The sequence below is a fragment of the Athene cunicularia genome, assembly GCF_003259725.1.
Source record: "Athene cunicularia isolate RWA chromosome 1 unlocalized genomic scaffold, athCun1 chr1_part3, whole genome shotgun sequence".
Classification (NCBI taxonomy): Eukaryota; Metazoa; Chordata; class Aves; order Strigiformes; family Strigidae; genus Athene; species Athene cunicularia.
This window is the reverse complement of record NW_020799093.1, coordinates 235880-307968: the sequence shown is the minus strand read 5'-3', so window position 1 is coordinate 307968 and position 72089 is coordinate 235880. Positions and strand designations below refer to the sequence as shown.

At 45.6% G+C, this 72089-nt stretch overlaps 2 protein-coding genes across 2 annotated transcripts in view; both read right to left on the bottom strand.

Moving 5' to 3' along the window:
• The window catches only part of CD101 (CD101 molecule), an 18485-nt gene extending 4199 nt beyond the window's left edge, over positions 1–14286 (bottom strand). The window contains exons 1-7 of the mRNA XM_026841246.1: positions 14178–14286; positions 12644–13021; positions 11317–11733; positions 7825–8208; positions 6669–7040; positions 5337–5741; positions 63–470 (exon numbers count right to left, since the gene is read on the bottom strand). Coding sequence (XP_026697047.1) covers positions 63–470; positions 5337–5741; positions 6669–7040; positions 7825–8208; positions 11317–11733; positions 12644–13021; positions 14178–14229 — 2416 coding nt within the window. The 5' untranslated portion in view covers positions 14230–14286. The remainder of the gene's footprint in view (positions 1–62; positions 471–5336; positions 5742–6668; positions 7041–7824; positions 8209–11316; positions 11734–12643; positions 13022–14177) is intronic.
• Positions 14287–26667: 12381 nt separating this feature from the next.
• Positions 26668–67642, bottom strand: PTGFRN (prostaglandin F2 receptor inhibitor). The gene is made up of 9 exons (XM_026841256.1): positions 67625–67642; positions 65880–66351; positions 64615–65034; positions 60355–60738; positions 55610–56035; positions 48250–48669; positions 38655–38762; positions 31557–31862; positions 26668–30289 (listed from the first exon to the last, which is right to left on the bottom strand). Exons 1-9 carry the CDS (start codon positions 67640–67642, stop codon positions 30123–30125), a joined length of 2721 nt encoding a protein of 906 aa, XP_026697057.1. The 3' UTR covers positions 26668–30122.
• Between the last annotated feature and the right edge of the window lie 4447 nt (positions 67643–72089).

Below are 72089 nucleotides of genomic sequence, written 5' to 3'. Positions count from 1 at the left end.
CCATCATAAATTGATCCAACCTTCTCCAGCAGCAGCTATACAAGAAATAACCGCCTGCTTACCTGGGAGCTTGAACTCCAGCATGGTCCTTCCCGATGCTCCCTCTCCAAGTTTGTACCACCTGTCCACCAGCCAGAGCCATTCTTCTACCACACAGTAGTACCTGCCCTGGTCCCCAGGGTTTGCAGAGAGTATCCGTAGCTGGAAAACATTACTGGACACCCTCTGGCTCAGGAATCGGGACTTTTGTGCAGGCGAACTGAACTCAGCCCCATATTCCAGTACACTGGTATAGTCGGCCCTTACGATTTGCAGAGGGGTTGCATCTGCCGGAGGAGGAGGGAGGAGGTACCAGGTAATGGCAAACTGAGAATTATTCTGGGCAAACACGATCCTGCACTCAACGGCTGTGTCAGCACCACCAGCAATCTCCACAGAGCTCTCTTTCGTAGCTACCTGAAGCTTGCTTTCTAAAATGGAGAAACAAAATAATCATGCCAGCTGCAGGGCCAATACAGGGATGTTGGCAAGGAAAGGAATAAGGCTAGCCTGAGAGATCTGCCAAAAAAGAAGGGAGGAAGAGGGTGCTCAGAGGACAAAGACCCATTAGGGAAGCACAGGGTGAGAGGGAAGGAGAGAAAGAGCAAATCCACACACCCTTATTTGAACTGGGGGGAGGAAGCACTGGGTGCTACAGGGCAGGGGAGTAGCGGAGGAGGTGCCTGGGGGACCATGGGCAAGAACTGGGGGATGGAGGCGCCTGTTGTGCTGGAGCTTCGAGGCAAAGCCTCCGTCTGACACAAACATGTCTGTCTACCACTGCTTCTATCAGCAGGCTCACACATAAGTGACAAAACCAGCCCACAGCTTTGGAGACTGTGAACAAGTGTTTTATCTCAGAGACATCACAGAGCATGTGTGGGTTTCACTAACAGTCACTATCTCAGGCATTTGCTGTGGTTATTAATCGGAAATCACATAACACTGCCCTGAACATGAGCTGCAATTATACTCAGTAATCATTCAATTGTACACCAACGCTCCCACGCTGCTCCAGGTTTGAGGGACCCCTTCCTGCTTCCACCTGTTGCTGGCACCTTTCCTTCTCCATCAGCAGAAAGGCTGCAAACCAGTCCCTCAGAAGGGCCTCCAACCACCTGCGTTTCCCCTTGGCCTTCCCCTCCATGTTGAGACACCACCTTTGTCAGATGGGGCCAGCAGTCAGGTGAAGGAGTACACACAGATACCTACCCGTGGGTAGACAGAAGTTACTCAGCACAAGACACCACCAGGGTTTTAAGGGACTGTAGGCTGAGTTTCCATTCCTAGCATTTTCCTTGCATACAAGATGAGCAGCGAGGTGCCCTGTGCTGTGGAGGCTAGGGGCAACCAGGCTCCCTTAAGCTCAGCCCCTGGGTGCTGGTTGGGGGACAGGCTGCATGGCACATACTGAGGTGCCCTCGCAGAGCATCTCAGCCTCCTGCCCTCAGCCACAGGCTCAGCAGGAGGGCACTCTCCTCTGAAGCACCTCCCCTAGGGATGTGTTGGAAGCTGGTTATGGAGAGGGTCTGTGGACCAGGAGGGAGCTGTGGCCTCTCCCTCAGGGACTGATGGAGAAGAGGGACACCACAGGAAAAAGACCACACATTTCACCTTCCTTCAAGCATTTGTTCTTGAAACTCAAGCAATCCGCTTCAGAGGCTCTCAAGACTGATGGTTCTTGACACACCATGCATTGCATCTGCCTCCATCTCAAAATTTGCCAACAAAATCTCCCTGCTCGCTTCCACTTATGCTGCTCTTTTCTCTTTGCACTCTACTGCTCTTTCTCCCTTTTCTCTCCACGCTGCAGACAGACATATTTTCACCAAAAGGTTTGACGGTTTCCTCCACAGCAGGACTTGCACAAGTCCCAGTATCTGCTTACTGCCTCACCTCAGTGGCAAGGATTTAAGCAGCAAACGTTCACCAGGAGGTCTGGGGGGTTCCTGTCCCGAAGGATCAACACAGTGCTGTCCTGCATTTCACAGTGCATATTTGCTGCTCTGGTGAAATAGGTGAGGGCAAGAAGCAGAAGAGACATGAAAGCAATCACTAATTCGGAAGCTGGGCAAATTAATCAGATCCACCCACACAAAGATCAAGCAGACTCAAGCACACTTAGGAACCGGCTGTAAGTTGATGTCTTCCAATTTCAGTACTTCAAAGCATGTCCAACCCAGAGCCAGCTCTAAGGAAGCACAAATCTTCAGAGAGAGACACTGGAAATATTCAAAAGCCATCTGGAGATGGTCCTGGGAAACCTGCTCTAGGTGGCCCTGCCTGAGCAGAGGGTTGGACCAGATGACCTCCAGAGGTCCCTGCCAACCTCAGTGACCCTATCTTTCTGAGACAGGTGAACTGATCATACTGGGAAAAAAGAGACACTTGGTTCTTCATTTCAGCTGCTCATTACAGAGGTATATCACTCAGCTAGCCTGCTGAAGCCCAGGAGCTTTTTTCAGGGACCCAGAAGCAAACTCTACCAAAGGGAAAGAAAAAAAATACTCCCAGGTATTTCAGCTGAAGACTTTTCTCCTATTTCAAAGGCCAAGGCCACAGGAGAGGAACAGGCAGGACCAGGGGAGGAGGACATCAGGGACAGCCTTGCCATGTCAGACATGTGGACGTGCCTTCCCCAACCGCAGCTGCTGGGAACAGCATGCTGGCAGAGCAGCCCTGTCGCTCATCACAAGCAGCTCTGCCACCTCTCCCAGAAAAAAAACAGCTTCAGGAAAGTCAGCTGTGGGGCCACGCTGGACTAGAACATGCCCTTCCCATAAAGCGAGATCCTCCTGGCAGCACTGCTGCAGTCAGGGGTGGATGGGTGAAACTCAGGACCTTTCCTCAAACCCAGAGAGGCTGCCAGCACAGGAGACAAACTGTCCAGTGGGAGCCTCTCACTTGAGTATGGCCTGGCCTGACACCCACCAGGGCAGAAAATACTCCGGAGAGGCAAAACCTACTAGAGCTCAGAAAGGAGACATGGGAACTTCTGGTGTGAGTGTTTAATTTTTATGAGGAAAAATTGCTGTTATGCTCTTGGAGAAGACCACCTTGAGAGGAAGGACAGCACTTGCTGCAAAGCCCCTTTGTTTCAGATCCAGGTCTCCTCTCACTACCACTAAAGATCAGTTACTGAGAAGGGCAGAGCAGCAGCCTGCCTTTTCCTTTGGCACAGAAAGCCATGGTGCTGTTTCCCCTTTCATTTCCAATTTAAATTAACCAAGCTGAGCCTCTAGCTGCCCGTCTCATTGTGAACCCTGCTTGCTGATACTGCACTTTGTGCCTGGCCCAGAAGCAGCAGAGCATGCAGAAGGGCATGGCTGCTGCAGCAACCCATGCAGGCTGGCCAGCCGGAGGGTGGTGGGTGCAAAGCCCCCCATGGCTCACTCCGGACTTGGGGAAGCCACCGCAAGCAGCTGTGCTGAGAGGTTGATGGGAGCATCCCTACTAGGACTGAGCAACATCTGCCTGCCCAGAGCACTAACCATGGGACACCACCAAGAGTCAGATGCTGAACTACCTAAGAAGTCAGAAATGGAAAAGACCTGCCCTCCTTCCCCTCCTGTTATGATCTCTCATGCATGTCCACCCTGCCTGAAGCTACAGGCCAGATCCACAATGGTGTCTAAACTCCTAAAGCACTGACTGACACCAAGGGGTAAACAAAGCGACAAACCAAAAGTCAAGAACTCCAGCATGTCTGCAAGCTCCAATCATAAGATTTTATATATGCAGAAACAGGCTGGTGATCTTCATGATTTGCAGCTTCATTTTCGGCATCTTCACCCCATCTCATTGCTGCTAGAGCTTACTTCCTTCCCAGACTTACTTCTCTACCTTCCCAAATGCCCTTCGCTGGCTCACGCTACCTTTCCAAGAGAGACAGTACTAGATGCAGCAGCCACCTCCCACCGTGCATTGCCCCCTCCCAGTTCCCACCATCTTTACAGCATTGCAGTATCCAGTAACAGCTGCATTTGGAGTCAAACATCATAGTATCTTGCTGCTCTGCTGCTATCATCTCCTCTGTGTAGACACTCTACAACTACACCTGGTCATCTTAACGCCATTTACACTACTAATGTACAGTCACAGACACTATCTGTTGTCACCCCTAGCCTCAGTACCACCCTGCAGACTCCCTGCCCCCAGATGGCTGTAGCTCAGGTGTAACATAGAGCACTCCAGCACACAGCTCCACAGGGGTGAGGAAAGAGCAGCAGTGGAGCAGGAGGAAGAGCACCATGGAAACGAGCCTGAACAGGGAAGGAAATCTATCAGCTTATGCTACAGCAAACCCATCAGTTAAAAAAACCACAGAAAACACAATTTCAGTTCACTGGGTTGTGATCCCAAAAATCCAAGGATCAGAGGAAGCACTTAATGCATGAAAAAAGAGCAAGAACTCTCTTGCGCTGGCAGAAGAGACACAAGGGGGAAAAACCCCACCCTGTATTCTCACACCTGCCTCCACAAGCTCAGAGGTTTTGGCTGGAACAGCCCTCAATTCCTCCAGCAGCCCCAGCCACGAGCAGGGCAAGCTGACACCATGCTGCTGCTGGGGGTAGCAGGAAGAAGGTGTGTGGTGGGCTGTCTGGGGGACTGCGGTGTATACACAACATCTCTCTTCCATAAGAGGACAAGGCTCCCTGTGTGATGCTGGCAGGCATGGTGGCACTGCGGACCTGGACTGCAGAGGCGGCCCTAAAAGGGAACCCCAGGCAGAGCCCCCAGATGCACAGTGCACCCATGCCTCAGAGGAGATACCTCCACCCAGAGCGCCTAGCACCTTGTGGCTCAGAGATAGCTCCCAGCCCCACAGAGAGCACTGATGCTTTGTCAGCACATCTCAAATACACTGGAGGAAGATCAGGGGGACACAGACATCTCCCAGCACCAGCTTGGGGGGCCAGTCTCTTTCCACCACCCTCGAGCCCCCAAGAAGCACACACTGTGGGAGGCATCCCACACTGCCAGCATTCAACTGGGCTCCTTAGAGGGGATGACTATAACCAGAAACAAGGCTTAAAATCCTAGTGGAAAAGCTAATCCCTATGTAACTGGCGTAATCTGCAAACAAATAGACATTGCCCCAACACCAAATTTGCATCCAAGAGTCTTGTCAGGAGCTGTGGGTGCTGAGGAAGAAACAGGACAGGCAGCACTGTCTCATGTGGCCCTGGAAGATCATCATGCCATCAGTGGTCCTGGTTGTCCTTGGTTATGTTTGATGGATTTTAAGTTACAGAAGGAGAGAGCTCTGCTGAAGAAGTACCCATGGCACTACTTACCTGGCAGCACCACCTTTATTCCCACAGCATTGGATCTGGCAGTGGCCACCGGCTGCCCCAGCAACAGGGTGTTCCTCCTCCAGACCTCCACCTCACACTGGTATGTCCCCTCGTCGGCAGCTGCAGCACTGTGGATGTGCAGCCTGGAGGCGGCGGCACCCTTCGCCAGCTGGGCCTTCCCCTGGAAGTGTGGCTGCGCTGCCCCCCAGGCCATGGTGCCTCTGGGAAGGACTCGGACCAGCTCATGGTAGTGGCCAGAGGCTGGACTGGGCTGGAAAAGCCACCCCACAGACACCGGCACTTCCTCGAGGGTGTAGCTAGCGCTCAGTTGGCAGATGAGTTCAAAACTCTGCCCATATTTGACTGTGGCAATTCGGCTTCTCAGTGTGGCGTGCAGACCAAGACCTGCTCAGGAGAAGAGAGTCCTTGGCACTGGGACAGAAGTCCTGCCCCATGCCACCTTGCCACCAGCCTTCCCATGGAGCACCATCCCCACTGCCCCCACCACCACAGCCCCATGGCACCCGTCAGCCTCACTGATCCTCTGCCCATGCAGCTGTCCCCCAGCTTGCATTGTGATCTTCCAGCCCCTGGCCCTCTCCCACCCCCAGGTCCCCAAGGCAACCCCAAGTACCCTCTCCTCCAGGCTCCCCAGTCCCACCCTATTGCAGGGAGCCAGGGATCCTCTGCTGATGCTGCTGCCCTGTTTGCTGCTTCTTTCCACCCTCCACAAAAGCCTAACAACTCATGTGGCCTTACCAGTGCTTAGTCACCTGTCCCAGCAATAAGAAAGGAAAAACATTCTAAATCACAGCCAAAAGCTGTCTCTCCATAAAGGCACCCACGGGCATTGCACACTGGGGAGGTCAGCGGCTCTGTGCTCAGACACGAAGGCAGAAGCAATGAGATGCCAGCACCAGAGGTGTATCTCTGACAAAGGCCACCATACAACTCAGCAAGTATCTTTGTTGAGCTTAATTACTGTAAGTAATTAGGCTGCTAGAACAGGTAGTTTGCATTTCAAGTTAAGGAGAGAGTCAGAAGGACCTGCTGAGCAAGGCCCTGCCTTTCAAGTCTTCAGGCATTTTAGCTGTTGTGTCCCATTTGTCTGTCCCAGAACATCTCATGGAGGACTCAAGTACCCTGCTAGAAAAGGGGAAACTGAAGCCAAGCTCCAGGGCCAAGCAATCAGCCTCAGGCTACCTTGCAGCAGCAGTGGAGCTCAGGGCACCACAGACCTCTGTTCTACCCACATGCGTCCATTCGCTTCTCCAGCCTTGCCTCTAGCGTGTCCAACTTGAGAGCCCAAGAAATAGGGGTGGCCCAACTCACCCATGGAGCTGACTGTCACTGCTGTCTCCCCCTCCTCTGTCCAACTCTGGTCCCGGGACCACTCTGTTGCTTTGCACCCATACTGCCCTCCGTCACCCTCGTCCAATGTGTTGGGGATCACCAGGGTGAAAGCACTGGAGCTCGCTTTCTCCAGCCAGAGGCTCCCCCGAGTCCCGCTGTCCCGGTAGGCACTGCCCAGTCTCAGGGTACCATCCGGCTCCATGATGGCCACGGGCACCCGGGGACCAGGGTGCTGCAGTGGCAGGTTCCACCACTGCACAGACACAGGGCCAGTTTCTCCTTGCACCTCACAAAGGAGGATCAAGGCATCGCCCGCCATGACCTGTGGCGTGCTGGTAGACACATGTGGCTCTCTCCAAACAAGAGTTACTGTGTGAGAGGGGATGTTGTTGTGCTCCTCAGAGAAAGCCAAAGATACTGTGGCATTAAATGGAGAGACTAGATAAATCTTGACATTGGAAAAGGAAAGGAATTGTCTGAAATTTTCCAACAGCCTTTTCTTATAACTTTGAAGAGGGCTTTGTGGGCTTTGTTTTTTTTTTTTTTCTTTAACATCTTTTCTGGGACATGGATACATACATAAAGAAATACTTAAGAAATAGAGTCCCACAGACAGCTCCTGCTGCATCAGACTAGTCATCATCTAGCTATGACAAGGAAACCAAGAGTCTCCTACACATCTTTCTTACAGGGGTTTTACACAAGTCATCCCTCCAAACAGAGCAAGCACCCCGACTGAAACAGCAATGATTTCCCCCACCCCAATCCAGAAATACCTGTTTGTTCTGTTGGGTCATCCTGTAACCCTCAGACAACAGGCATTGCTCACAATTTTCTGTACCAAAGACACAAGAGAAACCAACCTCCCCAGAACTCTATTTGCCCCAAAGCTTATTGCAAAGAGACTGAGCTAAAGGTTTATGTTTTGTTGACAGCTGCTGCATCTGTCATGCTAATGGTTGCCAGAGCAAGTGTTTTCCCCGTAATTATCCACCAAAATCTATGGCACATTTGCACTCTTGCTGCAAACAGCAAGTGTGTTGCCTCTGCCAAGATGAGGCCAGACTTGAAGTGTTCCCCAGTCAGGGATCACTGCAGGCTTTACCCAGAAAAGCAGACATTAGGATTTGCTCACCTACTGGCTTCACGTCAACTTGTACACCTGATGACTGATTAGTTTGGATGCTGTGAAAGTCTCCAGGAGTCTTCACCTCCGAAACAGAGCAGTGGTACGTACCATTGTTCTTCAGCGTCACCTCATAGATGGCGAGGACATAAACTGTGTTGCTTTGCTTGAATGCTTGGAGCTGCCCCAGCTTGGCTTTCTCCTCATACTCTTCCTTCCAAATCAACACCCCATGGGGGTCAACCCTGGCCAGTTCCATGCCATTGAGAAACCAAAGCACTTGGAAGTGCTTGCTGCTGCTCTTCTGGGATTCCACTGTGCAATTTAGCTGCAAGGTATCACCTTCAGAAAGGGAGCTTTCAGCAGCAGCGATGTCCACAGAGAGGTCTCTGCCTGTGGGCAATCAAAAGCAAAGGAGGTGCTGGGTGGCCCTGCCCACACTTCCCTTGCAGCACATGGCAGCACCAACAGCTGTGCAGAGGGGCATTCTCTACTGAAACATTTTCTTTCATTAGAAAAGTGATCAGGATGGAAAGTTTTGCCCACAGAGAGACGGTTGCCAGGTCCAGGCACTACCCAGCAGTCACAGGTGAAGGAAGCACCACAGCCCCAAGGATCTGAGCTCCCCACTTTGGAGCAGCTAATGCCCCCAGAGCAGAGCACCCACCGGGACAGCCTTGGGCCAAAGCCACACCCCACCCAGCTCAGGCATCCAAACCAAGGACTGCCCTCTCCCAGAGGCATCAACTTTTGTGGGGGGCTGCTCTATCTCCACTCCTGGAGCTGTTCTACTTCACATAACAAATACCGCTTAATCGAGAAAGGGGCACAAAGGGGCTTTATCACTCAGTGGTGTTAACTCTGCTGTTTGTGGTGGGAGAAGGAGCACAGAGGGCTGACATTCATGTTGCTTGTCTGAATCTGATGCTGCTGGTCCCACATGCTGCAGCCCTCACTAGCTGCTGCAGGATGTGGACAAGAGGCGCTCTGCAATTTGGAGAGGTTTTGGGTTAGTTCCTACAGAAAGCAAAAATGTCAAGACTTGTCACAGCACAGGAATGTCAGAGGGAAACAAGAGGAGATGAAGGTCACCTCCTAGTCCCTGTTCTGCCCTCCATACCAACTAGCAGCAGGTGCTGAGCAAAGAGGGGAGCAACAGGGGGAGCAAAAAGTCATCTTCCCCCTGCAGACCCTCTTGGGCAATCAGCCATATCTGAGGTATGGACTCTGTCTCTGGGTCCTATGATACAATTCACCTTCCTCGCAGAACAAAGCCTCTGCCACTAATGCTCTCTGGTTCCTGGCATCAACCTGGCTGAAGAGTGGATGCAGGCAGACACACACAGGGTGCCCCAAAACCCTGTGCTATTACCCCACACAGCAACAGCACGGCCAAAAATCAGGAGGCAGGGCTGATCCCTGACTCCCTGGGCAGACAGCCTAGCTCACACCACTCCATCTCCTTGGGTCACAGCAGTGCCCCCCATGTTTAACAGGGACAAGGCTACATGTAGTTTGGAGGCAAAACAGAACAGCTCCCAGACTGCTACTGGAAGGGCTCAAATAATTTACTGAAAGACAGTACCCTGTGAATTTAAACACTGGTTCATAAACAGTTTGTCAACAGAAATCCCAGTCATTGCAGATACGTTTGCCATTCCCAAATATTTGCTAGAGAGTTTATAGAAACTGATGGAGCCGTTGGCCATGGTTAGAGCGTGATGCAGCACTCAGCCCTGCAGCCTGGGCTCTCCCACAGGGTGCTGGAGGGAGACCCGAACCCTGCAGACATGATGGATGGCTTGTACACCCCCTGCCATTTTCCCCCAGTAATACCAGCAGCTCTAGTAACAACCATCATATTGTCCTCTTACCACCACTGCCCCCCTTCTACCCCAATGGCTACCACAGAGCAAATAATAAATTCTGTAGCACTGGTACTCAAAGCTGCACACTGTCGGTCACGATGAACACTCTTAAACAAGCAGATGTGGGAAAGAGCACTGACTGTCATCACTTGCCAGGCAGCAGCAGACACGGAAAGCCATTGCTGCAAACAGTGCGTGTTAAGGAGAATAAAGCTTTGCCAGTCAGCCACATTTCAAGAACCAGACTTTGAGGGTGGGAAACTGCACTTCCCTCCCCCGACACCTTTCCCCCCTGAGCCATACAGGGGGTGCTTGATCCTTACCCATCCATTTCCTTTGGTTTCCTGCTCTGACTCACCACCCTCTGCTGAGACACCGGTTCTCCACCAGTTCCCCCACCATCTGGGCTCTGCAGCCTCCTCCATCTGCCTTGAGGTGTGGAGACAGGATACACCATCTCCCCAGGCAGGTTTTCAGCGAAAGACTTGTTCCTGTTTTACTGCATACTACTGCATATGTTAAAGTTCATCAATTAGCCTGCCCTAGCTGCTTTGAAATAAAACTTACTGGTAGGAAAAAGATATTTTTCCCATCCTCTGGGCACAGCTACCCACATGCAACTGGGAGAAGAGCAGGGCCAGGGACCACAGCTGGCTTGTGGCAGAAGGGATGACAGGCAGGGTGCTCAGAGGAGTGGCAGCAAACACACAGGGCTGTAACCATCCCAGGGCAGTGGGAAGAGAGGGGGTCTCCCACCCAACCTGGGTGAGGAGATGCAAAGCTTGCAGATGCCAGGAGCCATGGGAAGCTGCTGGGCAGAGGGAACAGGAGATGCCTGGCAGAGACAGAGTAGAGGAGGATGGGCAGCACTGACAAGGGCCTGGTTTTCAAACTTCCCTATTTTAAGTAGTACCAGGTTTAAGTTTCCTCTTTCTAAATACCTAATACTACATTTTTCCTAGAACATAAGCCAGGAGCTTGCTACACCCACTTCAAAGTACAGTCTGACATGCAGACCCATTGCTGCCATATATGGCCTACTAAGAGGAGACACAAGGATGATCTAATGAACAGCAGTGCCAGTTCTAGAAACGAGCAGACTAGTGACAGCACAGACAGACAAGCCATCTTCAGCCGACACTAGAGCCATGCAGCACACACAGCACATCCCTGTGTCCCTTGATGCCCATGGCCAAGGCACCATGACAGGCAGCTGACTGTTGTCTGCTTCAGTTTTTGAGGTCGAGAGACCCTCAAGGCAGTCTAACAGTGTGGTTTTCCACCCACTGGAGCTTAACACTGCCAAGGAGCCAGGCTGCTGCAGGCATACGCTGCTTTCTCTCTGCTTACACCTCACGTAGGCCTGTGAGGTTACACAACCACTGCCAGCATTGGAGATTCAGTTGCATGACCCTCCAAAGCAAGAAGCACCAACTGCTCTCGATGCAGGGGCTGCCATCGGCCAGTGGGCTCTCCCAGCCCATGCCCCTCAGTGCCTGGCAGAGGCAGCCAGACCCACCAGTGGGTCCCTGGGCTGCAGCAGGGGCAGGCGAAAGCCACTAAAGGCTGCTGCTACAGACCCTTGAATGCATAAAGGAGTTGGAGTCAACATGTGAGTTTGCAAGGGCCTTACCTTGGCTCATGACCACCAGCAACGTCCTCCCTGTTTGCTTGTGGGAGATGTCTTTCCATGTCTCATCAGGATCCTCAATCCACTCGGCTGCCTCGCAGTACAGCTGCCCCTGGTCGGACGGCTCTGCTCCTCCAATAGAGAGCTTGTACGTAGTGTTCCCAACCTTGTTCAGCCGCACATCCCCTGCCAGAAACCTCTGTGCATAAGAGGGCCCTGGCCTCAAGACAAAGTCCTTGGAGAGGGTGAGGACCTCCTCGGCATGGAGCTCTCCTGCTTCCTGAAGACGGTACCAGCCAACAGATAGATGTGTGTGCTGCACAGTGGACTTCGACACCTCACAGGTGAGCTCCACTGCATCCCCTTCGGCATGGTTGAGGACCTGGGGTGGCATGGAAGCTGAGAGGGTGTCTGCAATCACTGAGCACAGAGGAGAAACACAGAGCGGCTGGTCACAGGAAAAATCATCTCTTGGCCTCAGTGGGCAACCCGCCAGTCACTGTGAAACCATGGCCAGGCCCTAAGGGATCTGACAGCATAGAAGAAATATCTTTCGTAGTTGATTGACAAGGCTTCCATCAGCCTATGTCAAGGTGTGAAATGGTTAAAATCTCAGCAGGGAAGAAAGCACAGTGAATCTCTCTGCAATACCCTCTTCAAATTACAGGCAGTATTAATTAGGCAGCCTCAAGGAGATTAGGATCCAGCCCCTCATGATCCCAAGTGCAGGCTGGTACACCACCAGGATAAAGGAGGAAACAGGGGTGAACACCAAGCGGAAGTGCCATACCTACTGTGGACTCACAGTAGGGCCTTTCCTTTTGCCTCTCCATCCCGTTGCTTTCCCTCTCCCAGTGCTCTACAGGATCTGCTACCTCCCTCTGTCTGTGGATATCCCGCTCAGGCCAAGCCCCACACCGTGATCTGAGAGGACACCAATAGCTAATGCAGCCTGAAAACTCCTGCCCTCCTAAGTGCTTAGCTGCGAAACGCTGTGGCTGCATCAGGAGCTGAAGTTAAAGTCAGGGCATGGGACAGCAGAGGCTTCTTCTCCCTTCCCTCGTCCTGGCTGGGAGGCAATGGCCAGAGCAACCTGCAAAGGGACACCTGGGCATCCCTACCCTGGCCACCCAGGGGCAGGATAGCAATCCCACAGCAGGGAGAGAAGGAAAATTTGTGCCCACCAGTCCCATTAATCACCCCTTTCCCCAGCTGCCCCTCTGTCAGAGACCCAAAGATGAGCACTTCTTCCAAGTGCAAAGGCAGGGGCAGTGGAAACCTGCCTGCACCCCTGCCCAGCAGGGAGTGAGGCTCCTCTTTCAGGACCCACCTGAGAGGTTCGTCTTGGCGCTGTAACTCCCAAAGTACCTCTCATCAGTGCTGGGAGTGTGGCACTCATATACCCCAGCGTCCTGGTCCTGCAGCTCGATGATGTGCAGCAGAACAGCGTCCCCCTGCACCCGCTCCACGTAGATCCCCCGGCTGCGCACACGCTGGGTGTACATGGCGTAGGGGAAGGAGGGGTCGACGGTGCTGACGATCTGCACCTCCCGCTCGGGGGCCGAGGGCAGGTAGATGGACCACTGGAAGTTCTGCTCCGCTGGGCCCTGGTAGCCGCTCACCTTGCACCACAGCGTGACGTGGGACCCCCTCACACGGTAGAGGGGTCCCTTCTGAATAGTCACCACCCGTTGGCCAGTGCTCAAAGCTGTTGGGAAACAGCACATGCGGTGTTTGCAGGGGTATATGCTACCTGAGGGCTGCACACCCAAACCAGCAGTGGGTCTGGGTGTGCACAGGACTGCAACGTAATACTGAATAGAATTACTGTGCAGTCTTATTCCTGAAGCATGAAGGCTAAGGGACTTCATGCCCCACGCAATTTTAAGAACAAGTCCTGTAAAACAGACCCCTGAACTTCGTCTCCCAGCACACTGGTGGTCACATGACAGAGACCAGAGCATCATGACCAGAGAGCTGTCAAGCCTATTCATGGTTGGAGAGCATATCTCAGCCAGCTGCTCAGAGGAAGCAACAACAGGGCTGAGATCACTGGAGGAAACTTGTGGTGTGTTAAAACTCAGAGGGCCAAGCATTCAGGTCCTGCACAAGTTGCAACGGGAAGGGAACAGGCACCAGAGCTGACCACTGCCAGAGAAGGAGATGCAACACAGAAGCCAAGGGACATGTGAGAACAGAGGGAACTGGTAGGCTGGGTGCTACAGAGGCTCCCCATAGACAGAAGCCAGGCACAATGCAGGAAAGGGGCACCAGCAAGAGCTCACAGGAAAGCAGGGGACACTGGGAAGCATCAAGGGCTCCCTCCACGTCTGCCTGCAGAAGGTTTGGGGAGGTGATGGACACCCCTGCACTCTCCCCTCCCATAAAGCTCCCAGTCGTGACACTCAGTCTATTCTGATGCCCAGCACATGTACCAAGCCAAACACCCACAAGACGTGGGCACCAAGTCCAAAATCAAACATGGAGACCAGGCCAGGAAAGAGCTGGTGATGACATAGCCTAAGAAACCCTCCCAATGAAAGGGGGAATGAGGTAACCCCCTCCACACCCCCAGCAACCAAGCAACAGGGGCACGCACATCACCTCACCAGAACCATACCAGGGTCCAGTCTATCACTCTGGAGTAAAACTACAATGCTGAAAGGAGAACATGCCACCACAGCTTTTCCCACGGCCACTGAGCCAGAGCAGCACTGGCCACAGCAGAACCATCTTGGCCCCACAGACCCAGCAAGACGTCCCAATGGCCACTGACCTGCAAAGGTCCCATCCACACCGAGGAGGTGCTTGACTTCCCCCTCACCTGCCCCAGGAAAGCTCCCACTGCCAGGCAGGGCACTCACCCAGGAGGAGGAGGAAGGAGGCGGCAGCCACCAGGCACTGCACTAGCCCCATGGGAAACAGCTCTGCTTGGTTCCTTTCTCAGAGGGTGGTGGAAGGCTCTCATGGGTGATGGCGACAGCCACCCTGCTGTTTCAAAAGTGGCTGGGAGGAAGCTGCCCGGCAGCAGTGACTTCCTCTGCTCAGAAATGGTAGTGAGATTGGGAAGCGGGGTGCAACAGCAAAGTAACACGCCTCTGGGAGGTGACAGCCAGCACCCCACGCTGCCCGGGCAAGGCTGATGTCCAAGGCCCCTCCTGCTGCTGTGTGCATGCCAGGTGTCCAGCGCTACCAACTGCAGTTTTGCTGTCTGACAGCAACTCACAGGCTAAAACTTCGCCTCACCACTCCGGCTCTGCTGCTTACAAAGGGGGTGAGGGGCTGGATCCCAGGAAGAGATGGGAGCAGATTTATCTAGGGCTGAAGCTCCCCCCAGCTATTTATTTTTCATAGCTGCAGAGAGCAGCATGATGCCTCAGGTGAATGTTGGGTTGGCACAGTGCTCCCCAAGGACAGCTAACCAAGCTCTGCCTAGGGAAACAGTGGGGTACCCCAAGGAGGGTGTCTCTCTCACAGCACCCCCACTACCCCATCAGCAACAGGGGCAGAAAATCATCCATCATAACAGCCAGCCCAGCCCATGCAGCTTATCAGCTCTTGAAGAATCACCACACAGCCAGAAACTGGCCGGGAACTCTCTCCTGTAAGCACATCCCACGGGCAGGCACCTGGATGAGGGGGATCCCAGACCAGCACTGCTCACAGGGGCAGAAAGATCACGAGGAGCTGCACTAGGAAGGCTGAGAGCAGGAGGCTGCCGGCCACAGCACAAGGCGAGCACTGCAGTGGCATCGGCTGCCACGGGGCATCGCACTGTGGGCACCACGCGGCCAGGGGTACAGCCCTGCTCCCACCAGCCAGGGACACAGTGGGAAGCTGACAGGGGCAGAGCTTGGGCAGGGGAAACCCAGGCTCTCAGGCATGCAGCCTAATGCTACTGAGGGGCTCAAACTAGAGACACTTTCTGAAAGGATTTGTTTGGTTTGTTTTGGGTTTGTTTGTTGGGTTTTGGTTGGGTTTGTTTTGGTTGGGTTCTCTCCAGAAAGCCAAATCCAGTCCAGGGGGACAGGCTGTTGCAGCAGGCAGAAAGGTCCCTGCAGGATCTCACTTGTCTCCTGCCACCTACCCTCACTGCAATGAAATGGAGCAGAGGAACAGCACCTTTTCTGGGGGGAAGAGAGTGCAATGCAGGGCTGAAATCCATGTGCTGGCTCCTCAGAGGAGGCAAGCAGATACAGCAGAGGCTGGGAAGTGGTGCAGTACCCAAGCACGCCTGTTGGTGAGGAGGGCCTGCACGCTATGGCAGTAGAGCACAGCCATGCATATAAGCATAAATAACTGTGGTAGACTCCCATTCCCTGGTGCAGGATGAAATTCTCCCATCTCAGAGGGATGAAGAGGTTTGCTTTCCAACACAAACCCGCTGCCACCAGTGCCCTGGGGATGATCCTGTTCACAGTAAGCCAACCCACTTACCTCTTTGGAGGAAGGGAAAGCATCTCTGCTACAGTGACAGAATAAATGCAAAATAAATGCACAAACACAGGCTAGGCAATGAGTGGATTGAGAGTAGCCCTGAAGAGAAGGACTTGAGGGTATTGGTGGATGGAAAACTGACTGTGAGCCAACAATGTGCACTCACAGCCCAGAAAGCCAACCATGTCCTGGACTGCATCAAGAAAAAGTGTGGCCAGCAGGTCAAGAGAGGGGATTCTCCCTCTCTACTCCACTCTCATGAGACCCCACCTGCAGTGCTGTGTCCAGCTCTGGGGCCCCCAACATCAGAAGGACATGGAGCTGCTTGAGCAGGCCATGAAGATGCTCAAGGGGGCTGTAGCCACTCCCTGATGAGGACAGGCTGAAAGAGTTGGGGTTGTTCAGCCTGGAGAAGAGATGGCTCCAGGGAGACCTTAGAGCAGCCTTCCAGTGCAGGAAAAATGTGGAGAGACCCTTTATCAAGGAGTGTAGGGGTAGGATGAGAGGTAACAGTTTAACCTGAAAGAAGGCAGATTTAGATTGGAGATAAGGAAGAAATCCTTTCCTGTGAGAGTGGTGAGACAGTGGCAGAGGTTGCCCAGAGCAGCTGTGGCTGCCCCCTCCCTGGCAGTGTCCAAGGCCAGGCTGGACGGGGCTTTGAGCAACCTGGGCTAGTGGAAGGTGTCCCTGCCCATGGCAGGGGGGTGGAACTAGGTGGTCTTAAAGGTGTCTTCCAACCCAAACTATTTTATGATTCTGTGAAATGGAAAGGCAACTTAGAGTTCAACCTCAGTGAGCTTCCAACAGTTAGTGTGCAGATAAACACACACAGAGGGACAGTTTAACTCCAAGCTTGCAACTCTAATGATGCATCAATCACTGGTTACATCTGCAGTAGAGAAACCTGGGAGAATAGGATGGTCTGGCCTGGCCCTATCACTGGCAATGATGATGCTCTGTGGACAGAGCCTCTTCTTCCTGGAATGCACAGTCTAAAAATTTACCCTCTTCCTCCTTGGGAAAATCACTGCAACCAGACACAGGCCAGGGCTATTAACCACACAAGGCAGGGTAGAGAAAGAGGATCAGAGAATCCTTTGCAAAACAGCATTGCCACTAGAAACCACATCAGGGAAGTCAAACCATGGGGAGAAAGATTCCCTCACCCTGTTTTCCTGGGGATGACACCAGATGGGAAGTGAAAGGAAACTATGCTTCTTGGATAGCACAGAGGGTCCCTGCTCATACTTACAAGGAGCAGAGGACTTGCCTCCTCCAAGCCAGGCAGTGCATGTGCTCATGCACCTCACATGGAGAGCTGAAGTGGTACACCAGGGCCACTGGGATTAACTACTATTGACCTCTAGCCCTTGGCACAGCCTTGGCTACCACCAGCACCCGAGCATCAGGGCCACCTCTCAGCACACCCCTGCAGGGTACCACCATCTCTTAGACCAGAACACAAGGCTGGAGGTCAGGTTGCTTCCTGTCCTGGTTCAGCTAGGACAGGGCTAAGTTTTCCCCAGCAGAGAGGAGGAAGGGAACTCCAGCCAGGTTATTCATACCATGCTGATGTCAGGTCCAGCTTGGAGCCCGGGAACGTTTTTTCCCTTTGTGGCTTTGGTCACAGGGAGCACAGGGCTGTCTGTAACCATTTCGGTATTTCTCTGTATATCTTTTGTCTTGTGTACTGTTATTGCTGTTTATTGTTGTGATCATTGCTACTGTTGTTGTTCAGATTGTTTATCACACTGTTGTATTAAATTTCTTCTTATTTTAACCCGGGGTTTGTGCCTCACTGCCAGCCTGACTGGCTGATGGTGGGGGAGGGGCAACGGCAACCAGTCCCAGGAGGGCTTAAACCACCACACCTCCATGCCCATTCTCCTTCCTCCTGCCTCCCTCTGCAGGCATCCTTTCTGGATACTGCTCAGCCACTTTGGGCCAAAGCTTTCCAGAAAAACACTACCAATAATGCAGCATGGAAAATTTTACCAAGTCCAGCGCAGCCAGGGTGAAGTTCGACTCGACCTAAAAGAGCACAGCAACAATCAGCAACATCCATGCTGACTTGCAAACTGACCAGACAAGTGCTGACTAGACAGCTCCTCTTGCACATCGCAAGGAGCCTGGGGAGGGATGGGGATAATGGAGGATCACTCCCACAGCAGGGTAGAAATGCTACAGAGAAAACTGTTGAGGACGAAGGAGGCAACCCCATGGTCAGAATTGTTTTTTAGGTGGAACAAATTGCTGAGATGTAAAAGCAATCAGGCAAGCATTGAGGAAAGGCTGCAGCCCAGATCCCCTGTCTCGCTATACAGACTCCACGAGCTCCCTCACCCCATTTGTGTGCCTGGGGTTAGCGCAGCTGTGGTTTCCTCTGCCTGCAGCCATCACATTCATTGCCAGCTTCCACCCACTGCAGCAGAGGGCACAGCCTAGCCTATCTTCTGAAAAGTAGCAATGAAATCCACCTTCCAAAGAAAACCAGACCTCAAATTGCAACTTGGGCAAATCCACCTTTGCACAGGAAGGGTTTTCAGCCACTGCCAAGGTTGCTCACTCTGGGAGGAAAAAAAAAAAAACACCACAAACAACCACCAGCAAAAAACCCCAGCTCTTAAAAGGGAGGGTTCCCCCCATGAGCTTTTGACATTGCTGTGCAACATCCCAGATGAAAGCAAACCGCACTGGAAGGAGCATGAGCTGTGGGTCCTCTGCTCAGATCCATGGCTCTACCACCTCTTCACCCCCATCCAAGCCAATCCTCAGCATCTCTGCTCACAGACAAGCACCCTGGGGCTCCCCAAGCACTGAAGCACAGGTGGCAGAGGAGCTAGACACTAATTTGAGGCAGCAAGGTCCCAGCAGAGAGGCTAAAGGGGGAAAAGACAACACAACACCCTCCTCCCAGCCCCTCCTCACCCTTGAGCTTGCATGACCTGCCCTGGAGCAGCATGGATGGGAGCCCTGCTCCCCAAAGGCTTTTTGGAGGGGAAAGGCACACGGTGCCTGCTTGGCTTTAAACCCATTGGTGCCTTGCAAAGGGCAGCTGCAGAGAGAAACCTGCATTTCAGGCTGCTCTTGCAACAGAACAGGGAGGGGAAATACAACCCAGGGATGCAGTCTTATAAGCAAGCTCTCAAAAAATGCCTCCTCTGCCTTTGCTTCACAGATCTCAGGAGGCATGTCCTCCCCATCCAGAAATGCCATTGCCACATACCCACAGTGACCAGGGAGGGGCAGAAGGACAGGGAGGGATGGAGGCTGCAGCTTTGAAAGCGAGGGACTGGCACCAGGCAAGGTGGGGGGATGCAGGGAAGAGTGCAGCATTAGCCAGGATAATCTGGCAGTCTTGGGGGATGCGCCAGAATCCTACAGATAATCAGGGGAGCTGGCGCAACAGACTTTGAAGTCTGCTGTCAGGTTTTCTCAGCCCATCTTAGACATCAAAGCAGCTGGTTACTCCTCCCAATTACAGAGTGGGAGCTGGCCAGCTGCCTGGCTTCCCCAAGGCCGGCCAACTCAGTCGCGATTCCCTGGGCATGCTCTCGTGGGCAGAAACCCCCTGATGAGCACAAATGCTTACATCCTCCAGCACCCACCAGAGCCAGGCTCGCTTTGCTGGGAGCTTGCCTTGCAGCTATGTGGGCTTTCACACTGGGCTGTGGGAGCAGAGCAAGATCTCAGTGGATAAAGATCTCCCCACTGACGTGCTGCCTAACCAAACCACCTGCCAGTCCCAGAAAAATCAGACAGCCATGAAAATGGGGAAGGCCTAGCAAAGGTGAAGAAAATAGTGAAGAAAAAGGCAAAGAAAATTTCTCATGGTGGTGGGAAGGACTGCTTCTGTAACTCAAATTCTCGTGTCCTGGGCCCTCGTGGGACATGACTCCAATACACAGCAAGGACAGGGTCTTCATGAGCAAAACCTACAGTGGCACAGAAAGGCCTTTTTGGTGAACTATTGTTTGCTCATGTTTGCACCATCATTTCTACTGCAAAAAGTCAAACAAGAACAAAACTGGCCAGTGTACTGAAGGACCAAAGTCCTTCAGGGAAGTGGGATGGGTTAATCCTGTTTCTCTGACACAGCAGTGAGAAAATACACTTGTTCTGAATCTGCTCTACCAGTGGGACATAAGCGGAGCTTGAACTATGTACCTTATATCTTATTTTAATAAAAATTGCTCTTTAGTCCCCACCACAACTCCTAATTTACTTTTTTTATAAGTCTTCTAACCACACAAAAGGGCTGAAAAGCCTCATTCCTCTATAGCCATAGCTCCACCAGTCTTCGTAGGTTGGGCCAATAGTGCATTTCTGATAGTGCATAAATCTACTGGATATCTCACCATTGCCGCAGGCAATAGAAAGCTCAGGAGGCTAACATGCCACTGGGGACCAGGAGGGATGCTGCACCAATGGAGCTAATTCATCTCCACCCTGCTAGCTCCTCGCAGCACTCCAGGAAGGAGCCAGCAGTGAGGCACCTCAGCAAAGCGGCATTGCCCAGCAGCTGCCCCTTCCTGCACCACATCAACCCATGCTCCTCTGGCTGCTGGGCTTGGCTCCCAGGCAGCACAGCCTGCCCCCCATAAATCCCAGTGATCCCCCACCACAGCATACACAGGGCCTGATCATGTCACCATGCAGTCTGCAAGCACAGCCGCCCTGCTCAGCTCGGCTCCTGCGCAGCACCAGAAGCTGCTACACGCCACCCCCAGACCTCTCCGTGCTGGCATTTGAAGCAGCATCAGCATCTTTTAAGCAAGCAGCATCACGAAAGACTGTTTGAAGCAGAGAAGCAGAGTGCTGCACCTGGTTGTTTTGGTTCCCAATGGAGACAGCAAGGGCAGAGGCCTGGAAGAGAGGGAGGAAGGTTGAGAGAGGGAAAGAAGGAGAGCAATCGCAGCAGGCTGTTGTTCAGTAGGAACTTCTGTTGAAGAATACAGAATAGTATTACATGTTGGGAGAGAAGCTAGGTTTTAATATTAAGCTGCTTATTTAGGTCTCTAAGTTATGGAGATGCTGCACTTCAAAACTAATTATATTGACAGAGCTTGGATTCGATTACAGGATTTCCAGAAGCAAGAGGGTTTGAAAAAAAAAAAAAATTAAATAGCTGCCCTGGAAATGTTAGCAAGGGAATTAAACAGCCATTACTGCAGCCAACTGTTAAATACATCTAAGCTGGGAAAAAATGACAACTCCAGCTGCCAAAACCCACTGCACCAGTGGATGCAGTAGGGAGGTGCTCTCCTAACAGGCCTGAGCAGAAGATGCATAAAATATGTGTTTCCCAGCCCTAGAAATAAACAGAGGGTCTCCAAGGCCTTTCAGGAAGCACCTGCCTCCTTCCAATGGCAGTGTGTGAACCTGAAACACATGGATTTTTCTCTGCCCTGAACCTGCTGCAGTGATTGGAGCATCTGGGAGCTGTAGGCAGGCAACTGCAGGGCTGGGGCTGAAAAGGGAGAGGCTGCAGGTCCCACAGAACAGTACAAGGACTACCTGGGGAAACCCCACCATGTACGTAGACAGAAAGTCCCATCCATACCAGCCAGGCCACTAAAGCGCTGTCTGTACCAGAGGAGCGTGGCCAGCCCAGCACTATGAAGTGATAAAGCAAGGTAGCAATGGCTGAACTACATTTACAGCTCACCTAACATCAAAGCCTTTGCTTGCCTACCTGAAACAACTCCCTCCTTCCCACACCTCTGAGATCATGAGAAAAGCACCAGTTCCACAAGTTCAAATAGCAGAGCCAGAGCAGTGCTTTTTAAAATCCCAGAACTGTCAGCTTCAGTTCCTCTTGAAGCTCCTAAAGCATCCTTCATCTATGCATATGAAGCTTCTCTCCAAGCACACATACACAGGTGTCCAAAGAAACTGAACCTGGGGCCTGAAGGGTTGCCAGGGAGACCTTGATTCAAGATGTAGTATTAACATGCTATTTAGTGGTCTGGATGTGTTTAGCTACCAGACAGCTGTACCTGACCACGCAGCAGATGCTCTGTTCCTACATGTCACCTATTTACCCTCCTTGGGTTTGGGTAGAGCCATCCCATGTTATCCTCATTGCCACAAGCATCCCAAAAGCAGAACAGCAGAACACAGCGTACGTAATACTGGTATCCTCCATTCACACTAAAGGAGGGTGTCTTTGCTATAGAAAAGCTAAATTATATTTATGCTAAGCCAAACAAATTTCCTTCAAACAAAAGGCAGGAGCTGCAGTGAACTCCAGGGAAAGCCTGCGGGGTACACAGCTTTGATTAAATGGAGATGTCAAGGAAGAGTCGCAACTGTGCACACTAGATCTCATGCTTCTTTGTGCTCGGATTGTCAGTCTCAGTGTGAAAGCAACTCCTCCTTCACTGTTGCTACTGAAGGGCTTGATAAAGTATGCGGCCAGTACTGCAACACAGCAGCAGTTATCTTCCTTTTGCCTGACATCTTCTACCTAAGAGAGCCTGCAGCACCTCCCCTGCTACTCCCAGAGACTTGGAGAACTTGTCTCACCACAGATATGTGGTCTCAATCAAGTTGGGAAGAGGTGTGACTCAGATGACATGCTGCTGCCACCACTGACACAAGGTAAGGGAGGGTCTTGACAGCCATCTTGTTAACACTGTATAAAATCAGGTTGAGAAAGGGGAATTTAATGAATAGCAATTTACAAAAGACCTTTCTGGATGAATGCAGGGGACTGTGCGGAGACAGAATGAAGAGAGAAAGAAAAAGATAATGGCACCAGGCAAGGACACCTCAGCACACACCTGAAAGGCTACAGGAAGCGCCATCAGCTTCAAAAGAACCCTAACATCTTATTTCTAAAGAAAATATATACTTTTTCCAGGATGGGCACTCAGAGCTGAAGGGGCTCTCCCTGAAACATCAGAGACACATTTCTGAGCTAGAGGAAGAGGCTATGCTTGTCAGCCTACAGCAATGAGGTGGTAGAGGAAGGGAGTGGGCAGTGACAGAAAACAGCTGGTAAAGTCTGTTCCTGTGGAAGAAGGCCAAACACCCAATAAAGCAGAAAGACATATCCTTTTCATTGCTGGAAGACTCACCTTATGGCAACAATTTTGCTTTAAGTACTTCAAGAAGTCTGGTCACTCATTATTGGTACAGCTACCAGAAGAGACACCTTCAGAGGGACTGGACACTGTGCATAACACACCATGGACCTCAGTATGAGACTTGGTTGACTCCAGTAGTCACACGGCAGAAAAGCTGCATGGCTGATGACTAGGAGCCTGCACAAGGATAAAAACCACAATTAGAGTGGATTGGATCCGTCCTGATAACTGTCATCCATGAACTATTCTTACACAAAGGCAGAGATGTTGTACAAGTAAAAAAAATCGAAATTAAAATCAATCCTGGAACTGTTTTCACAAAAACATGTTATGTGAGAACGGTTGCTGCAGAGATCTTGGAGAACCCATCACCTGTCTCTTGGTTGAATGACTACAGCTATCTGCTGTGGCTTCCTCCCTCCCTTCCTAGCCCATCACTAGAGGGAGCTGCCATTAGCTCATTTCTCCTAGCCTCCACCTGCCTGGCCAAAACTTCTATACATTTATTTTTCCTAATTCTCATGTCTTAGATGAGCTGCACTTTCCTTTACAGCTGAGAAATGGGTAACTTCAGGTTCTTATTCTAAAATGCCTGTCTCGGGTCAGATAAATTGCATTCTTTAGGTATGTTTCTCAAATCCAGGGTGGCTAATTTGGGTGTTAGAGATGAATCCCACCATTGTTATCTTGAGAAATTACTCTGCTTCATACTAGGTACCATGTTCAGCACCGTGGTTTCTTGTCTGGAGCTCACAGACACTGAGCAGCATTTATATTATGATAGCAAGCAGCCACTCAGGAGAAAGAAGGCTCAAAACATCTTATTTAGAAAGAAAATCTGTCCCTTCTGCTTTAGCAAAGGGAATCTGAATGTCTCTTTGGAGTCACCTCCTCATCAGAAAAGCTTAGTTTCCTTCATATTGTCTGGAGTCCTCATGAGGAAAGAGACTATAAAACATTTGTGTGCATGTATGCATGGTGTCAGCCTTGCAGATGATCTGCAGCAGGCTCTGGGCTGGAGTTCTGCAGCTTCATCTCTCAATAGATGATTCAAGGATACACCACAACATACCCCTGCTTTCCTCCACAGAGATGAGCACTAAATAGCATAGTCCTTTAGAGATGTAGAGAGACAAAGGCAAGAAGAGACTTCTGAAGGGAAGAACAGGAAATGAAAGAGGGGAAGAAGAGGGAACAAAACATGTAAGAATTAAGCAAACAAGGTTGGGGCCAGAAAGAAAGGAGGAGGTTAGTACTACTGTATTTGCAGTCAGAGCTTGCATTTGGCTGTAGCCACATACAGCCTTCATATATACAGGCAGATGCTAAGCAGCATGGATATTTTCCCTGCTTACTATAGTCATAGCATCCCAGCTGCTGCACACCATGCCCAAGGGCCTCTGAAGAGCTAAAATCAGCACAGAGGCAACAAGAGCTACAAAAGCAACACCAGTGCTGTCCTCTCAGACATCTCTGTGGGTTCTCGGATGCCCAGTAACTGGTATGTTCATATTGCTAACTTTACTGGAAGAGCTCTGGAAGCATTCTCCCTTCTCTCCAGCCCCACCCTTAAAGATACTAAGTTTTGAAAAGTTTCTTAGAGACTCTTTGATATCCGTTGACTATGCCAAATCATTGGCAGGATCATACGAACAAGGAATCAGAGGGCATGAGCCAGGTTAAATTGCCAACAAAAAAAAAAAACTTCACGTCCATCTGTCTGCAGCTTCATTAGTCACTTCTGAAGCCAGCAGAGGTGCACTCAGACTAAGCCTGTGGTCTAGTTTAAGGCCCAGTACATGCTAGAGTTTATAAAATCCCACATGAATGAAGGATGATATAATACTAACTTGCTTTCACAAAGTCTGCTTTGGAAAGTCCTGCCTTCCTACCCCCTTGGCATAGGTGGAAGCGGACATGCACTTACACTTCTGGCACTTTGTGGAATGCAATTCAGCTGCCAGGGAGAGCAGAACAGCTTGTCTTTGTGGCAGCTCTTCTGAGGGACCTGGAAATCCACAGAACCTGACTTCCTCAATAACCCAGGCATTCCCCTGGAGCTCTCAATATCAATCACTTGCTGGGTACAGCCTAATGTTGTTTTCCTCAGTAGTGGAAGGAGATCCCTGGCAAAGGGCTGTCCAATCAAAATCTACGTCCTGTACTTAAGGTGTATTTACCTTGCACAAGAATGAGCAGTGGCTTTTTCTTCAGTTAGCTCGTCACACATCTTCTACGGGTTACTAAAGGCTCTTTCTTGCAACGTCATTTGTCCTGCTGTGCACACCTCAGCCCCCTGTAATCACAGAAACGTAGAAAGTCCCACTAAAAAGGCAAAAGCTGTACATTTTCTTGGAAGATTTGAATGATTCTGCTTCACCTTCAGATGACAAAAGAGGAGGCAGGTCTTCTCATGCTGCTTACTTGATGCCAGTCAGCTTCAGCCCAGCAGAGGTTTTAGGACTGGCCCTGATCTGAGCAGGACAGTCAGACAGCCACTGCAGCACAACTAGTCTCTGTCGTAGAACAAGCACAGCCAAGCACATTACCTGAGCCTGGTGCTATAGAAACAACTAAACTCCGAGGCTCTGGCATAAAAGTGCTTTTTCAGACTGTCTCTATGACAGTAGGCAGCTAGATACCTCCACAGGCAGGTAGCTGAGCTGAACCCATTGCAGATACAAGGTGATGCTGGAGACATGGTAATTCCCATCGTTCACTGCAACACTCAGGCAGTTACTTGCAAGTATCCCCCTGCATCTCCAGACTTCAAATTTTGTCTTTTTTATAATAAAATCCTAGCACACTTACAAGAACAGTATTAAGATCCAGGTCATCCCAGGGGGTGGAGGAGGCAAGAAGATTTCATAAAGCTAATCCAAATTTACCAATAAGCTGTAACCTGCACAGCTGGAGACTAACAACAGCTGTCCCACAGGCATGCCACTCATTACTCATGGACATGTATGCGTTAAATATCTACAGCTGCCAAAGGCTCTGCTGAGGGAGAAGAGACCATTTATGACATTTCTCTATCTCAGCAGATGGCGTCTGTCACCCCTGAAGAACTTAAGCATAGTGCCACCTCCCCGCTTCATGTAAGTACACTCTACAGAGGACATCCTTCCATGCCAGCTATGACACCACCATATGGAAAGAAGCCAAAGGTACACACTTGGCTGTCAACTGGCCTGCACTGCAGCCATCTTGGACAGAGCATGCACCACTTTGAACAGAAATGCACCTTGCCAAAGCCTGTCTTGGCCTCACAAAACCACTTCTGCCTCAAGCAAGTTCTTGTTGGAAAGCAAGTCACCTCCTTGCTGTACTATCATGGTGTCCTTATATGGTTGCTGGGGGGGAAGAAAATCCATTTGACAAGGTAAGCCAGAAGTTTACTTCCAACACTATTGATTTTCCTCCTTGTACCTTCAAAATGCAAAGCCTCAGGAAGGGTTCAAGGAAGACAACATCTAATGCCCAAGTTTTACAGCAAGTATTAAACACACACTCCTAACTGTGACTCCTGGCCCTAGGTAATCAAAAAGACACTCTCCCCCCACCAAAAGCTAACTTACAGTGGGGTTGAAACATGACAGACTCAAAAAACCAATTACATTCCCCAATTCATCACACAAATGCAGGCAAATATTTAAAACTTACTGCAAAATAGGGCTCATGCTTATTCTACAGGGTAAACAGTGCTGGAAACAGGACCGTAAGGTTTACATTTGATACCTTTGCCTCAACAATAGTGTCTGCGTACGTGCAGGGTACAAGTAAAGAACTGCCCATAGCTCATACATCCAGACCCACAGCACAGACATTAATCAAAAAGGCTCGCTCTTTATTTTAAACATAAAAAGAAACATTTTACACAGCATTGTTAGAACTATTCAGTACCTGCATTCCAGAACTGTGCCAAACATTTTATTTTATAACTTTGAAATTAAAACAGAAGAAAGAAAATATCTTGCCCTTCTGCTGTATGATGTTCAAGCTTGTCCTGGATCAAAATTCCAAGTGCCTGGAGGAATTTACCAGCTTAACCAGGAGATGTGGCAATTTGAACAGAGGAAGATCAACGTGAGCCCTTAGGATACTTTGACAATACCACAGGTTGCAGCAGGGAGGATATGGATGCTTGCACTGCATCTCAGGCAGCTTACTCTTCTGATACTCTGCAGGTTTAATACACAACCAGATGCACACACACCTCCACTCACACAAACCCTGGTTCACACAGGAAATAATAATAATAAAAAACATGAAAAGTGACCTAGATTTTTTTTTTCATTATAGATAAGATTCCCACTCTATTTTTAAAAAAGGGGATAATACAAAATTGGCACAAGTAGAAGGAAACCTAGCAGGGGGTAAGTCTAGCCCCTCAGCTTCTAGCCTTCCAACTACAACAAATACAGGGTGGAGGGGGGATATAGCATTGCCTTCCAAGGGGCTGGCAGCACGAGCTAGCAGCAAACTTGCTTCACTCAGAATGACAAAGATGGTTTGTTACAGGCCATGAAGGAAGGTCAGCATTAGCCAAGGACATGGGACCTTTCACTAGAGGAGCAGGGAGCCCTGACCAAAATAACCCTGAGTTTTTTACAGCAGGGAAAAAGCATGCTATGTTGTGTGCTTGGGAAGAGCTGGCGGTTCCCTGCTCATTTATTCCCTAATTATTGCATTACAGTCATGATCCTCTCTGAAAGTTAACCAAGAGCACATAAACAAGGAGTCAGTCTGCAAAGACTGATGCAGTGACTGATGCTGTGCTTCAAACTTCACCACCACTACCACCCTCCTCCCAACATGTCCCAATGCCACAAGCCTTCCATGAAGAAAGCAGATGTTAATGCAGGAAAGAGGCTGCTAGATCAGCATGAGAAGGACAGCCAGCATCCCAAACATCAGAATGGTGTTTCATAACATCTCAGCAAAAAGCAAGATTACACTACAGTAGACAGACAGGAAAGGAAGAAAAATTCTTGCTGTCGAAGTAATATTTAAGTGAATCCTTTCCTCAGCTCCCTTCCTTTGGAAAGCATCGCTACAGATTTCTGGACTTTCACAGCAGAAGCTAAAGATTGCTTCTGCCCTGTTCCTCAGCAGAGGCAGCTACACCTGCCTTCAACATAGTTCTTTTCAGAGCTCCTCCAGAAAGTAAAATACCACGCCACAAAGAAAAGTTGCTATGAATGTTCAGGCCAAAGTCTTCCGGAGATCTACAGGTTTTGGGTGTCCCAGTTTTGGAATACTAAATGAAAAGACTTAGAAGAGTCAAATAACAAGTTGCAAGCCCCAACTCAAGTCCATTTTGAAGATGTTGCATATTCAGCTTCCAAAAACCACTGGGCACCTCTATGCATGCATGTTTATACATACGTGACCACATGCATGTTTGCAAGCAGGAAGCAGAACAGCCTTCTAGAAAAAACCCTCACATCTGCCTCAGAAGAAAGGTCACAATGCAAGACAGGAAAAAAAAACCCAAACAAAAACACAAAGAAAAGTTACCACAAAACCCCCCAATTTTGGAACAGGTACAGCACTGAGTGTAAGGTATCACAAACACTAATGCAAAGGGAAGCCTTCATAGCACAGGTACTTAACCTGCAGCTCCCCTGGAATGTGCAGTGGGATCAGCTATAAGTGAAGCAGGTCACCAAGTATATAACTAATGTCTAGACTGGCAACAGCACACCACAGCCACTACCTTCCATGGATGCTCTCCTTTAGCATCTTCTATCTTGGAAAAAAAAAAAATCCTGAAAAGGATTGAGCCCTGGCCTCAACTATACATTTTTCACCCTTCTCGATATGAGCCCAAACCCTGGCTGTGACATCAGACTGCAGTACAGTTCTACTTCCTTGCTTGTTTATACACAGTATCTTTATTCTGACTTTTATTGCTTAAAACACCAGCTGTGCTGGGAAGACAGAATTGCCTAGAAAAGGTGCTGCTCCCACTCAGAAGCCAGGTCAGTGTATGTGGAAGACCAAAGCAGGACTTCTATACTATAGCACCTAAGAATTGGTCTCAAACCCATGGGGAAAGCCCTGCTGCAGGCCTATGCACAAGACCAGGACTGTTGGAACCTGAAGGATTCTTGCTGCCCTCTTGGGCTTGCTCCTATTCCTACCCTGAGCGGAGCTACTTCATCTACTGCAGATCTCAGACTCTGCTCACAGGTTCAAGGGCTACCTACCACTGAGTGACTGGCAGAAGCAGCACTGGAGTCTGGTCTGTGCATTTGGTAATACATCGTTTACAAGACTTCTCTAAACATGATCAGTTGGCCAACTGCATACAAAGATCCATGTTGGTTTTATTTTTTTTCCTAAGTCACATCACCAGTGGGGCAAGGTCTCCCACCTCTCTGCTGTGGCCAGCAGAAGGCTGGGCCTTGTCCCTAGACACCACATGTCCCCTTGTCACAAGCTGAACAGTGTGTCAGGCACAATGTGAACTGCTGTAGTGGGGAGAAAAGAAGGTGGAAGGGTGGGGGAGAAGGTGGCCATAAGCAGACACCCAGCAAATGCTTGTCTGAGGACTGACTCTTCAGGGTTGCCAAATTAGCCCCTATTCACCAGAGCTAAGAGCTGAAAATAAAATTTAAAAAGTGTCTCAAAGACCTCCACAAAAGTTATGTTTTGGGGTTAACGGCAAACCCTTTGAAAGCCATGGAAGAGAAGGCATGCTGACAACCATAAACCAATTCTTTACTGGAACAGCCTTATGAGGCACCAGCAGAGGAACCTTCTCCAGGCTTCAACCCAGCACAAAGGAGTCTGTGAGATACCAAGGCAGACAGAGAAAGGGAACAGGACATGGTGTGATGCGGGTAGAGGGGAAAAGTAGACTGGTTAATACAATGAAGTCTAACACTATTACCAACCCCCTCCCCACCCACTGCCCTGCCCATCATGCTTTCATACAGGGACATCTTTTCAAAACCAAGAGGGGGGAAAAAAAAACACCAAACAAAAAAGCCTTAGTGAATTTTGTCACAGGGCCCTGCTGAAAGATCGCTCAGCAGTTTGTACATTAGGAGGACATGATCCCTATGCAGAAAGTGCTGCTGGAAAAGTAGAACTCCAAGTTGCTAAATATGGCCTGAACATTCTCAGGACATGACGTGTAACAAGGAGAAGCTTGAGGTCCAGGCTGAAATCACAGAGGAAATGCACTGTCTTGTCTGGGCCTGTGAGTGTCTCAACACACTTCAAGAGCCCTGTGAGTCTCTCCGGAAATGCAAGTGTGTCCTGCTCCCACATTCAGTCCATCTCCATCGACATTAGCCGGCGACGCTCTCTTCTCGTTTCCTGCACTTCTTTCTTGCAGCACCAACGGGAGCTGCAGTAACCAATGAGGCAAGATAAGAGTCCAATGACAGTGGCCAGACCGATGCCAATCAACAGGGGATACTTGAAAGCATTCAGAACTGAAAGAGGAAGGCAAAGTCATTAGATATCACCAAGAAATTCAGAGATCCCCTTTATTTGTTCTTGCTTAAAAAAGGAGAAAATCCCACATTATTCAGTCGTGGGAAGATTAATTATTTCAGAAGCAAATTACACTAATTTTCCTTCTTGATTTCTGTCTTTTAAGGTTTGGAAAATTGGTCTCTTACTGGACTCCCTTACCTCTTCACCCTAATTCTTCCTCTAGCATTTCAAAGCCTCAGGGAGGCTAAAAGCACCAGAGGAGCCTCAGAGTGAGACAGCAAAGTAGAGCTAATTCCAAGAGGTATCCCATTATCTGCTCCTCCAAACAAAAACTTTGTGAAGTTTCCCCATGAGAGGCAGACTGTGGCTGCCCTCTTTGTAATATGTTCCCAAATGGCAAGGAGTTGACTCCTTTATGTTTTGCATGAGAACTACAAGTACAGTATATTCACTGCCACTCAGCAACCCTGTCTAACCAACCTCTAAAGTTGGTACCTAAACAAGAAATATGATTAATAAGCACCTACTGCCCAGTTAAAAGGCAGGGTCAAGAACTGTAAAAAGTTTGGAAAGTACAGTTATAATAGTTATCTGCATGGCAGGGAGAATAAAAACTTCTGATTCGTTTCAAGTGCATGGAACTTCCCCAATATGACCCTTCCTGGAAGCATTGAGAAGAAAGCAACTAGTTCAAAACCCCTCCTTCATTAGTTTTCCTCCTTAGCTACATGCTGAATGCAGCATCTAGTACACAACTTGCTTCTCATGAAGTCTAGCAACACTTACAACTCAGGTTAAAAAGCAGACAAGGCATTAAGTGCTGGAAGCAGCACATCTTGTGGTTACAAGAGGAAGGAAGGAGTCAGAGCTCAGACTTTCTGTTTTCTGCTTAGATATTAACCACAAGACAACTCTACTTCAGCATACCCCATCTGCAAACCAAGGCTTCCTCCTGCAGGCAGCAGAAGGGTTAACACTTGGAGAGAATACTATGCCTTGATTGAAAGATGCCCTAGCTATGCAAAACATCAAGAGATGATCAGGAAAGAAAACACCCCAGTCTTATGACAATGATGTGTTCAGGTTTACCTACTCTACAGAATTTGGAATCAGAAGCTGCATATAGAAAAGGATAAAAAAAAAATCTAATGAGATTGTCACAGGCACCTTTAAAAATAGTCATAGGCAATATTTGTCACAAAGATGTAACAAGGTGTTAAAAAAAATTTGAAAAATTGTGCAATGCGTGTTGCAGTCTCTTACCATCCATTTTCACAGACAGAAAGATGGGTTTGGCTTTGATGTCAGGTTCCCGCTGCCATACACCGGTGGCAGATCGCACCCATGGGGTCACTATGCAGTAGTGGTTCCCAAAGTCATGGTCCTCACAGCCATGCACACGGAGCCGAAATTCCAGTGGGCTGATCCTCTCTAGGCTGAGATCACTGCTCCCATTTCTCCTGCTCTGCATCACAATCCCTCTCCGGTCCAGCGAGGCCAGCAAGATGGGCTCTCTGTCCAATGCAAAGGAGCGCACAGCAAACCAGGAGACATCAAAGGACATATCATCTGCATTTGTGGAGAAAGAAGAATTTAGACATGCTGGTGAGCTCTGGGAAGTATTCATAGTGCTACTTCTCAGCATAGGTTAATATGCCAAGCAGCACAGTCAACACTGGTCTGACAGTGGAAGAAAAAAAAGAGAGTACCCTGAACATGTCCCTTCTAGGAGGATTTAAACAGTGAACTGCAATGAAATGCACTGGCAGGAAGAATTTAGCTGCATAGAAAGGGTAACTTGCTACAGGGATGACAAAGAAGAGATCTCTTGCTTTCCTAAAATTTATATTTAATTTCTGATCTAAGTTTTCACCAAGCAGTACAAGTGTCAGAAGTTGTTCTTTAATTGTGCTGAACCTACAGTGAAAAGGCAGTGAAAGTGCTGGGTATTTGCTAGCAGAAAGTGATTTGCAATCACTATCTTCATGCAGGGCCTACACAACCATGAAGTCAGAAAGCTCTTTCCTGAAGGCCCCCTTCCTTACATTTAGTCTGCCTAAATAAATACAGAGATTCTACCTAGAGCACAAAAATTCATCTACAAAAGCACAAAGGAGCAAAGCCTGACCACAATGCTTTTATACATTTTTTCCAGAGTTGTAAGTTACTGTCACACATCATCAGGCATCATGCCTTGTACAAGTTTTACCACCCAAGGAGATGGTCTGTAAAACACATTTGCAACACCTTCCACATTTAACATAGCTGACAGGTAGTCTGCATTCATAAGCACATCTAGCTCCTTTCTACATGCAAGATCCTACTGATCCCATTAGCAGATCTCAGTCTGAACCCTATTAGACTGATGTAGCTGAGTATCTGCTTTAAAAATCACCACTATTCTTTACTAACATGAGCCCAGCAACACTTGTCAGTCTGAAACCTGGCATGACCTAGAGCATAGATAGGAAAGTCTGCTCACTTGTTTCATCAACAGGTCTTACCTTCCTGGCACATTAGCAAACTGATGGGCCCACACTGCAAACAGAGGTTACTATTTCTGTCCTGGGTTTTGAGTACTGGTAGGATGTGTGCACAGGGCTTAACCTTTTCATGCTTAAGGCAGTCCCAGTGATTTTGGTGATATATCAAACCTTCATTTGCTAGTATTGGGATCTCTGCAAAACAGTATTATCATCCTGAAATTTAAAACTGAGCTTTCATCTAACTGAGTCTGCTCTTCTCTAAGCTTTCACATTTGATCTCCAGGCTAATGGAAAAATTAAAGCCCTAAATCTGCTACTGTACTCAAAGTGTTTACAGATATAAGTGAAGACAATTTTTAAGCCTCCATCAGGCAAGCTAACACTTTGGGAAAGTAAAGAATCTTAAAACAATAAAGTAAAGGGACATCCTTAGCTCTGTTACTTGAAGTACAGCATCAGCTAGTCAGGTAGAACATTCCCCCTTACTGCAGACAAAACCTCATCTGTTATTTGGGGTATAATTAACTCCCTCATAACGTGTACTGGTTTTACATACATCTTCAAAAATGAAGCAAAAAGATGAGAAAGCAGATGTTACTACCAGAGATGCCGGATGACCAAACTGTTTTGGGACACCAGCCAGTTTCCTGCCCCACCTGCCATGACCAGGTGCTTGGGGGTGACAGCAGAGAACCTCAAGAGAGCACCTGGCCTATTTTGCAGCCCTACAGCAGCAGTAGGTCTCTAAACCCTACATGGGGGCCAACATAGGTCATATGGACCAGCAACCCTTACAACAATCACTCTTGTTTATCATACTACAAATACTACTATTAGTTACTTGGCACAGCACTCAGACCACTTCCCTTGAAAGCAAAGTTAATAAAAATTACCATAAGCACACGTTCAGTTAACAGGACCAAACTTTGACCTCTGCTTTGTGTACTCTTTGTATACTCATCCAACTGCCTGTGGGAAACGGGGCCTCTACTAGAGAGAGCTCCGTTTCTATAAACTGCTCTTCATCTCTGCTGCCTGTTTATGCCAAATATGGTAACAGCCCCGGTCCACAGGCAGTCACGTTGGGAACAACCAATTCCGTCCAAAAATTATCAAGACTGCCATTAGCTCTTGTGTTTCTAGGTACCGTAGGAGCATATGCACACATTCTATTGCACTTGCTAAAAAAGGTTCAAAACCTTTAAATTAACCTCTAAACAAATTTAGATACTAAAACAAAAAATCATCAAGCCTTCAGATTTGCAGGCAACTTGCTACCTTGGAAGAATTCCTTCTTCTCAGTCTAATCTGAGGATCCTTTCCCTCCACATACAAAGATGAGTGCAAGCACTTGCTGTCATTTTGAAATAGCTGAATCTATCTTCTGTAATTATAACATGGGACAACAGTATTATGACAACATATTTTATTAGTCCGTATACATAGTGTGCAATTAGTGACTCACTACAGACAGTCAGAGGGAGGATTTGGCTCTGAGTATTCTTTGTCACTATCCTCCTTGAAAGAGCTTAACACAGCAAAGTCATCCAATTCATTTCTATCTCTCTCTGGTTTTCATGCAATAAAAACACAGGAAAATTTAGCAAAACCAAGACATAAATCGGGTGCTCTCTGAAGACCAGCAATGAACACGCCTAGCAGCTCCCAAGTGCTAATAAATAGTTTTACTGACATAAAACAGGTCACGCACTAGGCTTCCCAAAAGCGTCTGTACCATTCCACACATACCTCACATCAACACTGACAAGTCACTCTCACAATTTTTGTCCCCAGTCTACAAAAAGCAAACCCAGCCACAAGAACCACACTCACACCTAACACTACAAAGGTTTCTTTCACTGGTTCTTTCTGTGCTCCACAATGTAAGTAGTGTGGGACACTTGGACAAGGTGCCCCACATTACAGGAAAACATCCCAGTGCCAAGCTCAGAAGGCCATCAAGGACCTCAGTAGCCCCAGGTCATGAATCTCCTCCGCTTTCATAAAGGAACACAAAGCACTAGGAGCTGGATGCTTCAGAGCTCTGTGAGCAGAGTAATAGCGGTGTTATGTTTTCTCCCCTTCTCAGTCAGTGAAGATCATCAACATGTAAAGCACATCTTTATGCACATTTCAATTTGACACACAGGACTAAGCTGTCTGGGTCTTAGCTGCTTCCCTGGCCAATCACTCCTCAAAACAGGGAATCCCATTTCTAGACCAGCTCTTAGGAACCATACACTTCCACTGCTTAGAATGGAGCCCTCTCAGCATCTTGTTACAGTGCTGAATCACAATTTTGAGACCCTTTTTGTTTACTACATTTAAATGAGGTTGAATAGGGCTTCCTAGAGAGCTGAGCAAACCACTTCAAGCTATACAAGAGGTAAACAAGCTGGTTTTGTTAAATTCTCCAGAGTGCCCACTGGGTCTGTCTGGAGCAGATAAAAACCCATCTCCTTTCAGGCACAGTAAGTAATACTTTTAAATCCCTAAGCACATAGCCCAAGAAGGGGTGATCTGGGAAGTCTAGAGAGATCATTTGTGAAAACATGTATTCAACAAAAATATCAGAAGCAGCTTTTATATCTTCAGGGCACAGAAGAACCACTATTCCCCCGATACACACATACTCCCCTCGTATCAATTTAAAACACCAGCCACAGCTGCCAAGCCAAAGGAGCACTTCTTTAGATGGAGCAGTTGCTGCCATGTACTGAGCTCAGTAATACACACTCCATTCCAGCAGGGTCTCAAAGAAGCAGAGGAAATTAAAGCACGCAGCAGTCACGCCAAAATCTTTTACACCCTTTTGAAGATTTCCCACAGGGTGGGTACACAAACACAGAGTATTGTGAATTGCCCCTGCCAAAGATCCAACTGTAAGTAATACTTCTAGAAACAAATGGATCCATCTAACTGTAACAAAGAAGGGCAGTGACAAAGATTATTGATCATTTAACTCTTCCTCAGCTCCTTGGAAGTACTTTATTTTTCTGATTGTGCATACAAAGAGGGAGAAGAGGTGGCACCCGACACCTCAACTTATTACAGGAAACATACATACTAATCCAAATGTACACTTGTGAAGTTGAGTGCCTATGTGTACAAGAGCAGAACTGGCTGGCATACCATGTTCAAAGTGGTTTGGATGTGCATTTAACAAGACATCCTATGAAACTCCCTGGTCCTTCCTTTGTTCATAAGAGGGCCCAAAACTCAGCCCTGCAGGAGGTCTGACAACACAAGAGTAGATGGCCTTTGAAAACCATCATACCCCTCAGAAGAGAGTCAAATGCAACTGCTCTGCTCTCATTTTTCAACACATTCCCAAGTAGAAAGACTATGTCTACACTGCTGTCATCTGTTTTCTTCTAGGAGATGCTGGCAACTCTTGCTCTGTTTATCTGATCACCTAGCATAAGCTTTCCCCAACAACACGCCTCATTTCCGCACTGGGATGAGACAGCCCTGTTATTTTCACAGTCTGGGTAATGTTTGGCACTCAATTTAAAAAGCAAGTGCTCCATTCCAGTTGTGAATTAAATTGTGATACTGACTCAGCACAGACAGATCAGAGATTGAGTATAGCAGAATAAGGTTACTACTGAGAAACTACATCCATTATCATATGAGCCCTTAAGGCCCTTCACCTAACCTGCTCTGTTATCCCAGTGCTCTAGTCCCCTCCATCTCTCAAGGCCAAGGAGGCAGCATGATAAGGGAAGTCTGCACACCCTACAGCTACTGCACAGATTCCAGCTGTTCCTTGCACTCTTCTGCTGGTCTCATCCAGAGAACCAGCAAGGTCTAGAGAAGGGTTGGCTTCTCAGGCCCGTATGGGGTTTCTCCACACAGCATGGCTGGTTAGGCCCCAAATCCTGCTCATTCAGCAACAGGAGGCTCAGAGCATGGAGTGAAAGGTTCCCTCAAAACCTGCCACAATGCCACACCTTACTCCATTCTAGGCACATCTGTTGCCTGCACTTCATCTGGCCCATTTCAGACTCAACACCCCCCCTACCCATCCCACTACCTCCCCCCAAACAAACAAACCAACCAACCAGCAAACAACCCACAGAGGCACAGATCTGCCATGTTCAAGATGACATTACCCAGCTGTGGAACAGCTTACAGTGCTGACATTTAAAATTCTTCACTGGCTGCTCATGACTGCTAGGAGCAGCATCATTTTCAACTCCAGTCATCATCTCTCAATTCAACAGACATCCATGAACCCTTATGAAGTTGCCCAGTTAAAATTTAATTGTGCTGATGAGAAGCTCCTCAAAGTGGACATCTTTTTTCTTTAATCCCTTTGATTATTCTTCTCTTGTTAGTGCTCCTCCCAGACTCAAGCTACCAAACACACACAAAAAAAATCACAAACTCAACTGCAGGGTTAGTACTGACAGGAGAGCTCCACTGTCACTAAGTGGCCTCTTTTCCAGTTTTAAGTGAGTCTGGGATGCTGAGGCCCTCTTTCACAAGGCAACCCCAAGCTTCTTTTAGCTGTCAAACACCAGCAGAAGCAGCAACTGCTCCCTGCCAGCAATTACTGCTTTGCAAAGGAAGCCAGCTGCTTTGGGTACATTGCTCGCAACAATACCTGAAAGAGCTTGGGCGCACCTCAACTTAAAATAGGCTTCCCGCCGAGCAGAAATTGCAGGCCAGACTGATGTATACGTACAGGCATACACTGCTTCTTACTGTGCCCCATATCCCAGGCTATGAATCTTATGACAGCAATAAAGTTTACTCAGCTTTTCCTCCCTACCAAGCATTTCAATAATGCAATCTACAGACTTCTATCCTTTTCTCAAGGTAACACACAACTGTAATCTAGCAAATTTCTTCCCCATTACACTCAGATTTAATGTAGAATAGTAATCTTGGAATTTCAAAGTGATGGGCCTTTACTAAGCTTGGTATTTCATCTCACCAGTTACTACATTGTAAGTAATATTTTCTGCACAGCACCTCTTTGTAGTGGCTTACGCGTAGATGTTTAAGTTCTGTGTGAATCATGGCATCTTTATATTTAGGTATATACATTTATATATTTACATTTATATACATTATTTTAAATACATTTTAATATTCATATATATAGAACTATTTTTAAAATCTCAACTCACTCCAAACCCAAATTTTGGGTATTATAACCAGAATTACTGTCACAACATTTTGATGAAAAGCAGCTCAGCCAATGCTTAGCAAGCAGCTAGGCTTTGAGCAATTCTCTGAACTTTTCAGGTCTTTATAAAAATTTGCCTTTAAAGTGTATGCTATCCTTTTCACAGCAATTAGGTACTGTGCTGCTTCTTCCACACACAAAAAAAGAAAGCTTACCTCTGAAGGCATCAGCAACAAACATTCACTTTTGGCATTTAGGTTGCAGTAGTCAATTACTGTGATTTTTAGATTTATACTAAGCCTTAGATTCACTCTGAAGTGTGAAGCAGACTGGCCAGATGACTAAGATTTTTCAAAGATGACCATTTTCTCTGAACAGGTTTTGCCAATGGACCTCCTTTCCAATTAAAGGAAACAGGAACAGTTTTCATGGCCCATCTCGTGGTTGTAGGCTGAGACTGCCAGCAGTGGGGTCAGTTGGTACAGACAGCACAGGGCGGGTTAGCAGTAAGAACACTTTTTTCCCTCCCTCCCGTCGGAATATGAAACCAAAAACCTTGTTCTAAACTGGGCTGTGTCAAGGAAACACTCTCCCCTGTATTTAACTAGTTCTATAGGATTTTTAGTGCTGGTTCTCAATCCTCCAGCCTCACTCAAAAGACACAGGATTGTAACTGCTGGTATTATTCTGCCCGGTGAAGGCAAATGAGTTACAAGTAAAATAATTTTGCCAAATTACCTGGCTCAAGTGCCATTCCTTCCATTGTGATGATACACAGCAAATCTGCCAGTTCACCCTGGTAAATCGTTGGGCTGTCAGAATGCACTGAGACATTAAATACAGGACCTAGAAAAGAGTAAACACAGTTATTCTGACAGGCTTTTCTTCAGCATCCAAAAACTTTCCTGCATGTTTTTGAAGTATTCTCTGCTAGTTTGTGGAGACAGACCTCTCATGCAGGGATAAGCAACCATGTGAGTTTTCACAAAATAGTTACTCATTTTTAGCCATCAGTTCCTGAACTAAGACAAAGTGCCCAAACTGCCAGACCTGTCACCCAACAGAGGCTGCTGCCCCATGCCCTGCACAAAAGGATGGGTCTTCCCCTAGTGACTCAGAAAAGAGCATGAGAGTTCAGGTCTTCAGGCTAATCCAGCAGGGATTGTTTTGGCTGAGGCTGTCAGTAGGAATTCAAGTTAGAGCAAACCAATATTTTAACATGGTTCTGCTATGGTACTGAAGCAGACAATACAAGTAGTACATCTGATAACACTTTTCTGTGGGTTTTCCTTCAGGCTCTGCCACATAGTTTCTTCTGTAGAAGATGTCTCAAAGCCCAAGGGTAAAGTAACTCCTTCAGCTGCGAATTGGTGATGATATTGATGAAAGCCATTAGGCTGTTATTGGTGTGGTGGTTTGACTTCTGTGGTGTTTGACTTCTGAGGTACACGAGTTAAAAAATAAAACTTCCCCAAATTTTGACAACATCATCATCTATAGTGCAAAATTAACAAAACAACTACTCAAGATATGCCAACATTGCTAGCACTCTGTATTTCACAGGGCAGAAACTGAAGAATGTGTCAAAATACCCCTAGCAATTTCTCTACTAAACAAGGCGAAGGAGATGAGTAGGAGGAGAGCTGATGCTAATGGTGGCATCTGGGATGGCATTGGGGGAGAAGGGCCAGGAAACCCAAAAAAGGAATTTGGGATTAAGTAGTAACCCTTTTCACCCTCCCTGGACTCCATTGGCTGCTATCATTACCTGGCTCAGCTATCTCTGGGACAGCAGCAGCAACAAGCGTAGAAAGGTGTTTTGGGAGGAAAGAAAAACTGTTGGGAGATCTGCCATCTTCCACTCACATGGTACTGCTGTAGTACAGAAACTGTAAATTTCAAATCCACCGAAGATCAGTGGCAAACAATGCTTTTGATGGAGAATGTTTAAGGAACTTATCCAAGACAACCCACTTGTCCCTTGCCCTCCTATCAGGTTTCTGTCTAAAGCTATGCTGATAACTGACCACACTACACACACGTATCACATCACTTTCAAACTGAGGTTCTGAAAAGAAACTTGGATGTACTGTGAAGCTAGAGATGTCATTTTTTGGTGAAACTACTCTAAAGGGTCTGGCTTGTTTTGGTCAGCAGAGATTACACAGCACACTAAGAAATTAATTCCAATTACAATGCAATATTTACTTCTGTGGCTTCCAAAATTCCCCCCAGAATTTCCATGGGGCACAATGTGTTGCTCTTTGTTATACCATAAATTTCTTACAGCTCTCTTCTGTGCCTCAGAAGCAGTTGTACTTTGTATACAGGGGCAGTACGTAGACATCTAATCTCAAGAGTTTTGTACCCATTTTGACACTAGAAATCCTCTCTATTAAAAATTAAGATTGCAAGGTGCCCCACCAAGCAAGGATAGAAGGGTGATAGGGTGACAGAGATGCAATAGAGGTTACATGTGGACTATCAGCTGAGAGTCCTACATGCTTATGCTAGAACATATTTAAGGAAATAAGAAACCCAGAACACTTTGAAGTTCAGCTGTTCAGGTAGTGACTTCACAAGCAGACTGCAGTCCCTAACTTCATGTCAGCATGATGGGATCTTTTTCTGGGGAAATGGAGAGAGACTAACCTGATTGCTTCCTCAGCCACTATCCAAACTCCTTCTATGCAAAATCATTTTGTTTCCTGACATTCACACATCCCTACCCCCACCCATATTCCCTTCGCAACATATTTGATTATTCGTCTTCAGATAAAACAAGACCTTTTACTTTTTTTTTTTTTTTTAAGTTATGCAGACAGAAGTTCAAGGTCCTAGGGGACTAAAGGCAGTGTGGACCAGTGCACTCCAGCCAACTGTAACCAGGGAAGTCTCAAGCAGTGAACTGTCACAACAACAGAAACAAGGAGACTGTCAAAATCTGCCAGGAACATTTTTGCATACCCAGCCCATACCCTCTGCTGCACTGATCAAAGGCAAAAGAACACCATAATAATCCTGGTACTGTCTATAACTTGGGGTCTACCCTAAATCCCAGCAGCAAGTGAGGTGACATCATGTGAGGGATATGGAACATGCTCTCCTCCAACAAACAGGCTCTGTCCTGGCTAGATGCTGGCAGGGTTGAGCAAGGGAGATGAACTGCATAATCCCAATTTTGTCAGGCTAAGGATGGGCTGCATTACTCCGGCCCTGGCAGGGTAAACAAGGAAAGACAGAGGGTACATAAAGACAAGACTTTCCAGGCCTTATATCTAGGCTAAAAGTGCAAGCATCTACTTCATTCAAGATACACTGGCTTCAAAGCCCAGCATGCCAACAAACCACTAATACAGAGTGGAGTCCGAGTACTCCTGGCCATTGAATGTCACGAAGGTAAAAACTAAGCTTGTTTGGCCACTCAGCCAGGAAAGGCCATGTATCATGGTAATGCAGCACTCCCTATGTACTCTTCAGTTCTGGGTCACCAAGCGCATCTCTCTATCCTGCCTCCCACATAAGGAGTCAAAGCTTCCTGGCCAGTAAAAAGGCTGCTAGGCAGAAGCTACCTTCTCATTTCATAATCGTACTTTCCCTTAGTAGGCCACAAACGGTTACTTCTCTGTGGTTATTTCCCTACTAGGGTACTACATGTGCAAATTATCATCTGTACCTCCAGGGAGAAATCACTATCCTGTGTTAGAGGAACTGGATTTCAACAAAGAATAGAAAGATGTGTCTGCAGTTGTGCTCTTCCCTCTCCAGCTGAAGAGGGAAAAAACTTATCTTTTACTTTTTTAAAACCTAAGCATGGTTCATTACAGTGAAAGCTTCTTATTTCAGTCTTGAAAACCGTGTGGCTGCAACTTTTCAGGAGGAACACCTTTCTTCTTTGGAAGGATCTCAGGCCTTCGGCACAAATGCCCCATGCCCTGGCCTTGGGATGCCCACTGGCATGAAAGGACAGATAAAGCATCTTCACAGTTTTTTGTCCTCCCCCACTAAAAAGGATGAAAAAGCAGGAGGCTCTTTTGAACAAAGCCCATTAGCCCTGAACTGGACCAAAAAAACGATTTAATCCCTTACCCTTCACTATAACATACACTTGAGTCAGACTTGTAGTCACTACACAGCTTGGGAAAGATTCACAGAAGCTGACAACATGGCTCTAATCCCTCATTAAAAGTCATCTGCATGCCATCCTTCTCTATAGAAGGGTTCTAGTCTTGGTTTTCTTTAGTTTTATTCTAAAAAAGCCAACCGATCAGTGTTTGGAACCTTATAACAACTTGCCTGATTTATGTCCCCAGCTTAAACAATTTACTCTGTCTTTAGCTGAACCTGTCCAGCAACAGAATGAGAGAAGCAGGAATGCATTATATGCCTAATTCAGACAAAAGCAGCAGCAGTTTGTTAATTGGTTACAAGCAAAACCATCAACCTTATGTAACTGGACATCTGCTCTATTGCAGGCTCAAGAAAAGCACCTGGGCAAAAAACATCACCAGAGTAAACATGGGATGTTTCCAGACACATTTTCAAGGCTCCTGAGGACCTCCCATGAGTTCAAAATGTACCACAAAAATCTTCTGCAACGTGGGGAAAAAAAAAACCACAACAGGATCCACATTACCATCACACCACCATTATTCAAGGGGCCCTGGATCTAGACTCCACCATACAGAGCATGGCACACAAAACCCCAGTGCTTTTCTTAAGTTTTTATTCTCCAAGACAAAAAAAACCCTCAACCCCAAGCTTACAGATGTAGGTATGTGGTTAACAGGCAATTCCCAGTAGACACTGATGACACTGTCTATCAGGGTCTCACCACACTCAAGCACTTACAGTGTCACAGGAAGGGTTGGGGAGGTGATATGAACTCTCCTTTGATGAGATCTGAGTTCATGCTACATTAACACTGAGAAAAATAGAACTCTACAGATAACACTTGATGTGGCTTTGCTCACCTTGCCACCTATATTTAACAGTTTGAAATACTGTTATTGGCATATACTGGTCACTTGGGAGAATAAACAAACCAGAATCTAGTTTCAGCTGCAGGGTTGACAGATCAAGCATGCCCTGTAAAGCTCAAGAACAAAGTGAAGTTAACTGTAGGAAAGCTGGTCACGACTTTGAAAGCTGAGAAATAATTGGATTTTAATAAATTCAGGTTTGAAGATAAATGTCATATCCTCAGCTAATTCGGGAACTAAAGAGCACAGATTCACAAAACAAGCCAGTGTTCCCAATTCTAAGAGCTAAGCACCAACCTTCTCCTAAATTGCCATCTCTTGCTGAGACCTCTGATTTAAACTAAGTCAAAATATCTGTTCTTCACTATAGTAAGGCCATATGTAAGCTTAGAATCAGCCCCTAAGAGAAGTTTTCTTCTATATTAAAGTAATAACAATTTTATATTAAAAAGCATCTGCAGACAAGACAGGAATAAAATGAGTTTTCAGAGCATTTCTTGACTTCTGAATGCTTGAAAAACACTGTATAATTTTAACAGAAAGGAAGAAACTGAGGTTAGAAGTTTACTAGCACAAATCTTGAAGTGCTTAAAGAGAAACCAGGTTTCAGGATCAGGACCTGTTTGGTGTAATTTCTTCTGAATGTCCCATTTAATGGCAGATCTCATTGCTCAAACCATTGGCTTCATGCAACCCAGGAAGGAAACTCCAGGATCCAAATCCTATACAGTGATATAGTTTTCAGCTAAAGAGTACGTTGCTAATTCTTTCACATATGTGAATGAAAAGAAAAAGTGTTTATAAGCTACATCAAGTTTGGTTTATTACTTTGTGCTCAATCAAATTCACACTGAACAGGCTGCAGGGTGGAAAGGAGGAGTTCAAGTTTATGGAGTTAATTTACTCAGCTTAAGGATTTACACATATTGGAGAAAAACAAAAAATCCTGATCCCTATTTACCCTATGTCACCCCATTCATCCTGCTTTCCTTCCCTCCTCAGTAATCCAAACACCTTAAACCTGCAAGAAAAAGAAGGGAGAATAACCAGAAGCCAGTTAACATCTAGATTTACAACGGAAGAGATGCTAATTACCTAGGTCCTAGGTGACATTTTTAGCTTTTCTAAATCATTTTAGCCAATACTTCTCTGCAAAAAATAAGGTACAGTCTCCCCACAGACATGAACTACCTTTAGTTTCCAGACAAGTAAAGTAGAGTAGTGAAAGGTCAAGTAACCTGACAAGAGATCCGGAGCAGGCTGTTCCACCCAAGAAGCCTGTACCCAGTCCATTACCCAGCAGGAAGGCTGCAACCACTGCATGCAGCTTCCCTAGTTGCAAGTCAGCCAGCACCAGAGACCACAACAGGAAAAAAAAAAACTAATGGAACTCACCAGTTCTCTGTCTTCCAAAATATGACTCATATCTGCCCTGGCACCAAATCATTCACTCTTGAACTGAGAATCTCATGACCTGCCTTTCTTCAGATAGTGAGCTGCTTTACCTGCACTATTCCAGCTCCCTGACCTCTCCCTGATTCTTCATGGAGCTGTTCCCTCCAAGTTTTACCTCAAGCCTCATAATAGCTGTTACTGGAAGAAGCCCCCAGTAGTTTAGTCTGTGGTTTCTACTTCCAGCTACAAATTAATGCACACAGGCACAAAGGCACACAATGACAAAGCATGTTCCTGCCCATTAACAGTGGCTGGAAAACACCAGCATTTCTTGCCAAAGAGTTTCTGCTGTATTGCTCTTCATTCACTTCCACGATAAAGGTTTTTTGCCTTTAAGAATCTTTCTGTTCTCCTTTCTTGAAACTGAGTATCTCTCAGGGTCACTGCAGGGCATCATTTCATTTTAATTGCAAGTTCAACATCAATACTCAGCTCATATTTCAGCAGCTTTCGGTTTATCTCAGCTTCTTCCAAAGTGAATGATAATACATTGCTGTGCAATGAGCTCACATGCAGATGTAATCCAGAGTTGAAGATTGAGACACTTCCCTTAAAGTTCTCTTTTATTTTTGCCTCTCCAGAGCTGTGCTGAATTGCCAGCTCAGAGCAAAGCCCAGCTCCAAACAGTTCGCTCTCATAACATACTTCTCAATACAAGGTTAAAAGCTCCCTTCTATCTGCCTCCCTCGAGGGAAAAGAAAATAAGTAATTTCTGTGGAAATCCTTGTGAGTGTCTATTGGGCAAAGACACTCTAAACACTAACCTGGATTGCCAGGTTCAGGGTAAAAGGAATAGAAAATTAAAGGACGAATGCCAAAGAAGAATTTATGATGCCAGGATAAAACCACATGGATTTCAGAGACCGGGTGCCTCAGCATTAAAAAACCAGCTGCAGGCCAGCTGGAGCCATTTGAACCAGACACCCATACACAGACCCGCATCAGATAAGCACTCTGATCTCAAGCAAGTTCCCTGCTATTTGACCCCCACCTTTCCTGGCCAGCTCGGCTAAGGCTGAGGACAAAGGGGAACACAAAAACAGGAGAGTCTTCTCTCACTCACTGCTCAGCCCTTGCAGTGCAAAGGCACTGCCACTGGAGCAACACCTCGAGGTGACGAAAACAAGTGAGATTTCAAGGTGGGTGGGTAGGATCACAAGTCTTACAAGAAACTGTCCTGATACAGTGGCTTCAGAAGAACAGCAAGGAACACAAGACAGGTGTGCTCCAGGGTAAAACAAAGGCTATGCACACATACATCATCCAAAAGCTCGGAAGGAAAGAGGATGCACTTGAGTTTCAGCAAAAATGATGCAATGAAATTAAGAGAAAATTTCAAAATAAGCACTGGCAACTCCTCTTGTCCATTGCATTGCTGGACAACCTTTGAAAAAGATATGGCAGAACCTCTGTTCTAGACTGGAAAATCCAAAAAGAAACACTGAAAACTATTAGTCTTCATATGGGACAACTTCCCTCTGCCCCCCCAAAAAAAACTTAGTTTGCTTACAGCTACTGGACATACAGCAGGTATGCATTTCATGAAATCAGTCTAGTGATCCATGTTATTCCTAAGGCCAGACCAGAGGATTCACAAGACCCTCACTGGTCTTAAAATATATCCAGCAGAGAACAATCTGCCATTGATTAAATATTAGAAAACTAATGACCCACTAAGGCTCCTCCTCCCCAACCCCACCCCCCAACTTCCAGTTTATATCATTCAGTGAACAAAATTCACATTTCATTTTTTAGGTCAGGAAGTTTCAAACAGATGCCTTTACATTAACATTTCAGACTGTTAACCAAATGGAATAAATACATCCCTGTGCAACAGCAAGTAGAGGAAGAAGAGAGAAGGTCTCTGCTTGCAGCCAGCAAGTTCTGCCTTGAACGGAAAGAATCTGAACAAGACATTTACCACAGATGTTCATGGAAAGACATTTCAAAGCACTGCCACATTTCAAGCCTATTGTGGCAGGAAACACTGAAGTTTCATGCGCACAGTCCCCAGCTCATATATAAAAAGCTTACAGGCCTCCTGCCATTCTGATAGATCATATTGCACAATGCGTATGCACGCTAAAAGCCCTTTCTTGAAACATAACTCAGATATCTGGGAGGGAATCAAACTGAAGGGAAGGACTTCCAACCCTAGGCAAGTTTCCCCACCCCCTATCAAAGAGGAATCAATAAAAACAACCTACAGAATATCTCCTACCACAAAAAGCTTCATGTAAAACCCTTTAAGGACTTCCTTCTGATGAAAATTCTGCTTCCATAGTGATCACCTCCCCACTTCATCCCCCATGGTACAAGCTGAAAATAATAAATCCACAGTTAGTCCACCCTAACTATGCTCATCACATGTCCTCATCATGTCCAAAGACAAATGTCCGGCAAGGATATCCGAGTAACAACTGAAGGACACAAAGTTCATCCATCAATTGAAGAAAGGAACGTATTTCAAGCCAGATATTGCTAGATGCCAAGATTATTTTGGGAAGTAGTTCTCCAGTAAATTGTGCTTGGGATCTCATTTCTTTCTTCATTCTTTTGTAAAGAATGAAAGGCTGACAGGGCTTGAGGACCATCCCTCCCCCTGCTCCAGCCCTGCTAGTGGAATTCACACATTCCCAGGGAAGTTCTACAGGCTGCCTCCCTTTCTTCACTCCATGCTCCAGAAATCCTATCTGGGTGAAGAGGCTGGGAGTAGAGGGTGACAGCAAAAAGTCAAGACTGCAACACGCACCCTTGCATAGCTCACAGGTTTCCCTCTAAACCATGGATATTAATAGCATCCTGCCAAACTTTTTGGATGGGACTTCAAAGAGCCATAACAAGAGCAACGTTGAAAGAGTCACCAACCACTACTTCTGTGCAGGAAAGCCCCTACGTAAGAGCTTGAAGGAGAGGGGTTTAGAACAGATTTCATTCTTGCTGGTTTCTTGCATCACTCCTTTGCAAATGCTGCTCTCCCACTGTGTCTAACCCAGCTATCAAGAGTAACAAGGCTAAAACTATAGCCCATTAAACCATCCTGAGAAGACAATACATCTACAGCAATATTCATCTGTGACAGTAGTGCTTTAACAGGCATTTGGAACATAGACAACTAACATTATTTTCAGAACACTAACTTACCATAAAACTAAACAAAAAGGCAACCAGAAGTTACCTAGAACTGAAAGAAGCATTGAGCTGAGTCAATGTCCTCTCTCTGGTCAGCTTAAGTCAAGCTGCACCTTCATTAGGGTTTGTATCAGGATGCTACATTTCAAAGCTGCTTGCAAAGTGATGTCCTCATTGGAACTCTGGGTACTGAAATTCATCCCAATTTGTGGAGCTTTGTAGTCCAGCCACAACCAGTGGCAGAATACACTTGCTGAAATGGCTGAAATGTTACCATTGCCTTGACCTGACCATTTTCTGCAATTACATCAACAGAAAGGTGTGCTCAGGCAACTTAATGCTATACTAATTGAATCTGTTTTGGAACAGAGATCCAGTCTGTATTAATGTTCTTCCAGAGCAGCCACTACCTAACAGCAACCTAGTGATAAAGCTGCCAAATGTGGCAGCAGTTATTCCATACTGAGAACCAGCTCTGAGCCTGCAGGACCATAAAAGCTGCATTAGTAAAGAAAAACCCTGGGGTTATGATTACAGCCAATTCATTAACATCTTTCTGTAAACAACCAATAGCACAAAGGGTGTAAGTACCACCTAAGGGGACAAACAAAGCTCTCAGCCATCATACCATTTGGTTATATAGATCATACATCATACACGTTACAGAGTAGGCATTTCCCAGAAACAGGGAAACCACTGGGAGAACATCACAGAACTCTCTCCATTTCTGGCTTAGACACACAGCAGCCAGATTCTATACCAACCTGATGTCTGGAAGTCTATCTGGATAGGGTTGGATAAGCCATTTACTGCTTCACGCCACATGCCGCCACCACCTGGAGACCAGGCAGTCACCACACAGCGATACAGCCCAGCATCAGAAATCTGGGTCTGATACATCCTGTAACGGAACTCATTCTCCTGGACCTTCTCCAGAACCACACCATCCACACGAGTCTGGTCCGTCCAGTCCTCCAGCCGCACTACTGAATCCTGGTTTAAGGAGATGATGCGAGTGGTTCCATTGGGATTCGACCGATCTGTTAGTGGCTTCTCAGCTGTAATGAGGACAGAATAGCGTGGCGTCTTGATGTTTTTCGAAGACACTTTGCATGTCATCTCAAAGGTGTGGCCTGCTACAAAGAATGGCTTCAATTTCACCGCCTCCACTGTAAGCGTGTAATCTGAAGAGGGAAGGAAATAAGCAGCAAGAGAGGGGTTAACAAATAGGTGCAAATATTTCTGCAGAATCTTTTAATCTAGAAGATTACAAATAAGCACAGCACTTTCTTTGGAAAGACAAATCCCAGCACATTTATCTAAACACATATGGACATCCTAGAGTGCCACTAAACAGCACACACACACTAGTACACAACACCAAGATGCAAGAACTGAAGCAAACAACAAATACTGAACAGATAATGCAATACACAGGTCATAGCACAACAGAGCCTCCAGAGTTTTTCTTATTTGGAAGATATTAGTCAGACAAGACTCAGAGTCACAGTTCTACACTGGATCTTGCAAGAGCACCCTCAGTGACAGCATACAGGGACACTGCTGAAGTACTCATGACTAGTGACAAAAGCCACCACTAACTGAAGTTAGCAGCACTTAGTGTAGCTTCTTTCATGTCACTTGAAAATCCACCCTAACAGCAATCCAGACACATTCAGCAATTGAAATTGCATGACAAAAATGTTGGTGGTAACACAAGTCCCCATCTCCAGCATCCCCATATCCACACCTGTCTTGAAACTTTGGTATACTTCTGCCTCCACATGTGTTGTTTTCACTTGCTTCTCATGCATGCAGCCTGAGTATAACCTTACCAGAAGCCTTGACATTTCCCAACAGCCTATTTGGCACCAAGAATTCCAGCAACACTTAGTGCTCAGTTTCCTTCCCTTTTTACAGCATACTTCAAGTCCGCCGGTTCCTCAATCCCAAGAATCCCTTAATTACAGGGTTTGGGAAAATTATACATCTAGGAGCACAGCCCCAAGACACAAAAAATACAAGCTCACAGTGAGAAATTGAGAAAAAGAGTGATTGAAATCAGAACCAGATAAAAAATAAAGGGAGTTGCTAGTTTCCTGTCACTGTGATGAAGAGACATCCTGCACACCCAGGTTCTTCCTAAGGACAGTAGGGCTGGGACAGAATACATAGTTTACAGCCACTTCCCAAAGTAGCAGTATTGCAAAAATACAGCCAGCCGACTTTCTGGACTTGCTCTGCTACGGCATATTCTTCTTTACCCCCCTTCATAAAAACCAAGTGTAGACATGTTAACCAAAAAACTACACTGATCACTTTTACGCAAGATGAAACTTCTCAGGAAAAGGGAAATAAGCAATGGTGAGACTAACAATTCCCCAAAACTGAACTAAAAGCAGTAATATTTATGCTTTCCCCATAAGAGCAACAAGATACTTGTCAAGATTACATTTTGCAGTGTTTCGCCTTCAAGCAGCAGTTCTCACAATGAGTAAACACAGCCCACAAGATGAGAAACTCAGTATGACAACTTTAAATCAGTACTGTATAAAGCAGATCACAGTACAAACCTATATAAAGAAACAGCAGGAGTGGCAAAGGCTGAGCTGCTTCTAATGGTCTAGCTGAGCACAGGATTACTTGATACTCCACACCAACCCCCCCTCCTCACACTTCTACCCACTAAGCAAGTGGGAATACAAGAGTCACACATTTAGGCAGTCAGGGTACAACCACAATTGAAGCTGCACACACAGTCATTCCCGATTCCCTTGTGAGAAAGCTCATCATGCATCTGATTCTAAACTTCAAATCTGTTTTTTCGTCATTCTGTGTCCACGAGAATCTGGTATCACCCTCTTCATAAGGCTGCAACATTTAGGAGCCCAGCACAGATCAGCTTGCCACATATTTTAAGAATATAGTAGATAATTATATTTTGCCCCAAAAGACAAAGCACAAACAGCTAGCCATACTTTTCTGCCATGTATTGCTGTTTTCTAGGCCTTATGAGGAGGCTCTGGGCAAAAATCTCTCCTGATGGAAACATTCATGCTGTTGATTTTCATGTCAGAGCGCTGAGTCCTAGGCACCAAAAGGGAAACTTTGCATTTTGCCTCTCATACATGTGCTTAAGACAAACACCTTCACATGATCACAGCAGTACAGATGTAGTTGAGAAGATACAACTCTTCCCTACTACCTGAGCTCTGAATACCTTACTTCAAACACTCCCTGAGCCACAGTTCAGGCAGCAGTACACTGGGGAGTGTCTTGTTCCCTGCAAGGACCGAGCAACATTGTTCCTAGACATACTTTCCTGACTTTCCATTTGAGGGCAATATAAAAATGCTGCTTTCACCACTTATTTTTGCTAAAGAAAAAAGAGAAAGGAGTGGTGGTAGCATGGGACAGCAGTAGAAATGCCATTTTCCAGAGTTTGTGTAAAAGAACACCTGAGGCCCACAGATGCAGCTGGAGAGCAGTTGTAGAATTCAGAAGTGTTAGACATTTGGATATTGAACAGAGAACAGGGAGACATTCTTCACGGAAATCATCAAGGTTGGAAAAGACCTTGAAGATCATCTAGTCCAACCATTAACCTATCACTGACAGTTCTCAACTACACCATATCCCTTAGCACTATGTCAACCCAATTCTTATGAGAGTACTTTCAAAGATTTTTCTCTACCTTTCAAAAACCCAAAGCTCCTTGGGTTGGATGAATACAGAAGGTGACGCTCCTCCACTTATGTGAGGCCATAAGAAATGCAGACTAGAATAGAGAAGGGGACAAAAAAAAAAAACAGTACATGCAGGTGCTGAATGCTTATTGTTACAAAAAAGTAAAAAAATTAAATCAAAGGAGTATTTCTGAATCTGCAATAATATTAGAGACCTACATACGTAGTAAAGTAAAACAAAAAAAAAATCCCTATATCCTATCAACTAGAAAAGTCTGGATCACCATTCCTAACAGCACAGTTCTGTGCCAAAATTGTTCTCCGTCAGTAGCAGCAGACAAAATTTAATTAGCACTCCATCACCTCCACCTAGAAAAGCATGTAGTTGTCTCTGTGTGTAACAGTGCATGTTATGAGAAAGAGGAGACACCAAAAATTTGGCAATTAGGTTAGAAATAACAGTAATCCGCAAGGAAAATTAAGTGGGAAATGAAAGTTTCTTCATGTTTCCTGTGTCAGAAACTACTCATAAGATCTTAGAGCATAAGATGGGCCAGAGAGGCCAAAGAATATTTTATTCTAAGGCAGCCTACAGCCTAAAATACCATTTCTAATCTTCTGAGAATTGCCAAGAAAGCAATCAATGTCTGTGTCTTGACTCCGACCCTGCACACTTGCCCTTCCACATACACACCTGCAGTCCCATGCAGTGTCTCATCTCCTTCTTGTAGACCTCTGTGAAAGAAAAACACGATACACACCCTAGTTGGAGGCTACAATCTGCAGATTTACACTGGAAATGGGTAGGGGAAGAGATCTTAAGTAAACATACCCAAAACTTACAACCAGTTTGGGCGCTACTCCAAGACAGAGGGCTAGCAGCAGAAGAAATCTTACCACTGGCCAGTCCAAGTGGTTAAGCCACAGTATAATTCTCCTGTTGCTCTTCACCATAAAGTGCATATTCAGCTTCAAGACTACTTCCTGGGTAATGACCAAAAAGAGTTTTCACCTCAAAGCCAGCCAAATTGCTAGAGAAGCCTAACAGACTTTAGGAAACAGCAAACACCTTCCCTGCACTCCGCTGACTCCAGTTGGAAAAGCAGCACGATGGCCACGACTAACAGTAACCTCAGAGCCTAATGTCTCATCAGCAGCCTCAAGGAACACCATCTCAATATTCATAAAGACTTCTTCATCCCCCAGTGCACTAGCTAGATTGCAAGTACAGGGAATGCAACAGACATTAAGGTAATGACAGCTTTGCCTTCATAGGAGAAGGAGGCTATACAACACCCTGAGGTACAATTGCAGCCCCAACAGCTCTGATACCAAAAGCTCTGAAAATACAGCAAGGCACACTAAGGCCTGCACCACAGCCTAATACACATATACATAACACAATGGTTGTCCCCACTGCTGCATACACACAACTAGACCACCCTCACTGGCTGGCTCCTCTGCCAGGCAAGGAGCATAAACACTTCACCCTCAGGCAGCCATGGGCATGAGAAGGCCAGCCACCCCTCACTGGGGCTTGCACACCTAACTTCAGGCACCTTCATGTTCCTATATCCAAACTGGCATACATACGTGGCAGCTTGATGCCATGGGTATGGGAATTTGCTTGAGAGGAACTGTCTGTCCTTACTACACAATGTCTATTACATACCAGCAATGGTAAAGACAAGTAGGTGACAGAAATATAACCTGTTCTCTATTTATGGGCTTTCTGAAAGATTTAAGGTGCCCTTGCTCCCATTTGTATGTGATGGGAGGGCCTAGGCAAGCATTTAGGACAAGTAACATTATGTTAAATACAATTGTTTTGTAAATTAAAGACAGAAGTATTAACAAAATCTTGAATAATAGTACCTTTGGGATTTGAAATTTCAATTAAAAGATAATGTTCTCCTTTGCAAAGACTTCCATGCATATTCAAAGTCAATAGCACTGGTATAAGAAACAAACACCAGTTCTGCATTGTACTGCAAAGAGCAACTGTATTTTAAAAATAGGCAGTACTCACACAAAATTAATAAACAAAATTATCTTTTAAACTGTCAAACTTTCTTCTGGGTTGAAAATCATCTACAGAGACAGTCAAAAAAGTTTTCCTCCCTTCCTTTACCCCTTTTTACTGATTGGAATTTATATTCTAAATAAGAAAAAAATAACAATTTATACTTTTCAATGCTTTCTTTGTCACCTTGGTGGGGAGAAGAAGAAACAAATCAGGCAGACCATGTCAAAAACAACGGTGATCTAAGATAGCAATTGGCTGCATTTGCAAAGCTGAGTAAGAAGACATGTGAGCATTATTGGTCCCAACAGGACAAAATAGAAAAAGATAACACACCTCAAGTTAAAATGGGTAAACATACAACTTAAACACACACACGAAAAGGCCTTCAACATCTTCACATGATGTTTACATTTCAAGCAAAGGCTTCCTTACCCTGAACACCCCTCTGGGCTGACTGAACCACAGACACAACAAAACCCATTTTTCCTTTCTCAAAAACTCAGAACAACCTTTTCCAAAGTGGGATTTCTCTGGTCCCCCTCCCTGAGCACTGCTCTAAAGTTAACACAGATGATGCAAGTAATAAAATAGTTGAAAGAAAAGCCTCTATGTAGGCTCAAGTGATCCAAGGAAGAGGCAAATTTCTGTTCTCTCCTTAGGCAAACATGTGAGAGCCTGGCTGCTCGCTTTTGTAAGCACTGGGAGCAGTCAGGGACTCAAACCACCAGAGATACTTGTCAAAACAACAGTCAGAGAGCAGAGGCAGCAGCAGATTAACTCCTTCATAGTTGCTGGCTACAGCACTAGGCTCACAGCCGAGGTCTGGAGCTCACATATATAGGATATGGCAGAGAACAGGGCATGCAGAGAAAGGCATCTGGGGCTAGACTGCTGAAAGAGCATGGGGGAGGCATGTGAGGGGTGGAAGGGAAATCAAACCTATGTATTGCTGCCCCCCCTCCCCTATACATATAACATTCCTTTTCAGGAAGATAAGGTGTTTGCAGAGCTTGCTTTCACATCGTAAATCCCCCAACTCCAAGTTTTGCCAACAAAATGTACTTTTCAGCATGGGGACTATAACATTTACATTTGTGTTGCAAAATTAGCAGAGTTTTTGGAACAAAACCAGAAACAAGGGAACGTTCACACCTGTCACGGTTTGTTTTCCCTCAGAAATCTCAACACAGGCTGAGACTTTCAACTCCAGCTGGTCTCTCTAGCTGCTCCGAAGGAGATGATCCATTACGCGTGCATGCACATACACACACACACTCCGTGTTGTGGCATAACAACTGAACTAATTGTGATCAGCATTCAGCATTAATGAGAGATCTCGTTCCTGCTGGAGAAGCCAGCTTCAGTGAAAAAAATGACCTTTCGTGCATGATGCTTGGTCTGGGGATGAAGAGAGTACTGAGCAAGCAGCCCACCATTTCTCTCTCCACTGAAGTAGAATCACAGCAGAAGCTCTCCAATTCGCTGTTTATGGATAATCCCTCAACAACTTTAAACTAATTTCAAACTACTTGTCTCTAAAATGTAGTTCTCTGCCTGTCACTGCCTGAGCTAGACCATTAAACAAATCTATCAGGATAAATGCAGCTTAGCTAAGCACAGATTCTTGCCAAAGACATTACATCCTAGGTTATCCTATTCCTTCTGCCCCTATCCAACAGATCCTCTTGCATGATCTCCCACCTAAGCCAAAACAGTACCACTCTACAGGACATTCAGGATACACACACCCATTTTAAACCACTATTAAGTGATTCAGGTAATTCTATCTAGCTTTTAAAAAATGCTCCCAGAAAGAGTTGAAATACTGACCAGAACTAGCTCACTTCTGCTTTAAAAAGGTCCAAATACAAGAAAATCACTGAATGACTTTTCTCTGCCACCCACTTATTTTTTGATACTCTCTGACTACTACGACCATGAACTTTCACTGAAGTGCCTTTTAAACATGGGCTTGGGAAAAAAAAATCTCTTAAACTAAGTGAGTGACATTCCTCCCTTCTCAAGACAAGCCTGTTGCTAGTAGCAAGATACATCCTAGAGAGACCACAATACTCCAAGTTATGAAAGGGAGAAATGACCCAAGTATCACTCCTGGATGCCATCTCTGCCACAGTGACAGCCCATCTCCTGGAAGTCTCAGCATAGTTTGATTGACATCTCTGCTTTGCATTTCCACTCCAAACTGATGCATCAAACTGGTGAGTGCTGTTAAGTAGTAACTTCCCTCCACAAATAAGAGGACTTTACAAAAGATAATAGCGTTTTTTCATTTTCACAACACAGAACCCCATTTCCAAAGCCCATTAGCAGGCCTTCTGACTGACAGGCCAACTCAAGAGAAAATTATCTCAGCTATCCAGGTCTTTCAGCAAATAGGTGCAAGGTTCCTACCTTGTGTAGCCCAGAAAATGCTGACAGATGCAGAACTCACATCTTTGCTCTTTACCCAGCTGTTGTTGCGGTGCCTACTCCATGCAGAAACAACACAGAAATAATCCCCTCTATCACTTTCTGAAGTCCACTGGATTCGTAAACTGAAGGTGTCAACAGCCTTTTTAGAGAAGATTATTTCCCCGTTCTGAGTCCGCTCTCTGCCCCTGTCCCCAAGCAGCAGAGTCCAGTCTGCATCCATCGTGGCCAGGAGTTCCTCTGTCACCACATCGTCACTGCGCAGGCGCTGCCTGTAGTACCAAGAAACTGTGAAGCGGATGTTGGCTTTGGTGTCCTGTGAGTTTGTGATCCTGCAGTTGAGTTCTGTGGGGTCATCTGAAAACTTGGGTGTTTTGGAGGCATTCAGAAACACCTCATAGTCTGGCTCTGTAGGAGAGGAAACCCAGAAGAAAGCGGTTAGAAGCTACAAGCAGAAGGGAGAAAGTGCCAGAGCTTATTAAGAGAGCTGCTAACTTCTAACATCCAATCTAATCTGTGAAAGCACCTGAGTTAGAAGCCAAGTGCCAGAATATGCATTTTTCTTACAAGACCTGGGGACTGGGAACTTGAACTCCAGCTCTCAGACTTGCACCAGTCTAACACAAGTACCCCTAGGCCTGCATGTCCAAACAAGGCCTTTCGTTTCATATGTCTAGTCACACCATTTCAGAAAAAGAAGGACTAAGAGATCTTGTTGAGTAAAACCATTCCCTTCTTTAGGCCTGGCCCAAGAACCCATCACAAGGATTCAGTTTCAGCCCATCCAGTCACCTTTTGCACCTGTTCAAGTGCCTGGGACAGCCTGCAGCAACATGAGACAGGTTATTCTCTAGCTTTGGACTGACCAGAGACATTCCATTTCCCCAATTTTTCTCCAGGGTAAGAAGCCATTTTCTCATCCTGAAATGTTCTCTTTTCCACTCTTAACTATATCATCATGTCTCTACAATATGGTTTAAAAACATCAGAACAATAACCCAAAACCAAACACCTCACCCACCCACCCACACTGAGGGCACAGGTACCACCACTGGCACTGGCCACAAACAGCACCAAAAGCAGTGCACAGTAAATTGCAGCAGGCAGCATAATAAACACTAAATAGATTAAGAGTTGAAGATGTGTAGATCAGAAGAGCTTCACAGGCTCAACAGAGAAGTACGTGTCATACAGCTATGAGGCTGGAATACATCAAGCTTGAAAAGAAGTGTCTGAAATTCATGGGTTAAGAATGGAGCTGTTGTATTTAAATCTGAAATAGCTGGCTGTCCAGAGCCTAAAAGCGATAAGGCAGCTGCATGACTATTTTCTCTCAGACTACAGAGATAGTAAAGGAAAAAGATTACAGCAAGAACCTCACACACCACAAGGAAATACATATTTATTTACTAGTGTTAGAATATTTTTCTGTCTTACTGTCTACTATAATTCAGAAAAAAGACTAGCTTTCCAACTGTTCAGCCAATACTCATCACATGGCTTTTACATCGTAAGTGTATTCAGCGCTCTATATTTATTTCTTGCTCTGTGTTTTATTTGGCATTTTCCCTCCTAGAAACAATTAACTGAAGCTATAATTGGGACACAGAAAGCAATCCAAGGCTAAAACTTGGGCTTAGCTCACCAACAAGCCAAGATAATAAAGCATCTTAATAGAACTGCTGCGCACACTGTGTGTGCACATGCACTTTCGGACTTAAGATGCGAAGGATAAAAACAATTGTATCAAGCAAGCTGGCTGCTGCTGTGTCAGCTTGCAGAAAAGACCTCTCGCCATTAAGTGTTATGCATGCAGTGTCCTTGCATCTAGCAAGAACAAGGGCATTAATACACACCAAATATTAGAGTATCTGGTGATGCTGAGGGTGAGTTCTCTGCAGTGTTAGGTAACACACAGGCATAAAAGTACTGGTTACATAAATCTGTAGTACCTACTAACAGTGAACATAAGTGCAGATTTCTGCACATTTTCACTATAAGGCAAAATAAAAAGAAAATGCAGAGAATTCCTCTGCTGTGACCAAGGCATAGATTATTAATGGTGACCAAAACCTACTTTTGGTGTAAGTCCCCATATATCCTTCCGCTACACTACTCTTCCTGTCTCATTCACAAAAGACTAGTCTTCTCCAGGGCCTCATGATATATTGCTCATGCTCTGCAATTCTCTTATCGTTCCCCCCTCGCCTCCCCTTCCCCCTCAGAAAAGACGGCATTCAAGAACAATTAATATTTTTACAGCAACGGAGACTATGAAAGCAAAAACTCTTCTCTAGACAGGAACACAAGGAAAAAGCCACAAGAAATTCAAATTCTTAGACAATCACTTTGGGTTTGTTTTATTTGCGGGCAGGGGAAGGACTGCTAAGAAGAGAGTTTTGGCTTTGACAACACCACTCCAGATAGGCACTTCACCCTGACAAGACACTCAAACAGAGGATTTAGAAAGAATAAAAGACTGGCTGGATAAACCTCATTCCTCCACTCTGTCAGCTGTCAAAGAACAGTCTCACTGACAGTTCAGTGACTTAATACTCCAGCAGCTCTTAACTTCCATTAAGGAGGAGGAGTTGGTGAATTCTGGATGCAGTTGAAAACGTCAACTGCTGAAAATTTATTCTACTTTCCCTTGCCCTAGCAACAAAGCATCTGCTGAAAAGCAGATTTTTTTTTCTCTCTCCTGTTCCCAAAAAACGTCAAATTGGAACGGAAAGAGTAAGGAATAGTCCTACAGGTATCAGCACTACGAGAGAGTACATGAGCATGCAGTGCACCTGTGCATGTATGAACATGTGTACATACATGTACATGCACAAAAGTGGGGGAAGGAGGGATCACAAGTTGAATGTGCTATTTGAATGGCTGAAACAGGACAGGAAATTGAGACATTCATCACTTGGGCACTTCTAGTACACATTACAAGTACACTTAGAAATGACCATGGCTCAACTGCTTTGTAAAATGCCCAAATGTAAAATCTAAAGTCATTGTTGCTGGGATTTAACCTTGTGACAAAGCTATTTCTGAAAATGAGGCTTCAGAGTAGGCTCTCTATATGCTGGCCTCATTCAATACTTCTATGTTGGAGGAGCTCTGCCTTTGTAACTGAACAGTACCACCAGTTTCTGATGACAGGAGGCTCTGAACAGGTACACCAAGAGGGTTTAGGGCTGGGTACTTGCATCCAGTTAAAGCTGGGAACAAACACCAAGTACTACAGCTCTGTCAGTTCTCCCTCAGCTCACACCTAGGTTCACTCACGCTTCCAACACAACCAATACTTTGGGAATTTTAGCAGGTGCAGATACCTTACCTACAGCATCCTGCAACACCATCCTGAGTATCATTGCTTCTAAATTGAAACTGTTCTCTCCCCACGATTAAACTAGGGGACAGGATGGGCAGGCTGATGTATCTAGACCTATCCCTAAGATGACAAGCTCTTTAGAAGTTTTGCTGGAGTTTCATTTCTAGTATTTCTCCCAAGCAATTTCTAAGGATATCTGCATAAAGAAAGATCTCCAAAGCTTAAGCTCCAAAGCAAAACCTTTACAATCTGTGGCATGCATGAGATGGTGGATCTACAAAACAGATCTGTCTTGGCAAAAGGGTGTAGAGAAAGATAGTTGGCCAGGTAGATCAGATAAGTTTGCTGAATCTCTTACCTACAGTTTCTGTTTCTTATTCAGTAAACAAGTCTTAAATGAACAACTGTTAGACACAGGTGCTTCTAACCAGCCCCTTGCAAAAAAATGCAGACATTGACAGCATTAGAGCTGTAAGAAAGGAAAGCCACCAAGAACAACTGGGGGATAAAGGAAGGAGAGAATAAAGAGATCATCAAGTTTCTGTAAGTACTTTTCCCCACACACACCAGTGAATTAAAAAAAAAAACTTTCTGCAGAAATGCCAAAGTAACATATGGAAGCCATAACTTCAAGTGCACAAAAATCCTCTGCTTGTCCAAAGGGCTAAGAATCCACTCATCTCTAGGACTGAATGATGAAAAATGTACCACACTGAGTGAGATGTTAGCCACAAGCCAGGTGTCTCTCACTCAATCACACTACTCAACAGTTGTGTGACATGGTCTTTTAAAATGGACTTGTGTGTTGTGGGAGAAGAACAAAGCAGTATGAAGTCATGTTCCATTCTAAATCCATCAGTAGGATGTGGTGTGCCTCTAGTGATTAAAACAGCAAAGCAAAAACACAACAACTTTGAAAACTATTAGAGTTCAGTATGAAGTTTCCATTATAAATATTTTTTGGTATATGACTCAGGGGAGTCATCAGGGGAAGCATCCAATATCACTGTGTTCAGAGATCAGAGGATACCTGTTGCTGGATCAGAGCCCTGTTAACAGTACAAGGGAGGTGAAAGGGGCAACATGACAACATCAGCAGCTTCAGCTCCCGAAATCAAGGCAGGATTTTAAGTCCTATTTCCCCATTGCAAACTGTTCAATGACACCAGAAAGTGGCATGCATGGGTAGGACACACGATAAGAGATTCTAAAACCCTATAATGTACAAACCCAAAACCCCATAAGATAAATTAGTATTTTCATATGCGAGAGAGGTACCCTACATATAGATGATAGATGTAAGTGAGAGAAACTAGCACAAAAGGTCCTCTCCCTTTTCTGATGGGTCCAGGGAATAAGTGGTACATTACCCATGAAATCTGAAAGCAGAATCACTCACCTAATGCTGTCACCACCACACTGACTGGTGCAGACGTCCTCTCCACCACCTTATGCCAGCTCCCGTTGTGCAGTGGTACCCAGACAGCTGCGTGGCAGAAGTAGTAGCCAGAGTCTTCCACATCTACATCACGCACCAGGAGGCGATAGGAGTTCCTATCTATATGGCTCAGGCTGATAAGAGTTGAATCACTGACAACAGAATCACGGTCCATGCTCAACAAAACCTGAGCATCTGACAAGGTATCATCAGGTGACACAGAAAAATACCACATCACCTCTGCTTGGAAAATACCACTCCTGTCTGTTGTGATGTTGCATGTAAGATCCAGGGAGTCTCTCTCGGTCACAGACACATTGCTTGTTGAGATGACCACATCTAGAGCTTAGAAATGAAGAGACAAAAATTCAAACAAAAAATAATTTTTTCTTTTTTTTCCTTCCCCCCTACTCTAGGACTTCACACTATTACAGAAGCTTCTGAAGTAGCTTAGTAGCCCTACCTTCGAATGCCTGTTGGATATATAGCTGCATGATCTATTACAAGGGGAGTACACATTATCAGTCAAGTAAAGGATGCATGATGAGGGCAGGGGGGAGGAAGGGAGAGAGATCACAGTTTTTATAACTCAACAGTAACTGCTCCATGAAGGCTTTGTCCTGGTCACAGACCACACTTTTGTGGTGCAAAGGTGACATGTACAGCATTTTCCATTCTCACAGGAGGGTCAAGGTGTTTTGGGACTATCAGAAGATAAAGCATCCACTGCTATCACTAGGAACTACATTAGAACTCAACTTGGTTTCTGCTGAAATGGTTTCAAGCTCATCTAACAGAAGATATTTAGATGAAAAGCAGCTACAGCCACATGTTGGAGTCCTGACTGACCTCCGGTGTGCTGCACAAACATGAAATGGAAGTAAACAGAAGACAGCAATAACTCCTTATACTGCTGACTCCTCCACTTACTGCTCTGACCAACACACACTTTAAAGCAAAGCCAACACGTAAAATACATTTTACAAACTCCTCCATGGGCCAATGAATTTTTTTAAATATACACAGCACATATGGTCATAGCCAGCATTCAAACAGGACCTTCTGCTTTCCGTAGATTACCAGGCTGGCCACAGCTTTCTTAAAAGAAAGCCATGAGATGAAAGTGTCAAGGCCAGGAGTAGAAAAGCTGGCCTTAGTTACTGATGAGAGGTGAACCAGCAGTGCTGTGTGCATTGTTTGTAAACCTCACTGCAAATCATTCACCAAGTTACCTGGCCACCACATGTCTTCACTTGCTCATTCCCTCATTCTACATTGTCTAAAGATTAGATTTGGATCTCAGTGCAGCACCATTCCCACGGTGTGTAATGCGGCTGCTCTTAAAAGTCTCAACAGTGGCCAGTAGACAGGGCTGCTACAGCAGTGGCTCTTCTCAGCAGATCTATGACCAAGACCACAAGCAAGAATACAGATTGCTGCCTTAAACAAGCAGTTATGTCTCTGGTGCAGATTAGCGACTTCTATGTAAAACCATGTTCTACTACATAATATGTACCCATCTGTAACAGCTTGATAGCATTATCACCAAGAATGAGAAACAACATATAAAAGCCAGAGCAAACTGAGTGGCCACAACTATTGCCAATAAAACCAAGCAAGACATCTTACTGCTCACTACCTGATAACACCGAGCAGTCCAACTGAACAGAGGGTAGCAAGCCCCACCCGAGTGGTAAAACAAAATCCACTGTCTGATGAGTATCTCACTGGGACTTCCCTCACTGTCCTATCATGGAACTGAGATCAGTAGAAAAGCCTGCTTAATTTAACAGACTAATACCAGAATACAAAGTAAGACTCATCTGCAAGGCTAAGAGCAGCATGTCTTCAAGGAACACTTCAGTCTTCATGAAATGGTGATGAACATTCAGAATCTGGCAGTATACACTTACAGGGGGACCCCCAAGAGAGTTTACCAGATCTATATTCTCAATGGTCCTTTTTGGTCACAGACATGTCTGAAGGCCTCACTTAGTGTCATATACCTGTTGTGCAAGGCACTATTGAAAAAGACATACGTGAACAAAGGCAGGCCCAAAGATGTCATGATTTTAGGAGCTGAAAGCAATGGGTAAGTAGACAGAAAAGCAAAATCAAATAAGCCACCACATAGTTACACAAATAACCTGTGCATGACTTATTTCATTAGATACATTCATTTTTTAAATTTTGTTTCTACAAATTCAACCCCACAGTTTTCAGCAGGTGAAATGAGGGAAGTGGAGCAACCAGGCACACCATTTACAATTCAAGCTCATTTTAACATTCAAGTGCAGAGGTTTCAGATGTCAGCACAAGATGGTCTTCAAGTCCTACTACAGGACATATGGGTAAAAATTTTCACAACTTTTTTCGAGAGTAACATTCCATTTAGCATAACTTAAAGCCTCACGTCCCTGACAAAGTGCCAGTGCTGCCAATGATGGAGCTAAAAATGAAGACAAAAACCTTAAACAAGAAAACAAACAAAAAACCCACAAACAAAACTGCACACTCAAACCACATCAGAAAGACTGCACTACTACTGGTCCTGGCAATCCTACCATTTTCACAGAATCATCTAGGTTGGAAAAGACCTTGAAGATCACCTAGTCCAACCATTAACCTATCACTGACAGTTCCCAACTACACCATATCCCTCGGCGCTATGTCAACTAGACTCTTAAACACCTCCAGGGATGGGGACTCCACCATCTCCCTGGGCAGCCCATTCAACGCCTAACAAGACCTTCTGTAAAGAAATGCTTCCTGACATCTAGTCTAAACCTTCCCTGGTGCAACTTGAGGCCATTCCCTCTTGTTAAAGAGGCTCATCCCCAGCTCTCTGCAACCTCCTTTCAGGTAGCTGTAGAGGGCGATGAGGTCTCCCCACAGCCTCCTTTTCAACAGGCTACACAGTTCCCTCAGCTGCTCCTCATAAGACCTGTGCTCCAGACCCTTCACCAGCTTCGTTGCCCTTCTCTGGACACACTCGAGTAATTCAATATCCTTTTTGTAGTGAGGGGCCCAAAACTGAACACAGTAATTCAGGTGTGGCCTCACCAGTGCCACTGATTAAACCCCACCTACTTAAACCAAACTCTCCAAGAGTGCCACAAAATAGAGAACTACAGCTCTTAATTAAGAAAGCCCTGCCTCAACACAGAGGACCTGCAAGCTTTACTGTGTAACAGACACCCTGAAAAAGAGGGGGCAGATTGTCTTATTTCACAGGCTAAGTACCACCAGGACACTAAAACTACATCCACATGAGCTAGCCAAAAACCCCATCAGTTCCGAGTGATCCCTATAGCGATAAAAGGATTACAAAAATGAAGAGATACCCTTTCTGTCTAAACACTTCTAAAGCAGTGTCATAATCTAACATTCTGAGGGACCATCATTGCCTGTTTTTCTACCTACTGAGTAACAAGGTGCATCATTTCCCGCTTTCCCTCCTCCAAATAGCAGTAGTAATGCTAATGCAATTAAGTACTTAGTGCATCCATTCCTGAAATCGATATGGGCAGGGATATGTGGATATCCTCAGGACAGCACTATAGGTATTTTTGTCTCCTTAGTCAAGCATGCAATGAAGTGTTTAACAGAACCATTACTGTCCTAGACCCCTGACAACATGGTGAAGCAATCAGACCAGTGATCCAGTGACAGTGATAAAACTCACTGGATAATTTGTCCTGTAAAATTATTACTGCCTTCCTCCTTTCTCTTAATCTTTCTATGCTATTTTAATAAAGAACATACAGAAGAGCTTCACATCTGTCACTTAATCACAAGCCACTCTTATAGGAACTGCAACTGTTTAGTGCTATGGGACAACCCTATGTTAATGAGAGAACAGAGGGAAGGTTTGGGATGCTCAGGGGTTAAATACAACATTTAAGAAATATAAAAACCAGAAGCAATCTCAAGTGAACTAAGGATGAGAAAAATCTAGGTCTAGGTATCTAAGAGGTTCCAGTCAATCCTTCTACACCATCATTTCCCTTCTCCCCAAAATAAAAGTTAGAAAAATTATCCCAAGCATTTTCTATCAACTCAGATGTAAATAGGCCAGCTATCCAAACAGCACTCTAGGTTCTCCTTGAAATGCATCCTCATTTAGTTCAGTTTACCCAATTTCTGCTCTTAATTATTGCAGTTTGGACACAGCACTTCTGTAGCTTTAAGTTGTGACCCCAGGTCATCAGAAACACTCACCAGTCCGTTGGATTGCCACACCTGCTATCTCCACACTCTTCTCTTGAATCTTCTGCCATGTGCTATCTGCCCCTCTCACCCACTCACTTACAAGACACCTGTAGGTGCCCCCATCCACTGAGGAGGCCTGGGATACAGATAACCAATACGTGTCATTCGCTCCTGCATCCAAGCGGATATCTCCATTACGGTAGCGCTCTTCATAGCCAGGACCTGGCTGGAATTTGCCCTCATGAGTCAAAGATAGGATGTCCTGCCAAGTCAATCCACTTTTGATCTGCCAAGTCACATGCAGGTGAGTGTGTTCCAGCGAGGTGGTAATTGCCGAGCAGCGTAACTTGAAGGAGTCACCTTCAGACAGCCTGAGAGACATTGAGGAACGTGCTTTTGAACCACTCACCGATAAGCCGTCAGAAATCACTATTAAAAAAGACCAAAACACACAAGTATCATAAAACGTAAGCAAGAAGAGAACACCCGCACCAACCTGTTTAAATATGAGGCAGCAGAACTACCACAGAGCAACACCTTGCCAAACATTCCTTCTTCCACACAAATATATTCCAGGAACAAGGAAATTCAGGTGTAAATCCATTAAAAGTGCTCCACTTTAAAAATGCCAGGGCAACCATTAAAATTCATTTATCCTTCCACTAACTTTTGTTTCTCATCCAAACATCATCATTCTGACTATTCCCATCCAGAACCATCTTTATTTTCATAAGAATAAAAGATAAGACACTTAAAAAAACCCCATAGCTTCCCAAGTTATTACTAAAGAATGCTAAATGAGAGAGCAAAGCTAAGGCATGAATGCAGCATCAACATGCTAAAGGAGAAAAGGAAGATTACCTCCTTCATACAGAAGGATCCCTAAATGAAACTATAAATAAGAGAGAAAACAGGCTGTGTTTTCACCTGAAGTTAGCCTCTCTACCCAGAGGCTTAGGGACATTAAATATTTGCAGACATCTTCAGAAAACATACTGCTTAGTTTTCCCATTTTTATTTATATATTTACTAGACAGAAAAATGAAAGCAGTGTTTATAGTAAACAGCCTCTCTTCACTTTACCTCACTTGCCTTTTCTATCATACTTCCCAATTTTTTATATTGGCTTTTAGGAGAACTAAACAGAAAGAGGGAGAAGGAGGAAAAAAAAAAATCACAATGCTTATAAGCAACATAAATCCAACATTCTTAAGGGTACATCTATAATCAATAGCAAAATCGAATTTAGAGCACACCTCACTCTTCAGAAATACCTTTCACTTGGACCTCTGCATCATAATTTCCCTGAACGGTGGCATCAGTGCTGGGCGTGGAGCATTTGTATCTCCCTTGGTCAGTTGGCTGGATGTTTCTAATCACAAGTTCCACAGCATCGTTGCTGCTCCGTCTCAGTTTGATATCCCCACGGCCCACGCGTTTTTGGTACTCCTCAGAGGTGAATGTAGAATCCCAGGTACTCACTATCCGCACGAAGTCAGTCTCCCGGGAGAACTCCCAGTCAAAGTTCTGTTCACTGGGTCCATCGTAGTCACTAACACTGCAAGGTATCACCACCTCCGTACCCACAACTCGAATAAGAGGACCTTTGGGCACCCTCACAACACGCGCTCTGCTGAAAGCTAGGCAGGAGAATAAAGAGAGAGAGAACACACAGTTAATAAAGGAATTACCAGGATAAACTTCGACCAAAGAAATATGAAATAGAATAAGGTTGGGCACCACACTCTAGTAAGAGCAGTATTTCCCATTAACATTTAATCTTACTGGAGCAGGAATCCCTAAACACACCATTTTTAGTGTGGGCAATCTTTGTTTCATTGCTTATTTAGTAACACATTAGGTAACAAAATACTGAGGGAGAGAAAAACGTAAGGAGGAAAAAAAAACAACCCCAAAAGAGAACTAGCCATAGATCCAGTGGGTAGCAGTTCCTCTACTACAAGGCATGTATGACCCTTAAACAACATTAGTAAGTGGTTTTCATTACTACATTAAGGACATCATCTAATCAGGCATTTAGAAGTCTTCTGCTGACACCAGTAGAGGTTTTGAAATAGGGACCTAACTCTACCTTAGCTTGGGGGCCCTAAGAATGTTAAATTGACATTATGCAAAAATGAGCATAGTCACTTCTGCCCTGAACAGTCATGGTTTCTCTAACATAGGTGAGCTTCCTTGCTTTCCTATTTGCTTTAAAAGGAAGAACAGATTTCAGCACAGTTTGCTTGAACAGATTTCTGCAACCACACCTGTTTCTATCACACATTTCCTCTTTCGTGGAAGTCCCAGAACATGGGGGCATGAGTAGAGCAGGCCCTCTCCAGAGCAGTGGAACACAAGAGTGTTCAGACTGTGTTTTCTGGAATTGTCTTGCTAGGAGGACAGAACAACAACAGTTCTCTGCAGAAGGCTGGCAAAGCAAAATGTTATGCTCCAGGCTAAAGTGTGAACCACTTAAACTAGCCAGAGGACCTGGCAAAGATGCAGCAGGAGACCTTTCTAGTTGATTTGGCTCTGTAGCCCAAATAACCCCAGCAGCTGGACATAGATTTTGGCACGTTCTTACTTCCCAAAAGAACAAACTGCTTTGATTCATAGTTGCAACCAGAGAAATCTTTTAAGAAAGAGAGAGGTCTCCAAACATGAACAGCCTACTGCATCCCACTGGCTCCGTGTCCATAGCAAAATATTTTAGCAGACAGGTAGAACAGGAGAAGCCAGAACACTGAAGGTCAGATCTCTGCTAAAACCAAGCAGGTGGGTTTAACAACATCAGAGTTGGACCAAAAGGTTGATCTGAGATACTAAGAGGCTCAGCCAAATTTAAAAAAAAAAAACAAAACACAACCCAATGCACAAAGTGCAGCAACCCACAACTGCTCTAATTCACCAACTATGTTGAGAAAGCCACCAACTGGTGACATGAACACCAATATACTTGCATGAGCCTTCCCTCCCCTCCTGTCACTGCACATCTTACTGTAGACTAAGATCCCACTTGCTGGCTCAGAACCATCATGCCAATAGGTATCCAGGTGTGGGCAAGTAGTCTTGTGCAGAGAAACAACCCACTGGAGAACCTGTTATGAAGTGCAGCTTGTTCTCTCCAGAATGACATGGAGAAGGATGTGTTAAAGAATCAGGATTTCTGTAGGCATTTAAAAACTGCACAAACACCTGTACACACTGAGCACAACTACAAGAGAAAAAGTGTATTTTAATCTCCAATTACAGTTCAATAAACAGTTGAACCAAGGACTAGCACTGTCTTTACCTCCCCAGCTCATAACTCCCAGCATGCTCTTTGCTTTGCAGGCTGTTCACGTGTACAGGCTCAGTCATAATAGTCCAGTTTCCTCATTGCCATGACCTTCTGTATTCAACGTTAGTACTTCATTAAACTTATTTGTAATGCATACTGGGGTTAATCTCTTACCCCTTATATCCCTCCCAGAAGACAGTTACTAGGTACCTGATCAAGTGATTGTCCAACTTCCTTATTAGGACTAGTCTTTTCTGCACCATTCACATGTGAATCAGAGAAAAACCTCCACAACCAGGTATCTTTAAAAATATCTCTTGAAATAAAAGCACCATATAGTAAAATCATTGATACAGAAAAGTAACCAACAAAAAATAAAGCAAGCTGCAATGTTCTGATGTATTTCCTGGCTAGATCTTAAATTGCAGCCCCATTCAATCCTTCAACTTATCCTCTTATAGAAAGCAGTAACAGAAGCAGGTAAGCTTTAAAGCTCTTCCTGACAGCCAAACCAGCTTCCAGCAGTCCAGTGCGAGAAGTCAGCTCAGGATTCTGAGGACACTCTCTCTAGAAAATACTCTGTGACACTAAAACAAGCAGACAACACTGTTCTGCGTGTGTCTTCAGCTGTAGACCCACATACCATGCACTGCATTAATCCAATCTAGAGGTGACAAAGGCATGACTAATGTGGCAAGGGCTGCACATTTGTGTTTGAGATTAGCACTGACAGTTCAGTTTCCCTTCTTCCAAGGTCACTAAAGACCCTTTCACACTAAATGAAGGTGGGGGTAATTAGCACCTTCATAAGAGAAGGCAGGCCAAAGGGAAAGACACAGGGATTCCTCAGTGGATCTCTTTGGAGTCCGTACCTTATTGCTATGAAGCAATGACTATCCCCCTCCTCACAGCACAGTCCCACAAGCAATTCCAGTTTATCACAAAGTTGGAAGGAGGGCTCCAGTAGAGATAGGGACAGTCTGTAACAGTTATTTTATACTTTACAAACAATAACATTTGTTACTGCTAAAATAGATGAGGATTCTGGTAAAGCAGGAGCACACTGAGACAGCATCACATGATAAGAACTGTGCCCTGCCCACAGGTAAGGAGGAACATGCACAGGGCAGACACTCGACAGGTCAGCTGCATTTCTAGGTGACCAGGAGGCACAGACCCTGTAGCAGGCTGTGAATTCAGGGTTCTGCCTTCTGTCCTGCAGCAGTCAACAGCAAGAGTTTCCTCAGCTACTGAACAAGGTGTTATATTCTTCGCTGTGCATTAGCGATTAACATTTCATGTAGTTGTAGAAGGCGGCACAGAGCTACAGACACTAATCTTGGCAAGAGACAAACCCCATTTACTCTGGCAGATAAACGAGGGGCTTTTACAAATATTTTATTCTTGCAGTGCCCTGTGTCACTTGCATATACCCCCTCCATCCTCCCAGAGCAATTGCTTGTATCGCGAAAGCTGAACTTCAAGAGCTTCAAACTCCGTAAATTTGTTGGAAACATTTATTTTTCATGACATCCAATATATTTCACTGTTAATATAAGGTGACATTTCTTAATGAATTCACTTGAATCCCATTTAACTGTAGAAGCAGATGGAGTAGGACAGAACAGTGTATACACTGGTGACAAAACAACACAACTTTGTCAGTATTTTCCAGTATCACTGAGACCACCAAAGATGTGTATTTAGCAGGAACTCAATAACTGGCTCTGTACAATAAACTGCAGTGCTGTACATCAAGCCTGCCTAAGCACAAGATTAATTGCCTAAACACAGAAGTTTATTTTTACAGTTACCAGACCACCAGATGAAATTGCAAGTAACTGTTTTACAAAACAAAAGGTAATCTAGCCCCTGTAAGGAAGCCAGAACACAAACGCAGGGGATGGGACTTGTTCCTTAGGTTCATTAGACAGGTGACAGGACTACAAGGAAACACTGGTGCTTTTGCAGGGCTGAGCCAGAACACCAAAGATGTAGAGCAAACACAGAGCCTTCATTGCTCTTTGTCAAGCACTTGATCAGAGGATTCTCCAAAGGGATTGCATGAACTACTCCCCCAGAAATATGGGCAAAATGTGGGTCAAGGTCGAATAATAAACCGGGGCCTGCCATATTAATAATAGAGGCAAGCTAACCCAGACATAGCCTAGGCGGTTTTCAGTTAGTTGTTTGTTCCCTAGCAGTGGTCCATGACATACTTTGTCCCATCACCTAGATCACTGCTGTCATTAAATGAAATCCTTTCAAAGAGGAGAACAAGGAAAGCAATAACTGAATAGATAGTTTCTGAACTCAATCTCAGTACATTAAATAACCTGTCACTTTTAGGATAACCAAGAAAACAAGGCAACAAAATTGTGTAGGATCTACAGAATAGGTGATCTGTGTAGCTTGTTGAGAGTTTAAACAACTCCTCAAGGAAAGAGATGGTGAGGATTTCCTCTTGCATGAGGGACATTGCTATAGATGAAGAGCCTTCTAGGAGCATCATCTTCACACAGGTTTTGCATCTGTGTATCACTTATGAAAGAACAAGATGAGAAGTAATCTGTGGAGTCACTCACAAGGCTGAGAAGGTATTACAATTGCAAAGAACACACTTCTGCTTCAGCATTCTCTTACACAAGGTGCTTCCTCCAGTCTGTGCTAGACAGTTCTGTCTAATAAGAAAACATGTTCTCTTAGCAGCCCAGAGAAGAAGGTCGACTCTCTACGTCCACCAGCCAAAGGAAAATGCAATGTGACATGCCATGCAGTAGGAAGCCAATTAAAGCCAAAAAAGTAAGAGCTGAAGAATGTGTAAATTGGCTCAGGCTAAGCTCTCTAGCCTCTGCATCAGAATGCCTTAGAACACACACTCCAGCTCCTCAACCGAGGCATTCACAGGAGACACAGTGACAAGTTTGCTGATGCCCTTCATATCAAAAGGGCTTTCCAAACAAAAGGTTGTTTCATTTGCCAACTAAACACTGGCATGTCTGGGAAGGAAATACAGCAGCATCCTCAAATTCACAACAGTTTATGGCAGGAAGAAAATATTGCAGTCAGCTTCACAAATGGTAGTAATAATTTTCCCTCCCTGAACTCCTCCATTTATTATCAATCTAGGCAACACTTTGCTGCGCACTGTGTAAATGAGGGGGTTGAGCAGGGACCCTTCTTGTGCCACACTAGAGAATAAGCAATGGATTCCTCACCATTAAAGCTGTGCACTCTGCCTCCTATTTGCAGCAAAATCCCAAATCTTCCACTTCTGTACTGCACTGCTTAACTACAGTTTTTGTAATGCATGAAGTCATTTTACAAAGTGGAGCAAAAAAAAAAATTTCCATTTTATTTTGTCCCACTAAGAGACACATACACACAAATCCTTTTCCTCCGTTTTGAAAGAGAACTGATCAGGCTCCTGCTGGGAGGCATTCAGCAACTTTCCCTAGCAAGCAGGCAGGTGAAGGAATAGACAGCATACTACAGACCCTTCTCTAGAGAAGAACCAAAGCATATCAGCATGGGAGATAATAATCCTTATCTCCAATCTCCCCCTTTTCCCCTTGTCTCTACTCCCAGCTCCAATTATCATCAGGCAGCTACACATCAGGAATGTCATCTGCAACTCAGAGAAAGAACAAGTTATAACAAACATGCCTACAATGTTTGAAAACCTTTCAATATTGTCAAGACAATTATTTTTTAAAATATATAACATGATTTTCCTAGAAGCGACATATTTACACAAACAGCATGTTGCTTTGGGATTTCCTCCCCTCTTTAAATGCAATCAATTATATTTTTCTATCCTACACTGCATATGCATGAGAGGAAAAGTCAGATTAAGCAGAATAAAAGGAATTTAAGTACCAGAAATGCAGCTATTGAAATCTCTTTACCAGTCTCAAAAAGAAAAAAAATTCTAAATAAGTGAGATCTCTTACCACTCCTGCTAAACACATGACAACATCATACTCCTCTTTCCAATCCAAACACACAGTAGGGGTTGATATCTATGCTAAATAAAGTGGTAGGCTCTTGCTACTCTTTCCAAATTACAAAATTTGGATTGTCCTAATCAGCAGAAGCAACCTACACCTTACAACCAGAGTCTGCACAGGGAGGGAACAAGAGGCTTATTTAAAAGAAATCCAATTTGATTCCTTATGTTGAAGCTCTGATCACCATGGTA

What these genes read in the sequence shown, in the direction of transcription:
- PTGFRN (XM_026841256.1), bottom strand. An exon ending in GATAGACTTCCAGACATCAG is followed by an intron (nt 38,763 to 48,249) that starts GTTGGTATAGAA and finishes ACTCTTTTCTAG; the next exon opens with GTCCTGTATTTAATGTCTCA. An exon ending in TCTGTCTGTGAAAATGGATG is followed by an intron (nt 30,290 to 31,556) that starts GTAAGAGACTGC and finishes TTCCTCTTTCAG; the next exon opens with TTCTGAATGCTTTCAAGTAT.